This window comes from Homarus americanus, unplaced genomic scaffold, assembly GCF_018991925.1.
Source record: "Homarus americanus isolate GMGI-L3 unplaced genomic scaffold, GMGI_Hamer_2.0 scaffold4896, whole genome shotgun sequence".
Classification (NCBI taxonomy): domain Eukaryota; kingdom Metazoa; phylum Arthropoda; class Malacostraca; order Decapoda; family Nephropidae; genus Homarus; species Homarus americanus.
This window is the reverse complement of record NW_024749657.1, coordinates 1803454-1875542: the sequence shown is the minus strand read 5'-3', so window position 1 is coordinate 1875542 and position 72089 is coordinate 1803454. Positions and strand designations below refer to the sequence as shown.

Sequence of the window (72089 nt, the reverse complement as noted above, 5' to 3'; positions counted from 1 at the left end):
GTGGCAACATCTTCACGGCATATGGCAACCCCAATTAAGGTGAGTGGCTACGTTGACCTGTCTGGCAACCCGATTCAGGTGCGTGGCAACCTCTTCAAGGTCTTTGACAACCAAGTTACTGCATGTGGCAACTCTTTCATGGGATACGGTAATCCACGTCGTTTTTAGTGGCCATTTTATCATGGTAAACGTCATTCCTATGGTACATTTACACACACAGTGTAGGTATACATAAAAATAATGTACGGACATAGACAGTGCAGATATACAAACAAGGTGCAGGTATACAATAGACAGTACAGGTATACAATATGAACATAAAGCAAGGATAACGTTACCACGTTCACAAGAGATGGTTGACATGTGATGTCTCGCTGCATTTCATCGCCACGATAATAGTCTTAATTGCCTCACTAATTCACTCAATTTTACGTAATATATTTTTCTCCTTTATCAGAATCTTGGTAAAACTAACAAAAAGTTCCAGTTTACAATCTCAAGATATATAAAGTTGCTATGAATATTAAACGAGAAGAAACGCTTATAGTTACGTTCACTATCCACAGTCTCTGGGTGCGTACTCCTTTTATGGGCTGTCTAACGTGAAGACACTGATCCTGGAACAGATGCTGAAGCTGGAAAGCATTGACGCCTACGCTTTTGGAGACCTCCACCACATGGAGACCATCGTCCTCCGGTACATGCCAAAGATCCAGTCCATCCACCCAAAAGTAAGTTTTTTATTTTATATTTTTTTTTTACTTTTTTTATTATTATTTACTTAAAGAGATTTCGTTTTACAGTTAATGGTAGAGTACCTTTATTAGAAGCTAGTACAGGCATCATCACCTGCTAGATCTCTGAGCTATTGTATGCTGATGATACATATTGATAGTCATGGTGTACATTAATAGTAATAATATTCGTTGATAATAATGTGATGTAGTCACAAACCGAAGCTCTTTGTTACCCCCTAGCAGCTAGGGCCTAGCTGGAGGTAAGGCCAAGCCAAGGCTGAAGAAAGGCCAGGTGAATGGACATACAATATGCTTTATGGTGTTGCTATATATTAATATTCATAAAGTCATTATAGCTGTACCAACAAACCATATATGTCAATGTTTTCAATTAGATTCATACCCGTGCTCGTGTGTTTTGCCTAAGTGATTGTGTTGAAGGCTCCACCGTCATCTTGCCTCATCGCCAAACGAATGAACGAGTGTAATGTCCGTTCGTCTGGCCTTTCTTCAATCTTGGTTTGGTCTCAGTGGCGTATATGGGGGGGGGGGCACTCGGCCATGCCCCCCTCCCCTTTCTCATCACTACTACTCCTTTGCAACTTCTTTCCTTGAGCGGCTTGAACAGCTGTTGCCTCACTAAAAGTTTGCAGAGAATTTGGCATATAACAAAACAGCCAAACTCTGATATATATTCTTGCAACACTTCTTGTGGCAACTGCTACAAATGAAAGCTCATTCAGCTGCTTAAAGTATCTGCGTTCCACTCTGTCAGAACAAAGACTGAATGAATTAGCTTTACTGTTTGTACACAAAGATATGGTACTGAATTGCCATGGGGTCATCAATGAATTTGGTCGTAAGAACAGATTACTTGACTTTGAACTTCACAAGTAAGCTGATACTCTCTCTTAACTCCAGTTCCAAGGACTTAATTTTGCAACAATCCTAGAAGAGAAAAGTGTGTTTTCTTTTAACATGTCTGTATATTTTTTTACTAAGGAACTTCTGTGTTCTATGAGTATAATTGCCTGTACTCTGTATAATTTGTTTTATAACAGTTATCAAAAATGCAACTGCAAATTAAACCTACTGTATATTTGCTTATTTTACTGTTATGTAAATAAACTATACTTGCTAAAAAAAATGAATAAAGAATAAGAAAGGGTATCCTTTTACACGGCCTTTTCTTGAGACTAATGAGACTTTCCCCCCTTTTCCATGAACATACAGTATATACGCCACTCCTTGTCCATCCCTCCAGCCAGGGTGACAAAGAAACTTCAGATTGTGACTGTACACCGATAGTAATGGTGCATATAATATAATAATGGGGTACATGGATAGTCATGATGTACAACGATAGTATTAACATATTGCGAAGATAGTAGTAGTAATAGAAGCATACAGCGTAGATAAGGAAGTGCTTGCTGACAATGCTGTAGTGGCCGCCATAAATGGTGGCGCGGCTTGTGGTCTACCAGTACTTTATCTGCACCTCACTGATACACTTCACAACTGGCTCCTGTGGACGGTTACCAGAGGAAGGTGATGAGTTTGGCCCCATCTCTAGTGGAATATTTCATAAATTGAGCGTATTTTTGACAGTGTTGTGGTCGCTCTGCTGGACCTGTCACCTAAACCACGGATCACCCAGGATACTAATCATACTATCACCTATAGTTACACCCTACAGCAGGCACGGGCAACCTTTCCTCAGTCATGGACCACATTACGATTTAGATATTTTTCTGCGGGCCAACCCAGCGAAATTTATATCCTACCTAACCCAAAACAGGGGCGGATCCAGGAATCTCAAAAGGGGTCCAAAAAGTTGTGTGTGGGGGGAGCGTAGCCAGCCCAGCTAGCCCACCCAGCTGTTTTTGGGGGGGTTGTAAGCCCCCCAGAATTTTTTTGAAATTTGACCAATATCGTGGGTATTTTGAGGCCATTTTTAGGCCATGCACACTTGATATGAAGAGATATTCTGTGCTCAGTAGTAATTACTTTTTATAATAGAAAAGCGCCTGAGTACAACTCTGCATTAAAGAAATAAGTATTGGAATTTTCTAATGAAAAAAGGGGTTACGGACCCCCAGGACCCCCTTCTGGATCCGCCCCTCCAAAAATAACGTTGGTATTGTATTAGCACGGACAGTGAAACAATTTATCGTCACGTCCACCTGGCGATATTTTCAGTTTACAATCACAGTCTTTTTTTCCATTTATGAAACAAATCCATCATAACAATTTCGTAAGTACTGTAATATGTTAATGTTTCTTGGCATTTAACAGAAGGTGAGTGAAGCAGTCTGTGAATATGTTGATTTTTCCTACAGTTACAGCATATGTCTTACTTATGAGACACGCCCACCAGAATAATGTATGTTAATCTTGGTGCATGAGGAACTACAATGGCGAGAGGCAGTCTGTCAACAAGGAAGAGACCTTTACCTTTGACCCGTGTGACCACCGCCCGTGACCCCACTTGGACTTACCCAACCTTAGTTAATTCCCAAGTGACCCTGTGCCACATTAGCAGTTAATCCATCAAACAGACCGCGCCGAATTTGTGTGTGAAGATTATTCTTTTAATAAATATCGCTTTACTCACCATAAACTGGCTGGATCCATCTGAACCCCGGGCCACATTAAATGGAATTTCTCAATCAATTCGCGAGCCGCACAAAGACTGGTTCGGGCCGCGGGTTGCCCATGCCTGATCTACATATGTTGCGAAAAGTGACGCGATGAATGTAAATAGAGTTAAGTAGAATTACCGTAAGTAAAATATACTTGTAAATGTTTTATACACAAAGTAATAGATTATTAAGTAACTTAAATGATTACGTTGAACTACTTTCAAAGTGTCTTTACAATAATTCCTTCGGCAGATGAGTCAGTGTGCTATCGTCAACCGTTTCCTGGCGGATGAGGAAATATAGAAAATATAGTTTGAATGTACTTAAACGACAGATAATTAGTGCCTCACTTATAACACAGGTTGTCAGCCAAGACACAAGTGCTAGTTTACTGGGTAATGTGTCTGTTAGGAGTGTGCTAAGATACATACTTCGTGACTTTGGGTTGCTGTGGGGAACAGCTGCAAAGAAAACTTTCTTGACAGCTGCACATGAAGAGAAACAAATTAATTTGGCTAAAGAATAGTCTTAAGGTGTAAATACGGGTGATAGTAACCCTGGGTGATCATCTGGTGCTCAGGAGACATGTCTAGCAGGGCGACCAAAAACACTGAAAAGTACGCTCGATTTATAGAAAATTCCTCAAGCAGGCCACCCTCTTCTGGAGATGTTATGGACACTGAGTTAATATGGTAACTTCCATTGTGTTGCCATACGAGTGAGCTAGCTGTTACATTGACCATATTTTAATTCCGCTCATAGGAGCCAGCTGTGAAGTGCATCAGTGAGGTGCGGCAAAGGTACCGGTAGACCACGTGCTGCACCACTATTTATGGCGGCCACTTGCACATGTAACCTGGTATTCGGTATGTTTACAGGCTTTCCACGAGATAACGTCGGACCACAAAGAGATGACAAGGAACGACATGGCCATCAGGGTAGAGGACTTCACCTTCTCGTTCTCCATCCTGACGACCCTGCCAGAGGACCTGCTGCCTTGGGAACACCTCCGTCAGGTCTCCCTCGTGTACAACCAATGGAATTGTGACTGCAACATGAAGTGGGTAAAAAGCTCCCCCTTGATGGATCTGGTTGGAGTTCGCATGGTGTAAGTACTTCGTTTTTCATTGTGTATTAATCGTTCAATAACCCTACAGGTCAGTCTAGGATTGGTATCCGGTGTGAGTCAATACCACAGTGTATGAACATATCACCTCAAGGTATTGCAAAACTTAAGTGACTCATAAATATTCAGACCACAGGAGGAGATAAACCTGTCCTGTCACAACCTGTGTTTGGTTTGTGAAGTCAAACCACAGGTGACACACGCCCCAGGTTAACCTGCGAGTGAGTGTTCAAGGTGTATTAGGACCGCCCTTGTGACAAAAGAGCTGTCTTGGTATAACATCAACATAGCAGCCATTTGTGAGTCCCAGCTCTCACAGAACGGGGGTCCGGCTATACCTTCTTCTGGAAGGGTAAGCCTGCTGCAGAGAAAAATGGCATGTATGGAGTTGGCTTTGCAATTCGCCAATCCACCATACAGTACACAGGCTGACTAAAATGCCTGTTAGGATCAATGAGCGACTCATGGAGCTCGAGTCCCACTGAACTACTCATGTCATGCCTTCTTCATCAACGCATACACACCAACACTGGATGCAGAGGATGACATCAAGGAGGCCTTTTACACCATCCTTGACAGAGTGCTAACCTCTATCCCCAGAGAAGATTAAGTTTTGCTCCTAGGTGATTTCAATGCCAGAGGTCGCAGAGATGCTGATATATGGCAGGGAATCATAGGGAGAAATGGAGTAGGCAAGTGTAATCCCAACAGCCTACTCCTTCTCAGCAAGTGTGCTGCACACAACCTCACTGTCACCAACACTTTGTTTGGGCAGGCCAACAAGGTCAATGGCTCGTGGCAACACCAGCGATCCAAACACTGGCATCTCATTGAATACATCATTGTCAAAGAAAGAGATTGCTGAGATGTCCTCATCACCCGAGCCATGCGTGGCTCAGACCACTGCGACACTGATCATCTGCCCATCAGAGCCAAACTCTCCCTTCACGTCGCCCCAAAATGGAGAAGGCAACAAGCCTCCAGAAGAGATTTTAGCACCAGGTGATTGGAGGATCCATCCCTAGAACATGCTTTCAGAGAGCAGTTCATAGATGGGCTGATAAACAACCCAACAACAAACAACCCTATTCTGAGTGCCAAATGGGGTATCCTAGACACTGTCATCACAAAAAAAAAAATCTACCACAAGACCCTCGGCCAGATCGAAAGAAACACCAGAACTGGTTTAATGAAAATAACCAGCAAATGGACAAACTCCTCAAAGGTAAATGTAATGCTCTCACTGACTGGCAGAACAACCCTCAATCTCGGACCAAAGCTGATACCTGAAGAAAGTGAGGGCTCACCACAAACTTTGCAATCTAAAGAACGAATGGTGGAAAAATAAAGCGTATGAAATTAAAAATTTTGTGGATCAACACAAGATGCGTGAAAATTTCAATTCCACTAAAACAATGTATGGCCCAACTACTCATGGTGCAGCCCCCCTCTGCTCATCTGACAGTAACTCCTTAATTAAAGACGAAGAAGGCATCCTTCAGCGCTGGAAAGAGCACTACCATTCGCTGCTCAACCAAAACACCGATGTGAATGTCTTGACTACCCAGCAGGTCCCTCAGCATCCAGAGCTGAACCACCTCAGCTATCCCCCATCCCTGGATGAGGTAGCTACTGCCATCAAACAGATGGAAAATAACAAAGCCACAGGTGTATAAAGCCGAGGTGTATAAAGCAGGAGGACCTCTGCTTACCAGCTGTCTCCACTCTCTCCTGGAGAATATATGGGTGAAGGAGCAAATCCTCCAAGATCTTAAAGACGCCTCCATCATCAATATTTATAAGAACAAAGGAGACCGGTCAGACTGTGGCAACTACTGCGGGATCTCACTGCTGTCTGTAGCTGGCAAGATTATACCCCTGAGTCCTCATAAACAGACTTCTTTCTGAGGCGGAAAACTTCCTTCCAGAATCTCAATGTGGCTTTAGACCATCATGTGGTACCACTCATATGATCTTTGCTGCTGAACTGATACAGGAACAGTGCAGAGAACAGCGTCGTGACCTGTACATGGTCTTCATCGACCTAACGAAGGCCCTCGACCAGATCAACAGGGAAGCCATTTGGCAGACCCTCAGCCGTTTTGGTTGCCCACCAAAATTCAGCACCATTGTGAGGCAACTCCACGATGGTTTGAACGGTAGTGTCTTGCACAATGGCACCCAATCTGAGTTCTTCCCCATCCAAATTGGGGTTAAACATGGTGTGTACTGGCATCAACTCTCTTTTCCATTTTCATGGCTGGCTTCCTTACTCGTGCCAGTGCCAATTTAGCCGGCGGGGTGGACATCCAGTACCGGGTGAAGGGGGATCTTTTCAATATACGACGACTCCAGGCAAGAAAAAAGGTGTCGACAACTTCTATCACTGAACTTCAGTATGTAGACGACCTCACCCTCATCGCTCACACGAACGCGACCTACAGGAGATCCTAAACTCCTACTCAGATGTGTATGCACACTTCGGCCTTGAGGTGAATGTATATAAAACTCAGATTCTCTTTCAGCCTGCCCCTGGTTCAACCATACGTTTACACATCCATTCAGCTTAATGGTACTACTCTCTCTAATGTCATCCACTTTCAGTTTCTTGGCTCCCACCTGTCCACCACCATGGACATCGATGAAGAGATTCGACATCAGATCAGATGGGCATCTCAAGTCTTTGGCAGATTACATAACTATGTGTTTTCAGCTGTAGGGAGCTGAAATTATCCACAAATTTGCACGTATATCGAGCAGTGGTCCTCCCCACCCTGCTGCATGACAGTGAGACATGGGTCACATACAGAAGGCACCTCAAGGCACTTGAAAACTTTCACCAACGTAGTCTACGTTCCATCCTCCGGGTTCATTGGGAAGACAAGCAAACAAATGCCAGTATTCTCGTTGACACCAACTGTAGGAGCATGGACGACAGTAGACTGCCAAAGCAGCTACTTTACAGTCACCTAAAAAATGGTAAATGTAACGCTGGTAGGCAACGGAAAAGGTATATGGAAAGTCTTAAAACAAACCTGAAAAGTGCCAAATCGACTCCCTCACATAGGAGACGATCACTCCACACCATAACGCTTGGAGGAACACCACACGGGGTGTCAATACTTTCGAGTTAGCCAGACTGCATACCGAGGCAGACAAGCGCCGGCGCTGGAAAGAAGCTGCCGCCGCCCCTACCGTACTAGATGTAGCCCTCCACACGTGCAACATCTCGTAGCTGTCTCTCGAGTCACCCAGAGCTCACCAACGAAAGTGACATCTCTAACTCATACCATTGTATCATAGCTGGATGATCGTCATACTCGATTCCGATTGACAGCAAAGAAATAGCAGTAGTATTAAGAGAGACTAGTTTGTGTACAGGTCACATTACCTGGACTTACACACCCATGTGCACCTTCTTCATTCCTGACGTCCCCATTCCTTCAAAAAATCAAACAAAATAGGGGCAATGCGCTAAAGGTCTGGGTCGCAACATTAAAAAAAAAAGTGCCATCCGGCATGAGCAGGCGCCTCACTTGAGTGCAATCAAGTTTTTGTTTTTACTATTATACAGAGTATCATTCTTGTGTCACACACTCAGTAATTCCATCCTTCCTAAATATGAATTTGTACCATATTCTTATTTCCAAGATGATATTCTTGAAATAATGAACAATAAGGTTATACAAATATACAGTACTTAACAGCCACCTACAAAACATACTGTACATTGCTGTAATATTCATATACCAGATATTCTCACTAACACGACTGTTACTGTGCTCCCTGAAGGGTTGGGATTATCTTGTGTTATATGTATGGTTTTCATGGTATTCTAAAACTGATGAACAGTGTTGGTTGGTACAGGTGTTCACAGCCTCCGCGCCTACGTGGTCGCCACCTCAAGGGCGTAGATGAAAAGGACCTTCTCTGTGGCCACGAGATTGCCTCATCAAGGAAGTAAGTTTCCTCACGCCCACCCCTGTTGTCCTTTACTTCTCATCAAACTCACTCTTTTACAGGAAATATAATTTTTTAAAAAATATAACAAAATGTTTCACAAATCTCCAAGCCACAATAACCTCAACCAGTTCAAATCACCCTGCCTCAGTTACTTATCATCAGTCTTTAGCGAGATCAGGACGACACTTTCTTGATCTCTCTCTAAGCCTTTGATTTAATTGACTGATTTATGAAATTTAGGCTCAAATTCAAACACTGGAGCCGGTTTTGATTTGGCTGGGGGTGTAGAAGGTGACTAAAATGCCTGAACCTGACTTATAATAATAATAATAATAATAATAATAATAATAATAATAATAATAATAATAATAATAATAATAATAATAATGATAATAATAATTAACGGTTTCTTGAAAAAGTTCTGCAGCCCGAAGGCTGAAAATATACAATGGGCACAAATGACTTATTACATACATTGGTGGTTTAACAAAAGCATTCATTAGAGAAAGGTAAAGGAACATAGTGAACATAAAGATTAATGTAGGTGTTGAACAGCAATCACGTAGTGTAGTAACTCCCTCCCAGATGGTGTTATGAGGGACCTCACGTGGTGTAGTAATTCCCTCACAGGTGGTGTTATGAGGGGCATGACGTGGTGTAGTAATTCCCTCACAGATGGTGTTATGAGGGGCCTGACGTGGTGTAGTAATTCCCTCACAGATGGTGTTATGAAGGACCTGACGTGGTGTAGTAATTCCCTCACAGATGGTGTTATGAGGGACCTGACGTGGTGTAGTAATTCCCTCACAGATGGTGTTATGTGGCTACTGAGGTGATAATGAACTTATTCTAAGACTACAGTACTACATAAAACATCTGCGGTACTGATGACTTTATTTCGTCACTTTTCAATAGTTTTTCAATATCCTGTACTAACACTGGAGCAATAAAGTTCATAATAAAAATAACATAAAACTGACCAATCGCCGGAGCGGTTAAGATTGTACACTAATACAAGGTCAAATGATAAAGTAAATGGCCAGATAAACTAAAGATGATTATTGTTTACAGAAACCTATGAAACGTCTTCCTAAAGTGTTAGTTCCTCAAGACAACTCAATAATATATATATATATATATATATATATATATATATATATATATATATATATATATATATATATATATATATATATATATATATATTTTATTATTTAATTGTTTTTGTTTTTTCGTGTTGTGGTGGTTCACTGTGGGAGACAAAAACTAAAAAAAACTCACCGAATAAAATTAACGTAACCCCAAAGGGGATCTATAGACCATTTCCAAGATGCGATTAATAATAAATATAAAAATATCTTAGAACATCTTTAGATAAATTACCATAACGATAACCTAATCTAGCCAAATTTTTCCCAACTTAACCCAACCTAACGACCTAACTTAACCTAATCCCCTAGGTAACATAGTGTAATTAATCTTCACGTGAAATAAGCCGTGAATAATCTTCAGGTGATCCAAAATCTTTACATTGTATTTAAGGAGCAAGAATCTTGGACTTTGTAAGATACCGTGACATGTTTTTACCACACAAGAGGAGTGCGTTGTACGTCAATGTATATGTCCATAGTTCAATGGGCCTCTACTTAACTAGATATTATTTCCTATATTCCCTTAATGTAGTTGACAATCTATTGTTGTACTCACAGGGCCTTCGGATTCCTCGCGGGACTGATGGCTGTTGGAATCGTTGCGAGTCTAGGGACGGTGGCGCTGCTGGTGTACTGGAGGCGTGGATGGCTGTGTCGTCGTCCAGCGGGAGTCTACACCAACATTGAGCGCACCCCAAAAACTATCACTGTGGCCGACGAGTTGCCATGGGACAACCCTGAGTTTCAGTCCGGCAATGAAAATTCACAAGATTATAGCGTTTTAGACTAGACAACAAATTTGCTAAGAAAGTGTTTAGATCAGTGGTTCTCAACCTGGGGGCCATGGCCCCCAAGGGAGCTACGGCGAGCTGTTATAAATTGCACGTTTCCAAATAATGTTGGGAATCTGAATTAAACAAAACTTGTATTACTTATTTTCACTTGGCAGAAGAGAATTTTCATTCTTTTTTTTTTGTCATTTTGTTTAATCATAACGACAATACAATTTTAATATTTACATACTCTGGTGCTATTTTTTTTATTATTTTTTCCGGATTATTTAAGATTTCACAGGTCCAGTCCCTGTCTGTGTGACAGGCGCTGGACCGAGCTGCTGAACTGACTTGTTCAGTACGTGTCCGTGTGTCAAGTGGTGATAGGACCGAATGATCTCAGTCTGGCCTGGGATACCATCACGAAAACAGTGGAGTGTTTTGTCTCTAAACCATATACTGTATTGTGTTTGAGGTTGACTCAAGCATAATATGCTCCGTAATTGGTGCTATTTATTTTGATTCATAATTCATGTGGTCGCTGCTTTACGTGGGTGAAATATTTGTACACTTCCTTTATTAATTATTTCCTCATTTATTGGTGCCATTGTTGTTCATACTCATTCTTTACTTATATAATCCTCCCATTTTAGTGCTAAATTGGTATGACTCACTATTCTTCTCATTCTTCCAAGTTGGGCAGTGCTTGTCAAAGGAGGCGTGTTCTTGCTTACAGGAAGAACACTTCAGCTTGCTAGCTTGAGTGTGAATGTTTACCTGTGTGCATGTTTGTGTATGGCTGTGTGTGTGCTTTATGTGTGAGTGCATGGGCGTGTTATGTATGTGAATGTGTGTGTGTGTTTGCCATTCTAACTCTTGTCCTTCTTTATCATTCTTTAGTCTTTATCACTTGTCTGTTTGTCTGTTCTGGGAGAAAAATGAAGGAGGCCACGAGGATGTTGAAAATTCCTCAAGGGGGGAATGGAGTGAAAAAGGTTGAGAACCAAAGGTTTAGATCAACGATCACACGTGAAAATTCAGTTATGTGACGTCACCGAGGAAAGAAAAGCTTGCCAGTGATTATTTGGGTGAAGTGATGAATAGTGAGACTTAAGGACTCCAGTATTTAAGTCTGGTTTACGATGTAGGCTGTCTGTACTATACTCCCAAACTTCAGCACTGTTACACAAGCATAGTGTTTTAATGTTTATAAGACCAAGGAATATTAACTGTACAGAAATTGAACATTGGGAGTTGCATGTGAGTAATCTAAAATACTTTTCATATTATTGTAATTATTATGAACAATAAATAATGTAATTATACATTTTATTTTTGTATATGAGGTAATGGTAGTAAGGACCTGTGTTATAAAGACACACTTGGTCAACTACTAATACAATACCAAGTTGTCACCTGTTATACTTCACTTATTATAATCAACCTGAACACAGCTACTTGTACAGGTAGTATCGGTGTATAATGTATTATCATTTTGCAAAGAAGGGAATTTGTTTTAAACAAAAAGAGGATTCCCAAAAGAACCTCTGGTGCTATTATAGCGAGCGGTCTACTGTACAAGATATTTAGGTTAGGTTAAAAAAAAAGTTAAGTTAAGTTAGGCTAAGTTTGGTAAGGTTAGATTTAACTAAAGATATCTTTGTAGACTGCGCGCTATATTAGTAGGGGTGATTAATATTTAGGTGGAATAAGCTAGGGTGACTAGTGATGAGTTATTGAGGTTTATCAACCTAACTTAATCCAACCTACAGACCGTAAATAACAAGCACCTTTGAGTGTACACAATCCTGAGGACAAAAGGATAATCATTACTTTTTATCAACTAAAAATGTCAACACAACCTACATACATTCTTAGAAAATAATAAAAAATAAACGTGTTATAAATTAAGACAGACTCCAGAGCTAGATAAGATACCAAACACTTCAGCCTTTTAGGGGACAGCCTATAAAATCTAACGAGCGTGCACGCTCTCCTGGTCCACGCGCTGATTGGTGGGAACCAGGGTTTAGCAAACCGCGGACCACTGTTATTGGTCTCCCAGCTCGCTTATTGGCTATCGGACCAGCCGATCACAAGCTACTGCTGGACCAATCACAGACCACCACTGATTTCGCACATCTTCAGCTCGCCTTCACAGTGTATGGACCTCTCTTCCCAGAAACCTACACCGCCAAAGCCAGCCAACCTTATACCCTGTTGACGACCGGACCACCGCGCCACCTACCTTTGCCTTGAACTACACTGTCTAACATTGGACAAGGGAAGTCAGGATCTTCTTTAAAATACTTGCTGGAGGCAACGCCCTTTCTCTGTGGCCCCTACTGCTCTGGGAGCACTTCCCGAACAAAGGCGATGCAGCTTGGGCAAGCTGTAGCGGTATCCTGCAGCATCAAACTATCTAACGACCGTCTCTAAACTACCCCACGAGCGTTCGAGGCTGTCAACACCAGCTAGTCCTCCCTACAGGTAGTGTGAGTAATCTACACTCCCACTGGAGGGCGGCTGCTGGGTGCCAGTCTTGATGTGGTTGGACGTCTTTTTCTTCCCCTACTGTCTTTCTCTACTTACCCTGGCCACTAATAAAGAATTTGTGCCAAAGCCTCTCCAGTGGCGCACACCTCACAGTAGAGTGGAATTATGTGTGTCCATTAGGGGTAGGGTATAACGGGCCGAGTTCTTCTCATTTTATAATTTACCATCCAGATATTCTTTTCTGTTAACATTCTCCAATTCTTTATTTATAAATGTATTTTATACTCTTGCTTATATTCTTATATAAGTAATTCTTTCCTTAGTTATGTATGTTAGTTAGATTAAACTTTCATGGTGTAGTTATTTAATAATTTCAAGGCTGTGTCTTTAGTTCCACAATGTACATACATGTCTTATCTGTCTTTTCTTATACTTTCCAAGTCTTTCATTTCTTTTCATATGCTGTATATTATATTTTCTAAATTTATATGTCCTTACCTTTCTGAAGTATTTACTCTGTTTTACTTATATTCTCATACATGGGTTAGCCTGGGGAACCATGTTATTCTTAGTACAACACTTATTATACTCACAAGGGTAGCTGCCACCACCCAGATTTTTAGTATATAACATAACTCATGGAAAGTTTTTGGGTAGTGTGGTAGATGTATAGACACGTGAGTATTATTTTCTGTGAACCAATGTTTAGAAGGAGTAGAGTGGTGATACTCGTAGATTATTAATTCAATATTTATTAACACAGTGAGTGAATAAGATGTGACTTAAATTCACTCAGACAAAACTGGACCCTCAGGTCTTACTGTACCATTGATCACATAGATCCACAATTACTTATTAATTCATTAAACACTTCAAGTACTTATTATATCATTAAACAACTCCAAGTACTTATTATACTAGTCAACAACTATTACTCATTACTTCATTAGACAACTGTTGTATTATTTCTTTGACAAGTAAGATTCAAAAATTATTACCCACTGTCAGATAACACTGGACCCGCAAGTCTAACTTTTATAAGTAACAAACTACATCTTCGATTCTTGGTTACAACATTTAATAATCAATATATTATTCCATTGTTACTGCAAGTGGATAATATGACACACTTGACAATATCCCAAATCAACTTATAACATCACGTTCTATCGGCATGAACATGATACCTTTTCTTCAGTTCATGTACTCAACTCACATAACATATTTCCTGGTAATATCAACATTTGTGGGTTCATTACTTAACCAGGGATTTCCATATTTCTGTTAGTTAATCCCTCAATCAAGATACAATAATACTTAGGCCCATGTAACTGTGAGGAGTGCCCCAAGGTATATATCCCGGGTGTCTCCATAACAAATGAAGATCGCTGTTAGGGGGTCGGTAGACACACGCCAAGGGAGCTGGCGCCTGATTTGCAGGACTTCACAGTTTGATCCTGTCGAATTAACGGCATCATCCAACCCGGCTACCGACCCACGGTAGCCGATGAGTATTCAGCTCAACACACTGGCCTGGAGAGACGTTGAGGAAGAGTCACGAATGCCTAAATGTCTAACTTCAACTATACAAAACATAAGTCTGGCAATGATTCAGACGACTCTTACTTTATATTTATCCTTTCACTGGGTAAATGATAATTTCACTGTTACAACATGAACACTGATAATCACAAAATTGACTAAGTTAAACTGAATTAATAGGCGGCGGGGAAAACACGTTAACATACCTGGAGAGACGTTGAGAAAGAGTCACGAATGTGTGATTCTCCCTCGTGTAGAGGTATATACGTGCACCCGCGGGGCAGCTTGGGCCTCCGTATTCATACCAGAAAGGTGGATCTTACCAACAACATACCTTCTCTACCATTTTGGATCACCGTATACTTAGTTATGAACTCCTGGGTTCCTCATCAGGGTAATTTCCAATGTCGATTCATATAATCTAATCAGGGGTTGAGCTTGCCAGGAAAAGGTGGAATATTGTAGGGTTATGAGATATTGGTTCACACTCAGGATGGGATGGAGAAAGGAAACTCACAATGTGCTCACTGTATACATATTGTATTGGATGTACAATGCAGCTTGTTGCTGGGTAGGTAGCATGGTAATAAGCGTTGAGTAGAGAGAGCTGGGTGGTGAGGGTGCCCAGAGTGAGGGCATGCGGCTTGAGGGACGCCAAGGTCGCTGGCAGGAGCGGCAGCCGCAAGGCTGGCGCGGAGGAGGAGGTGTTGCTTGCTGGTGGCACTGTGTAGTGTTACGAACCACACCATCAATTGTCATGATCTACCTACCCAGCACCACGAGCAACGCCATCTAGGGACGAAACCCGAGTATGACTAGTCTTAGTTACCACTCCGGGGTTTCCCTTCTCCATATCCTGGTTGTTGCGTCACCTCCTCCAAGTCTTCCTCATCAGATCCAGATCGAGGAAAGTTCAGTTCACTCTGGGAAGTGACCACAGGATCACCTATCCTGGAAACCTACGGCACAGTGACTACCTACCGTCTTCTACAATACTCAGCCTTACTCGTCAGCCATCTCAGCTCCGCACTTAAGTATTTGTTATCCTATATTGCCTCCCCGCGTCCACTTGCTTCAAAATTGTTGTATGTTGTATAAATATGTATATACTGTTAATGTTTAGGTTAAGTAGCCTATGGTTTAGGGTAAATTATAGAAAGCTGAATATTTTGTTAAGGAATTTATGGTACTTTATTATACACAACAAAAACTCGCATGCTTTGTCTACCCTTTTATAGTCCGATTGTCTTTGTTTTTTTTATTGTTGTTGCCTGTTGGGATCTGGGTAGACTTTTAACTATATTCTAAATCCCCAACTCGTAACAAATGGCGACCGTGACAGGACCCAACATTAAGTGCCATATTTCTTCCCCCCTTGTTACTCCTTGTTAATTATTCCTCCCAGTCACTTCTGTTCACAATTGCTTTACGGTGGTTTAAAGTTCCCTTCATATGTGTGTGCATATATTGGTATTATCGTACAGTAAGAGTGACAGACGTAGGATATTAGGTTCCAAGTGTCATAAGGCTTGCCTGTTATTGCACGTGGCAGTCGTGTAGTAAGTCTTATCGAGTGTAGGGAAGAATCCGGATCTGTTTACTGCCATACATTTGCTCCAGAGTAGGCTGTTCCATAGTCACTAGTTTAGGGTGAAGTGATATCTTGGGACGCCCCGCTCTACCAGGACCCCATAATTATAAAGCCTCAATTATTGTTCTTCTCATTATCTCATTCGGGGTCAATAATAAAGTAACTCAAGGGTTGTTAATCCGGATCTTTATATAAATGCCGTAATACGCCCTTCCTGTTTCAAGTATCTAAGGGTTGTTAATCCGGATCTTTATATTAATGCTGTAATACGCCCTTCCTGTTTCAAGTCTCTTATCCTTATTTAAGGATCTTATCAGAAGAACAATATTCATAAGTGTAATTTCCCTAGGTATAACTTGGTTAGTTTCTGGGACTTTCTGGTTATCCACTGCCGTGATATTTTCTAGGGTTATCCACTTATCTTATCTTTTTTACCATTAATTAATTAATCTAGATTTTCTTAACAATGGCCACCTCAGGTTTTGATCTCCAGGATTTTATTGAAAATCCTCACCTCTTATGCTATCACGCCAGATGGATACCGGCAGAAGTTTCGTAAACTAACCAAAACATTTTCACACACCTTTGTTGAGTTTGCTCAAGAAAAGCTTAGGTTTTTTAAGAAGTGGTTAGAGGCTACAGAGACCTCCACATTTCAGGATTTGTTAAACTTGGTAGTCCTGGAGGAGTGGAAGAGCAAGATACCATTTCACATCTTGAAGCATGTGGAGGAGCGTGGAGAGGTTAATTTAGGGCGTGCTGCTGAGCTGGCTGATGCGTACGCCTTGCTGGTGGAGTCACTGGGCAGTAGGGAACGTGGTACTTTCCGGCATGTTAGGTCCTCCTCTGATTATAACCTTGGGGGCGTGAGTGGTAGGTCGAAAGGTCCCACACCTACCCCCCCTGATGCAACCAAGTTTTATTGTTCTTACTGTAAAAACCCAGGCCATACGATCCAGTCTTGTAAACACCCAAAGTGTCGAACTGCTAAAAGTAGTTCCCTGGATCCCAAATCCAAACCAATAGCAACCACCAATGTGGAAAGGCCCCATCAGGATCTCTTCTCTTCATTCACCTATAAGGGAAAAATTTCAATCATAGAGGGGTCTCGTTCTTTCCCTATTCGTATACTACGTGATACAGGCGCAGCACAATCTATCCTCCTGTTTAACGTCATTACTGATATATCTACAGCATTTACTAATGAGAGTGTTCTAATTTCAGATCTCTCATCCCATTCTTCCTATCCCTTAGCTAAAGTGCACCTCCAATGTCCCTTGATTACTGGGGAAGTGCAAATAGCCATTAGGAAAGATCCAATGCCTGTGAGCGGCATTCATTTATTATTGGGTAATGACTTGGTAGGAGATCTAGTGGTTCCCAACATAAAGACAGTCGACTCTCCCTTACCTGTCAACTCCACCACTGACCTTGAAGAAACTATTCCTCACCTTTTCCCATCTTGTGCTGTCACCCGGTCACAGAGTGTGCGAAATGGGCCCTCTTCATCTAAAACCACCTCCAATATCTTCCTACCCACAGAAGATCTGTACAATAAGACCATTAGTAAGGATGAGCTCATTAAAGCCCAACAATCTGATCCATCTTTGAATAAACTTCATCATGCAGCAGTTGAGGGTAAAGATTTTAACACCCGTGTTTTTATTATCAGGAAGGGGTTTTGATAAGGGCCTATAGACCCCCTGAGCTTACCCATCTAGACACGTGGTCTGAAATACATCAAGTGGTAATTCCCTCCTCAGTCAGACCAGCATTAATTGCCCTTGCCCATGATGGTATTTCAGGACATTTGGGAATCCTGAAAACATATAAAAAGCTCCTCCAACACTATTACTGGCCTGGACTTAGGAAGGATGTGTCAAAGTACCTAAAATCTTGTCATATTTGTCAAATGGTAGGAAAACCAAATGAAAGTATACCAGCAGCTCCCATTAAGCCCATCCCAGTATTTTCTACACCATTTGAAAAGATTGTTGTGGATTGTGTGGGCCCATTACCAAAGACTAAGAAGGGAAATCAATTCCTGCTCACAGTTATGGATACCAGTACACGTTATCCTGAGGCTTTTCCCCTTAAAAGCATCACTTCAAAAAATGTAATCAAACTCTTTTGCACCTTTTCACTTCAGTGGGCATTCCTAAAGAGATCCAATCCGATCAGGGCACCAATTTTACGAGCAATCTTTTCAAACAGGTGATGAAAGACCTCAGTGTGGACCATTGTACATCTTCGGCTTACCACCCACAATCCCAAGGTTGCTTGGAACGGTTCCATCAAACTTTCAAATCAATGCTCAAAAAATACTGTATAGAACACCAAAAGGAATGGGATGAAAGCATAGACTTGTTACTCTTTGCCATCAGGGAATGTCCCCAGGAGTCATTGGGTTTCTCCCCGTTCGAGTTACTATATGGGAGACAAATTAGGGGACCCCTTAAAATAGTAAAGGAGCAGTGGTTTGACACTCCATCTATTAAGCCCGCAACAGTTTCCCAATACATTGACACTTTAGGGACAAATTAACTGAAGTCCGAACCATTGCTCAGTCAAACTTAAAAAAAGTCCAAGAAAAAATGGTGAAGTCCCAACCTAAATTAGTTAAAAGATCATTTTCTCCAGGTGACAAAGTGTTACTCTTTCTACCCATTCCAGGCTCTCCCCTTAAAAGCAAGTTTACTGGTCCCTATATAGTTGCTAATAAACTATCTCCCCTCAACTATATAGTCCATACTCCTGATCGCAGAAAAGATTCACAACTTGTTCACCTTAATCTCATGAAACTTTGCCATTCCAGGCAGTCAGAGGAAGACATCCCAGAGGCTATAAGCCTACCTGTATTGCATACGGTTTTGTCAGGGCCGGAGCCGGAGACAGATGACATGGACCTATTGGAGAATTTAGACTTCCCTCTACCTAAAGAAAACCCTGCTAACAGTCACATACTCAACAACTTGGATGAGTATTTTTCTGTTTTGAATCCATCTCAAGCAATAGATCTCACTAAGTTATTATCAACATTTCCTAAAGTCACGTCAGACCTCCCAGAGTTTTGCAATATACTTAAACATGATATTAAGCTAATCTCAGATGATGTACAACCCATTAGGCAATCAGCATATCGACTAAATCCACAAAAAAGAGAGATTATGAAAAAGGAGGTAGATTTTTTGTTAAAACATAACTTAGCTGAGCCTAGTACCTCCCCCTGGGCTTCACCTTGCCTTCTCATTCCAAAACCCGATAGTACTTTTCGTTTCTGTACCGATTATCGTAAAGTGAACCAGGTAACTGTCTCAGACTCCTACCCTTTACCTTTGATTGAAGATATAATAGACAGCATAGGCTGTGCCAAATTTATTACAACGGTGGACTTGATGAAAGGATATTATCAAGTGGGACTCACGGATAGGGCAAAAATAATCTCAGCATTTATAACTCCATTTGGTCTTTTTCAATATTTGGTTATGGCGTTTGGCTTTTCTAATGCTCCGGCCACATTCCAGAGAGCAATCAATCACCTGATTCAGGACCTAGATGGGACGTTCGCCTACCTGGATGACCTGGTGGTGGTGTCGGACGGCTGGGACGAACATCTGGTGCGTTTGGAGATACTGTTCGCATGACTGCAAGAGACTGGATTCACCATAAACCTGGCTAAATCTGCTTTTGGCCGGGCCTCAGTGACTTACCTGGGACATATCGTTGGGCATGGTATGGTGAGACCCAAGGACGCAAACGTTAAAGCCATCTTGTCCTTCCCCACTCCAAGGACGAGGAAGGAACTCATGCGCTTCCTGGGGATGTGCGGCTACTACCGTCGGTTCTGCAGTAACTTCTCCAGCGTGGCCGGACCCCTCACAGACCTTACCAGTTCTGCGGTCCCTTACATCTGGAACCAGAGGTGCGACCAGTCTTTCCACCGCCTCAAAGCCTTCCTTGCCTCCAAGCCTGTAGTCCACCCCCCTGACTACACCTTGCCCTTCCATCTGCAAATCGACGCTAGCGGTGTCGGAGTGGGGGCTGTGCTCCTACAACCCGACCCAACCACTGATGTCCTTCACCCTGTGGCATACTACTCCGCCAAGTTGAAAAAACATCAGACCAACTACTCGACCATAGAGAAGGAGGCCCTGGCTCTGGTGTTGGCAATAAAGAAGTTTGAATGTTACCTCCGGTCGTGCCCACAAACAACCCTAGTCTTCACCGACCATAACCCACTCACTTTCATCCAAACCAACAAGACCTCCAACCAGCGAATCCTCCACTGGGCTCTCCTCACCCAGCCCTATAATCTACAAGTCCCGCACATAAAGGGGGTGGACAACCTGATTGCGGACTCCTTATCACGAGCTCCAGTGGAAATGCAGCAGCTACTCTCCAGACGCACCAGGTGATCACCTCCTTCGCGCCCGGGCTACGGAGGTCTTTGGAGGGGGGGGGGCGTTATGAACCACGCCATCAATTGTCATGATCTACCTACCCAGCACTACGAACCACACCATCTATTGTCCTGATCTACCTACCCAGCACCACGAGCAACGCCATCTTGGGACGAAACCCGAGTATGACTAGTCTTAGTTACCACTCCGGGGTTTCCCTTCTCCATATCCTGGTTGTTGCGTCACCTCCTCCAAGTCTTCCTCATCAGATCCAGATCGAGAAAAGTTCAGTTCACTCTGGGAAGTGACCACAGGATCACCTATCCTGGAAACCTACGGCACAGTGACTACCTACCGTCTTCTACAATACTCAGCCTTACTCATCAGCCATCTCAGCTCCGCACTTAAGTATTTGTTATCCTATATTGCCTCCCCGCGTCCACTTGCTTCAAAATTGTTGTATGTTGTATAAATATGTATATACTGTTAATGTTTAGGTTAAATATGGTTAAGGGTAAATTATAGAAAGCTGAATATTTTGTTAAGGAATTTATGGTACTTTATTATACACAACAAAAACTCGCATCCTTTGTCTACCCTTTTATAGTCCGATTGTCTTTGTTTTTTTATTGTTGTTGCCTGTTGGGATCTGGGTAGACTTTTAACTATATTCTAAATCCCCAACTCGTAACAGTAGAAAGAGAGGGTGGTCACAGCGGTGTCAGGCCTTATAAGGCGGGGGTAGGCGTGGGTAGATAGCTGACCCCCGCTCCGTGGGCGGCGCTGAAGGCGTAGGCTGGGGAATTCGAGAAGGTTTGGTGCTTGTAGTGGAGGAATCCACTACAATACTCCCCTTCCCCTCCGGGCGCAGCGGGAGGCTGGAGGTTGGCAGAGTTGCATGCCACATGTGAGGCAGAATGGGTGGTGCATGCCACATGTGGGACATAACGGCGAGGGCATGCATAAGCCGGCCGCTAGGGGGAGGGAGGGGGGGGGCAACTCTGTCTAGATACACGAGATCTGTGGGAGAAAAGAGGGAGAAGGAGGGTTGTGGAGGTGATGAATGTTGTGCTTCCCTCGCCACAGGTACAGAGTCCTCAGATGCGCCTGCTGGGGTGTGTGGGCCTGGGTCAGGAGCAGGGGCTGCGTTAGGAAGAGTGCAGGGTGCATGACAGCAGCAGGGTGCAGGACAGTAGCAGGGGGTACCTGAGGGAGAAAAGAGGCGGTGTGTGGGTCTGCGTCAGGAGGAGCGGCAGGGGGTACTGCTGGGCCGGCGTCTGAGGCAGGACGGGTGTGTTGAGGTCGGTAGGATGTGGTGCTTGGGGCAGGAACAGGAGCGGCTGTCTGCTTAGAGTGTCTAACCTGCGGTGTAGAGACAGAAGCTGTAGAGCCGATGAGAGCTGCCTCTGCGTGGGTAAGCCAGTCTTCCATGTTGCTTGAAGACTGGGAGAGTGATCAGTTTCTCCTCCATCCTGTGTGAGTGGTCACTCCGGGGTCACCATTTGTAGGGGTATGAGATATTGGTTCACACTCAGGATGGGATGGAGAAAGGAAACTCACAATGTGCTCACTGTATACATATTGTATTGGATGTACAATGCAGCTTGTTGCTGGGTAGGTAGCATGGTAATAAGCGTTGAGTAGAGAGAGCTGGGTGGTGAGGGTGCCCAAAGTGAGGGCACGCGGCTTGAGGGGCGCCAAGGTCGCTGGCGGGAGCGGCAGCCGGAAGGCTAGCGCGGAGGAGGTGGTGTTGCTTGCTGGTGGCACTGTGTAGAAAGAGAGAGTGGTCACAGCGGTGTCAGGCCTTATAAGGCGGGGGTAGGCGTGGGTAGATAGTTGACCCCCGCTCCGTGGGCAGCGCTGGAGGCGTAGGCTGGGGAATTCGAGAAGGTTCTGTGCTTGTAGGGGAGGAATCCACTACAATATACCCGTTGATAACATTAATTCTGCGAGCTCAGGCCTGAGGCGAACAAGGAGCTATTCACGGGGAGGCGTTAGATCTTGGAGATTATACAGGTTGACAGAATAGTTCAGGAGATTAATGACTTTCTTAAATAGACAACTGACAAACTCTAAACTACAACCATCATATTCTCTGATGTTTGGGCAACAAAATAATCTGACTTCAGTAGCAATTGGAAACTCATGGTCATTCTTAGGGAACGAAACCGCGGGTATCGTTTGTCCTGGCAGACTCAACACTCACTTACCTACCCAATGTTACTAACAATAAAGACAGTTAAAGTGTTCAACATCACTCACAAAGGATCTTGTATGCTTTAACTGTAATCAAACATATCTAAGTTGACTCAAAACAAGGGCGTTCTCTCTCATATTCAAATTCATTTTATAGAGAGGTTGGTTTCAGTAAGTCAGAGAAAATGGGATAAGGGAGGACTCAGGTGTCTTGAAGTGATGAGAAAACGGACTCCTCAGATGGAGGACTCAAACGAAAGCCGAGTTACATGTTTTGTGGGCTATTGAGCGTAATATGAATCATTTGATTTTGGCGCTAACCGACGTGTATGACCGTGGTCGTTAAACGGGGAAAACCCTGTCAATCCGGTAGTGAACGCCATGGGAGTGCAGCTACACTGTAATAAATGCTTTTTATTTTACCCTTTTTTATTTTGTATTAGTTTTTGTTGCCCTATTTTCGTTCTTTCATTCTCTGTATATTCGAGAAATGAAGGTGAGATGGGGGTAAGAGGAGGGAGGAGGAGCGAGGGAGCTAACGGCTGGTTTGTGGTTAGGCTGGCTTCACACCAAAGGGGAGAGGGGGGAAGAATGGACGGGGGCGATGATAAATGGGGAACAGGAATAACATGCAATAACTGAGACACTAATGGAAACATGTGATAGATGTGTTCTTTCTAATGGGTCACTGTATCACGGCATACCACCAAGATACTTGATCACCACTGGAGCGGGTTCAGGTACATTCAGGAGCCGGTGAATGCCCATTACTTGCCAACAGTGCGAAACAGAGACGTGACTGATCGTCCAAGCGGCTAACGAGCTGATCAGTGGTGAGAGGATAAAAGTAACAAATCAACCTTTCTCAATAAGGGGAGGGGGGGGGTGAATTAGGACAGTTATTATCGGTTACTGTATTCATTGAACACTTTCTAATAGGGTTTGAAAATTACACTTCAAAACAATAGACCTATGCTCCTAAATAGTTAAACTGGGACCACGTATCTCACAACAAATGGGAACTAAAGGATTTACTAAATAGAATACACCCAGAGGAATGTGAGATCAGTATTGCAGGATATGACTCATATACGAACCTTTCTCGAGAAACTTTCAAGAGGGGTGTGGTTATCTATGCTAGGCAAGACCCTTTACTTACTTTTATCCTCTTCGCCACTGATCGGCTCGCTAGCCGCCCGGGCGATCGGTCACGTCTCTGTCACGCACTGTTGGCAAGTACTGGGCATGCACCGGCTCCTGAATGTACCTGAACCCGCTCCAGTGTTGGTCAAGTCTTGTCTTGAAAGAGCTCACACTCGGTGCCGTCACAACACTTTCTGGTAGATTGTTCCAAGAGTTTACAACCCTCACTCCGAAAAAGTTTGCCCTCACAGTTTTCTGGACTTGTTGCTTCTTCAATCTTGAGCTGTGACCCCTTGTGGGGCGAGCGTCCGCCAGCTCCAAGTAAGGACACTCAACTGAGTAGTGCCCCCTTGAGATGCTTATACACCTCAACTAGGTCCCCCCTTGCCCGTCTGTAATATACGCTAGGCAAGTTCAGGCGCTCCAATCTCTCAGGGTAGCTGAGGTGCCGAAATGCAGGCACCAGTCTGGTGGCCCTCCTTTAAACATTTTTAACCAACTAACAGTCCCTAGCATATCTCGGGGACCAGATGGGGTGACAGTACTCCAGATGGGGAAGCACTTCACTCCTGAAGATCGTTACGAGGGACGGACCGTCTAGATTTCTGAACGACCTTCTTATAGGACCCAACTAATTTATTTGCCTGATTTACCTTCTTCTCGCAATGGCCCGAGATCTTCAGCTCATTGTCAACATACACACCTAGGTCCTTCTCATACACAGTCTCAACTTCTGCAGTTTTTTAATCCTGTTGTGACATATGATACGCCTCCTTACCGTTGGTACGCCCCAGATGCATCCTCTTACACTTCGTGACATTGAATCTCAGCAGCCATTTCTTCGACCATTCCTGGAGCCCACAGAGGTCCTTCTGCAGCTCTTCACAGTCCGCTTGGTTCTTAATTTCCCGAAATAACTTGGCGTCATCGGCAAACATTGGTTGCAAGCGAGGTCAAGTCAAACCCAAAGGCGTTTTACCGCTATGTAAAGTCGAAAATAAAAACGCGAGTAGGAGTATCAGACCTGAGGCTTGAACAAGGTAGTTACGCAGATTCTGACAAGGATAAAGCTGAGGCATTGAACAGCTTCTTTTCCTCGGTGTTCACAAGAGAGGATGCGATTAACCTTCCTGCGTTTGAGGACAGACGGTTCGACACAGCACTGACCCACATTGTGTTCACAGAAGAGGGTATTAGAAATAAACTGTCAAAGCTAAAGGTCCATAAGAGTCCCGGCCCTGACATGGTGCATCCTAGAGTGCTAAGACTAGAGAGTTGTGCAACGAGCTTGCCGAGCCCCTGAAGATCCTGTTCTGTAAATGCCTGGATGAATAAAAGGTCCCCAGTGGCTTTTGTGAGTCCTATCTTCAAGAAGGTCGATCGTCACTCCACGAAACAACTATAGACCGGTGAGCCTGACCAGCATAACATGTTAAGTACTTGAGAGTATTATCAGAGATGCCGCAATGGAACATCTACTACGAAACAACCTTGTAAAGCATTGGTTCTTAACCTTTTTACTACCACACCCCCTCTAGGAATTGGTCCTTCCCTCCACGCCCCCCTTGCATCTATGAACAAAACATAAGGCACGTGTAAGGTAAGATAAACATCACCACGTGCTCATGAACACCACAACATCATGATAATCACAACCACATGATCAATAACAAACATATGATCGTAAAGTTCGTAAACACTACAAGAGACTACAATCATACATGATCATAAACACCACTATATCATAAACATACATCACATGATCATAAACACCATATAATTATTAACATACATCAATGATCACAACATGATCATAAACACCACCACATAATTATTAAGTAAATATTAACAAACACCACAACATTATAGTAAACACATCATGATCATAACCACATGATTATTAAGAAACAAATCAATATCATCATAAATACAACTTTACCATAACCACCTGTTACCACCACATGATTTTAAGCACCACCAACTTCTGATAAAATACAAACGGAATTCAAAACTTGCGAATAACCAACAGAGCAACACATGCGTGTTCACAATTCACCAATAAACTTATGGCTGCTGACTATTTTTAGGTAAATATAACAACTGGGATAAAACATACCTCAACAGCCTTAACTAAATAAATGTGAGAGAAGAAGAATTATTGCCACGGACGTGTGCAGAAGACTGGGAGAGAACGGGGCTCACCAGTCACCAACGAGCAGTATACAGGTCCAGGACGAGTTAAACCCCCCCCCCCCCCCCCCCATGGGTTTCGAGGGATAGGGAGGGGGGTCAAAAAGTACAGAAAATGGTACCCTATAGAAAACTAAAGTCATAAGGCGATACTTTTGCATTTTTTCATAAACTTCTCAATATTAGCCCACGCTCTTGTTAAGAGAATAAAAACTATAATTATAATTAGAGAAATTCCTACTTTTTCCCTAGGGCTGACGCCCCCCAGGTTAAGAACCACTGTTGTAAAGGATTGCCAACACGGTTTTATGCCTGGGCGCTCCTGCTTAACACAATTGCTCAATGTATTGGATATTTGGACCCATACTCTGGAATTGGTGGTAATATTGACAATATTTACCTAGATTTTGCCAAGGCTTTCGGCAGTGTACCTCACGAAAGGCTGAAAATCAAACCGGAAGGGTGCGGGATACGGGGAAATGTCCTAGCGTGGATAGAAGACGTTCTACATGACCTCAAGCAATGTGTGGTGATTAATGGCAAGGGGCGTAACAGAGACGTGACCGATCGCCCAAGCTGCTAACGAGCCGATGAGTGGTTAAGAGGATAAAACTAAAATTAGTTCCTGTCTATATTTTTTACATAATAGTGTTTTAAACTCCCCGCCCCTGGTCAGGTTGTGCCATCTCCCAGCACCAGAGTCAAGCTCCCGTGTAAACAACGTTGGTCCGCCAGACTTGAGTTTGTTAAAGCCACTTATACTTTTCTACTTATTTATTTTTGTAATTTTAGAGTGTTATCCTCCTCAGAATCTTTACCACTGATCTGCTCGTTAACCGTCTTTGCAGTTGGTCACGTCTCTGTTAATTAAAGTTGGCAAGTACTGGCTCCAGAATTTATCTACCGTGATTAATTTAAATGCATATTAATTTTTCCTTGGTACATTTTACCGTCATTTAGGTAAGTTGGATTTAAAAAACTTATAACTCTGGGTCTTTAATTTTATTTTTCTCACATCTTGTACAGCTTGTTCATCAATATGAGTGTGAACAAAGAGTCATTTACACCCGTTGAGTGCCGTACCATCCTTCAAGTACTGGACTCTGGAAGTGACGAGATATTTGATCCAGAGAAGATTGATGAGGATGACAGTGGTGATGGCTATCATGACCTGACAGCTCTTGATTCGTCTACTAGCAGAGCAGGAGTCCAAGATCAGCAAGTGAGGTCACAAGTCAAAAATATTCAAAGTCAAGATATTAATAAGGTAAATAAGGTGAGTCAATCATATTTTCATGAATCATAGATTGATTCAGTGATTTGGTTTGGGTACTTTCTGAGAACAGCACTAACACCAAAAGTAGTCGTTCGATTTTGATTTTATTTTTTCACAGATGGGGGTAATATGCGAGAAGTGACCATAGGTATTTTGGTATTTATGGGGGGTGGATTTAGTCACAGTTTTGTACGCTGATTACTTTCAATCCAAGGTTAATATATAGGACTAACCCACCGGGCTGCATAGCGCCAATACGGCCATGTCATCTCACGTCCTGAAATGCCTCAAATTTCACCATATCATAGTTATTTCTTTCTGTTTAATATACTGGGGAAGTTAGGTAAAGTGAGGTAGGTTTGTTTGGTTAGCGTTTATTTTAAAAATATAATTTTTTTTAACATATTTCCACAAACTACAACCGGTCCGACTAATTACCCAAATGTACCCAAATGTAGCCGCAATGAAGTCAAATAATGGTCCTACAAGCGTAAATCGGGCTGTGAATCACTTCTCGATTATTATTTGGTGTCATAAAGTCACAAAAAATTGGTAAACTTAATTTAATCTGAGTTGTGTTAGGTTAGGTTACATTAGGTTACATTAGATTAGATTAGATTAGATTAGATTAGGTTAGGTTAGATTAGGTTAGGTTAGGTTAGGTTAGGTTAGGTTAGGTTAGGCTAGGCTAGGCTAGGCTTGGTTAGGCTAGGCTAGGCTAGGTACATGCACTCGATCTATTAGCTCAGATTAAATTAAGTTTACCAAGTTTTTGTGACTTCGTGACACCAAATACCAGTCGAGAAGTGATTGGCAGTCCGATTTATTCTTGTAGGACCATCATTTGACTTCATTGTGGCTACATTTGGGTACATTTGGGTAATTACTCGCTCCCTCGGTACATGCACGCGATCTATTAACTCAGATTAAATTACGTTTTCCAATTTATTTTTACTTTGTGACACCAAATACCAGTATAGAAGTGATTGGCAGTCCGATTTATTCATGTAGGACCATTATTTGACTTCATTGCGGCTACATTTGGGTAATTAGTCGGACCCAACTACAACAGTGTCCACTATAATATAACAAAGAAAATCCGGCGTTTTTATAATTGTTTTCAATCAATTTTGCCTGCGGGTTAGTCCTATATAATTACCCAATTCAATTAATTTTCTTGTGTAAATACTTAGGTATTATCATTTTGGTCATCCAACAATTTTTTGGCTTTTAAGTTTTGGAATCAGTAGTTTAGACAATTCTAAGACACGTTTATTCTATAGCGTTTCTTCCACTCATGATTATAGTACTTTAAGGGAAAATCATAATAAATTGTTGGAAAATTGTCGTATTTCTTCTAAGATCTCATTGATGTTTCCACCGACCCAGAGAGCTCCTGTGTGTTCGTTTGTTGGGTAGTATGCTGTATTCTGCATGTGCTAGAGTCTGACGCATGATTCTCTGGACGTTGATTGGTGGGTATGATTTTGGATCGACCAATCACAGCTCGGTATTGGCTTGAATTTGAATTTAGTTCCAAAATGTCTTCATTATTGCAATGGCTGTGATGTTAATTATTTCCAAGCCATCGCCAGAATTCACGTAGAATATTACGGTAAGGACGGAGAAGTTTGAAAATTTATCCTTCAACATGGTGTTTTGCCAACTTAGGTTACTTGTGTGAAGTGTAACCAGCCTTGTAGCTATAAAGGTGACAAACACCAACTGTGGAGGGATGTCACAGAGTTGGTGAAGTGACTTGGCAACAGGTCCGCCAACTTCAAGCAGTGCTTGGTGCGCTACCATGTACTTGTTTAAAATGCAGTTCAGCGAGGACAGGCTTCTACACCAGTTCTTCTTCACTGCCGCAAGGTCTTGCCCCCAACGCCCCCCCCACCACCCTCCGCACCCCCCCCCCTCCCCCTACTCCCTACCCTACCCCGTCCTACCCTACCCACTCACCACCTACCCCACCCTGCAGTCGGAGAAACAGCAGCCAGTGTGACCAGTGGATGACAAGGAGAACCCTGATGACCCCAACTTCGAGTTTAATTAAGGTAAGCACACAGGTGGATAGGTTAGGTTTAGGGTTGGGTTGGGTTAGGTTAGGTTAGGTTGGGTTAGGTTAGGTTATGGATTATTCTGACTTTCATTTCTATTGCAAATTACTACTTTTTAAGATTTTACCCCATCCAAGACCCCTGGTTCCCACTGGGGTGTCCCCTGTTATTGGATAAGGGGGGGGGGATCTCAAAAATGGTAATTAGCGGTAGAAATGAAGGACAGATTCGATCAAAACCATTGGAAAAACAATGGCATTTATCAAACAGGGAGGTACTACAGCCTGGGATGATATTGGAAGCATAATGTGTTGTCTAATGGTAGATCTTGCTGCCATATGGCATCATGAATATTGTGACCCAGCCCAGGTTGCTGATCTGTCTTTCTGCCTCATTTACACACAATTGCAGGGTCTCAATTGTTTCTCTTACTATTGACAACACAACATACATATATTGTTTCTCAATACTGTATTGATCTTTTTTATTTTTTTTATTTTTTTATGGATCTCTATTATTATTATCATCAGTGTTGTTGTTTTTGTTATTGTTGTTATTATTTTATTTAAATTTTTTTATAAATTTTATTTATTATGAGCTAATGATTATTATTATTATTATTATTATTATTATTATTATTATTATTATTATTATTATTGTTGTTGTTGTTGTTGTTGTTGTTGTTGTTGTTGTTGTTGTTGTTGTTGTTGTTGTTGTTGTTGTGCACCCCCCTACATCCTTGTGCAAGGTGAAGCGCAGAAGCGTTTACAGCACCCAACAGGGAAGCATGCTAAGTTCATGCTTGCCTTTATGTCTCATGTTTTAAGGGTGTAGAAGCCTGAAGAGTCAGTGGTTTATGTCATCAAGTTATTGGAAGCTCCAACAACTTTCCCTGAATACGAATTCGCAACTTTCGACTTACAGCAGGTACCTACTTTACTGCTAGGTGAACAGGGACTAATGGGGGCTAGGAAGTATGTCCAAACAACTTCCACCGGCTCGGGAATCGAACCCATGACATCTCGCTTGCGAGGCAAGAACGGTACCGCTTCTACCACCTGTTATTATTATTAAATTTTCACCCCCCAGACCCTGATGTGGGTCAGTGACCTGTGCCCAGGTGGGCTAATCCTGTACAATATAAAAAGAAAAAAGGAAGGAAAAAATGACGGTTTTCCAACAATTTATTGCAGTTTTTTCTTAAATTAATCATAAGCGGAAGAAATGATATAGAAGAAAAATGTCTTAATGTCTTAGAATTGTCTAAACTACTGATTCCAAAACTTAAAATCCTAAAAATTGATGGATGACTAATAATAATTTTACCAATGCTTAGTTTTCTAGATACAGGCGAGTTAAGATATAGGTTAGGTTAGCACATAATTTCAACCATTTTTATATTTTTCCACAACATAATGCAGTATCCCCCAATAAAATCAGTGAAAATGGGGTATTTTTAAGGCAGTTGATATTCTGCCGTGACTTACTAAGTCCCCACTAACGCTATTTTACCGTGAGTGTAGTCTCATTGGCTAATCGTTTATTACCGGCAATCAACATGAGAATGATATGTGAGCGTAACTCTGGCAGGATTTGGCATTTATTTCGCTATGAGTCATTCGTTGTGTAGCTACAAACATGCCTAACCAAAAGGAGTTGTTTGATTAGGGTCATTTTTTCCACAGATGTTCTTATCATTATAAAAGAGGGGACATTTACTAGAATCTAATAGAACCTGATCTAACCAATGAAACCTACGGTACCTAAACTTACCTAACTTCCTAGCCTGGGGTGGATGGGGGGGGGGGGCAAACCGCTGCCATTTTAAATAGAAAGTACTTAGCCAATCTGAGTTCACTCACGGTAAAGTAGCATTAGTAGGTACTTAGCCGGTCATGCCAAAATATCCACTACGTATTTTTAAACCCATTTTCAATGAAAAAGAGTGTACGGTCACGTCCTGAATAATTTCCCACAGATGTTCTTATCGTTATAGTATGTACTGTATTTTAAAAGAGGCAAAACCTTTTTATTTTAATTTGGTTTTTCTCTATCTATGATCATAAATCACCTGTAGTGGGTAGAGCATGAAGGATGAAGGGAATTGCTGGGTAAAACATGGTGAAAACTGATCGTTTGACCAATAGGATGTCTCTACGTGCTTTGGACTTGAAGAATGAATTACAGTGGTCTATCGGTTAACGAAATTTCGGTTAACGAATTACTTTCCATAAGAATCTTCAATTCGGTTAACGAACAAAAATCTGATTAACGAAATTCTTACGAAAACATATCAACATGTTTTGGCTTGCTCATCGGCTGGTAGGTTAGTCCATCAATACAGTAATCGGTTCTAGAGCTTACATTTTTTCCCATTGGAGTAAATATCAAGAAGGTTGTACTATTCAATATTTTTCCAAGTTTTATATTAAAATTATTAGTCATTTTAACATTATTTAACATAATTGCAGTACAGAGAACTAGTTTTTGGTGCACCCATCAATCACTTCACTCACCCACCAAGGCATCTGTTTGTGTCTCTGTTCAGTGGAGGAAACATCTTGCTTGTGGCTCTCTTGAACACAGTATTTTTACGTTTTTACAGTACAGTATAGTCTCGATTTACGCGGATTTTGTTTACGCGTTTGGTCATTTACGCAGTGCCTTGCCAGAATGAAATGTTTTGATTACGCGGTAAATTTCATCATTTACTCGGCGAGTAGCTGGAGAGGGCTAGATGCGCTGCGCCATTTTGTACTCACGCGGTCCATTCTTGACCATACGTGGGAAGCGGTGACGGGTGCGCATTAGGTTGCTCTTACGTTATCGCTGATGTCATATGACGTATTGGACTGTGATTGGGTCACGCATCCTTACCTCCCTCTGCCGCTAGCTGTGATTGGTTTAATATAACATGACGTGCCCTGCCACCAGAGGGAAGGAGTCGCTGACCTAACCGGGCCACTCTCATTGTTCTCAGTTCTCTGCGTATACAGTTCTCTCTTGTGCCTGCTATTCCCCTCACAATGGCTTCCGCTGGACCGCCACCACCCCAGAAAAACCTTGAACCTGGGACCAAGCCACGAAAATGTGAAGGAATTCATCGAGTTGGGGGAGAAAATCAAGCTCATCCTTGACAAAGACCCAGTCAAGCATTGGTATGAAGTGTCTAATAACCTTCTGTCGAAAATTATGGAGCCGTATGTCCAGATGTATCACAACAACATCAGTGCTAGTCGTCAACGTAGTATTATGGACTTCTTCGCCCGCAACCCACCACAACCACAGCCAGCCCAAGTCAGTGATAGTGACAGTGAGGATATGGACTTTGAGGAGTTTATCAGGGAGGCCCTGCAAACCTTTGTGAATAGTGATAGTGATTCACCGGAGGGCAACTAATCTGCCCTCGGCCTCGGAACCAGCCGCCATTCCCGTATGCCGACCCATCTCTTCTATTAACGTAAGTGTTAAACCTTGATTTTTCTTTTACCTGGTACAGTACAGTATATTATTCTCTTATTGATATTTCTCTTCTATATTATGTGTGTGTGCATACCATCATAAAATTATAATACTATTTTTACGTATGTATTGTGTCGGAAAAAGTGTAGTTTGGGGGTCAGCCCAGTCTCTATTTCAATTAATCCCATATGTTCTGTTATTTCGTTTACGCGTTTCTCGTTTTACGCGGACCTCCACAGGTTCAATTGACCGCGTAAATGGAGAATATACTGTACTGTACAATTATTGATCATTCTGAAATTTATTTAACATATTGATAATATATAGCGCAGTGCAGTGTTGATTTAAAGAAAATAATCTTGAATTCCACCTAGTGAACCTAAAATTTTATTGGTGATATGATGGCATCAAGCATGGGTCCCCTGGAAGGTGATTTCTCCTCCATCCCCACTTCCTTCTCTTCTCCCTTCTCTGTCATCCCCACTTCTAATTCCCATCATCTTCAATCAGGAGCCTTCTACATACACACCTCAAAGTAAGTGTACTTACTGCATTTTTTTTTACTTTGTATGTACTTTTCGGTGAGCTGCAACCAGTTACCCAATATCCCATTGAAATAATAGATTCGGTTAACGAAATTTTCGATTAACGAATGACCTTCTGGAACGAATTGTGTTCATTAACCGAGGGACCACTGTATTATTGTAAATACGGTAAATATTCGTTTAATGACTGTGGCAAAATTTTCGTATTTGGTTATTTAGGTTTGGTTAGGTTTCAACGGTGATTTGGAAGTGCAAATTTTTTATGAGAATAGGATTTTTATGTGCATATAGGTGTGTTTTGTTCAAATTTGACCTTAATTTCTTGTCCTGCTCTCATCACAAAAAGGAGCCACAGCCATTAAACGAATATTTACCGAAAATACTCCTCCGATAAATCTGCCGAGTTGGTGCGTTTTGTCTGTTTGTTTACAACCAACCCGCTCAGTCCTAGCATACTCTCAAGTTCACAAAAGAAAAAAAGGTAAATTACACCATGATACTTCAACAAAGTTGATTTTATTGGTACAGTTGCTTAAATGTGTTCCTACACTCTGTGGTAACCCGTGTCTCCAAATGGCCAACCTATATGACCTATAGCAAACCTATCCACCAATCACATCCATCATTACATGACCACTACTCATTCAATCATAGTGATACTACTACTGGGACGGTGCTGTTTGAAGATACGGGTAACCATGGGTGTAGAAACACATTTCCGCAACTGTACCAGGCATCAAAATAAGTACTTTCTGTTTAATATGGCAGGGGTCTTCCCTCAGCTAGGAAGTTAGGTAAGGTTAGGTAGGTTTCTCTGGTTAGGTTAGGTTCTAGTAAATGTCGCCTCTTTTAAAATACTTACTATGGTGATAAGAACATTTGTGGAAAAACTGAATGAAATGGAACAACTCCTTCTGGTGGTAGTCCTGTTCTCAGACATTACTGAAGATGGTATCATACCTTAACCAGTAACTTCAGGAAATTTTTCTCTGGAAGATGAATGAGCACTTTTCTTTCATACTCTACAATTTTTATTTTTGTTTTCAAGATCATAAGTTAGTTTTTTCTGCTAACATAGGCTAACATAACCCAGCCTAATCTAGGATAGGTTTTGTTAGTTCCTATCAACTTACCTAACCATTGACTACCATTGGTGCCTTTGGTACAATGGTGGTTTGCTATGTAGGATCCCAAGGTGAGATGTTTTTGGCCTCTGTTATAAGGATGCTGTTAACTAGGCTACCCCACACCTTCTGTACACCAGAAACTTTGTGATGAAATGTATAATGAGTTATTAATTGAATATAACTTATATAGTAGTGATAAGAGTCATGACATTTCCAAGACTATATATATAAATGGGCTATTAATTTATTGAAATTCATATTTTACAGTAAATATTAGCTTTTACAGGGTCAGTAACAACAAAATTGCTTCTACATCACATACCGTAATACTGAAGGTGACACATTTTGATGTAGGTGACACTGCCTACTGCTATTCCTAGTAGAGTGTGAAGAGTTGAGTGATAAGGATAGAGGTGTGGCTGGCACCCTCTCCACCACCACCCCTAGTAGTACAGTACTATAGTGGTGAGCCTGTGTGATTTCCCTCCGGTACACCTGGCCCCCAACATGTGATGCTGCACCAACTGAATACCTCACACTATTCCTAAATGATGTTTTTATTGATTCATTTGTGAGGGAAACTAACAGGAATAGTCAGCACTCAGCAGTGTACTGTATTAGGAATAACAGAGTATTGTATTGCTCTTGGCAGTGCATCCACATTCCAGTATCCATAAATGGATAAAGCAAGGTAATATTACATCAGGGGAGCTTTCAGCATTTCTTGGCCAAATAATAAACATTGGTAGTGTCAGAAAACCCAGTATAAATTCATACTGGGGCAGAAGTAATGAATTCTATGACACTCCATATTTTACAAACATTTCAACAGGGACAGGTTTTGGCTCCTGCTAAAATTTATTAACTTTGCAGATAATATTGCTATACCCACAACATACCGTTAAACATTACAACAGGTTATGTAAAATTCAGCCTGTTACTGATCATTTTGTAGAAAAATTCAAACATCATTTTCATCCTCTCACAACAATTTCTATTGATGAGAGTATGACGGGTTACAGGGGAAAGATGCCACTACTCCGTCAATACATGCCAAATAAAATCAAGCCAGTTTTGTCATAAGGGGTTAATGTTTCTGTGATTCAGCTTTGGGGTACACCTGCACCTCTGTAATTTATAAAGGTGCTGCTGACTCAGAAGTTGCAAGGGGTGAAGGAATTATTTGCAAAGATATTGTTGCAATAGGTACTGTACTGTACTGTTTTGTCGGGTAGAACAGGAAGGGCCTTTCTATAGAATGTGTAAAGGCTAAAATGAAAAACGAGGAGATTTGTGAGTAGAGGAGTGGCCCTGTACTTTGTGTTACCTACAGAAACAAATCTAGACAGCCCACTCTTCTGTCAACAGTGGATAAGGCAGGCTATGTATAGGTGACAACTAGAAGGAGTGCAGTAAAACAGCTGCCTCAGATAGTGGTCATTTATAATAAAGTAAAGGAGGAGGGGTTGATTTAATTTTAAAGGATACAAGACTATACTTACCTGTCAGAGCAGCATTTTGTGAAATGGAGCATGAAAGTTTTTTATTTGTTATTGGCTACTGCTGTACTAAATACAGCTCCTCCCCGACTTACGACGGGGTTAGGGACCCAAATCCAGGTCGTAAGTTGAAAATGCTTAAATAATTCATAGAAAATCTAAAATGGGTGTCTCTTTTTCTTCTCAGCACCACAAAGCTCTCACTTTTAAGCTTGCCAGCCATTTTAAAGTGAATTACAAACGAAAATTTTGTCAGTACACAGCGCAATCACTGACTTTGGGACTCGAAAATACGTAATTTGACAAAGTTTTGGTACGACTGAGGCAGGTCGTAAGTGTGGGTGGTCGTAAGTCGAGTAGGTCGTAAGTCGGGGAGGAGCTCTACTTATATTTTGTATAAAGCCAGTACCACAGCAGTACCTAAGCTTAGTAAGTATGATTAATAATAATAGTAATAGTAATGGTTGCCCCTCGTGTCATGAGGATGGCGTGTTTAAGGTGTAGAAGCTGTTGCCAACACAACAACCACACCCTGAGTTAACGAGTTGCATGACCCAGTGTCAAGGAATAGTCTGAGAAGACCGGACAACTTGCCAACTGCACTGGCTAACCATTACCCCGGAACACGATCCGTAAATTGATTAACATCCGGGGCCGCATACTCAGAACACCTCATCAGTTACATACAGTAGCAAGGTACAGTTCCATTAATTTCTCATACTCAAAATTGACTGACGGGTTCCGTAAGCAGTCCGTAACTTTTTGTTTATCCTGTAAATTCAGTTCTCTTGTCCGAAGGTAGATGGTGTAGCAAGAGCTTGTTGGCCAAACGTCGCTGAGTTAACAAAATCATCAACCAATCTCAAGAGAAAGATAAATCAGCTGGAATCAATGAAAGTGGTAGCAGTTAGTAAACAAAAGATGGAAGGCCCTACTGCAAAGAGGAGGCGACCAAATTTCTGCGAGGAGGAAGTACACGCCATGTTGCGTGAAATCGCAAAAAGAAAGAAAATGATCTTAGGGAAGTTGGACTCGAGAAATACAGTCACACTGAAGAATCATGCCTGGGAAGAAGTTTTAAAGGCAGTAAATGCTGTGGCTCGAATTCCCCGTAGTGTTGCTGAAGTCAGGCGGAAGTTTTCTGATTTACGTGTAAGCGTGAAGAAGAAAGCAGCACAAGATAAGAAATATCCCGGTGGAACAGGTAAGTCCTAATTTTGTTAGCCAATGGGTTGATTTCCGCTCTGAAACCAACTTAACTGTTTTTTTCCTGAGGCTTGATATGATTTGAGATGGTTGTAAACTCAAGGAAGTAGTGTATGGAGGCTCTTCATTGTGAATTAATACACATATTTTCCTTATATGATCACATTCATTAAAAGGAACATCGTTCTTCGAAGTTTGCTGCGTGAATAATTAGTAAAAACTGTACAGCTGATAAATGAACCCAAAGGCTAGTCGGTATTACTGCTTGTAATTGCTCCACAACTTTTGGATTTTCTTAATATTCCTATCATATAGTTGAGACAATTTTAAAACACTATTCATCTATGTCATGTGTCGCAAATAACCTAAAACAGAGATATTTAATATCCTTCTGGGTTGTCCAGGGTGGCGGAGCCCACCCGTTGGTAAGGAAGTTAGGTAAGGTTAGGTAGGTTTGGCTAGTGCAGTGGTTCTCAACCTGGGGGCCATGGCCCCCAAGGGAGCCACGGCGAGCTGTTATAAATTGTACGTTTCCAAATAATGTTGGGAATCTGAATTAAACAAAACTTGTATTACTTATTTTGACTTGGCAGAAGAGAATTTTCATTCTTTTTTTGTCATTTTGTTTAATCATAACGACAATACAATTTTAATATTTACATACTCTGGTGCTATTTTTTTTCATTTTTTCCGGATTATTTAAGATTTCACAGGTCCAGTCCCTGTCTGTGTGACAGGTGCTGGACCAAGCTGCTGAACTGACTTATTCAGTACGTGTCCGTGTGTTATCCCTTTGCAAGTGGTGATAGGACCGAATGGGGGGGTTTGGGAGAAAACTGAAGGAGGACACGAGGATTTTGAAAATTCCTCAAGGAGGGAATGGAGTGAAAAAGGTTGAGAACCACTGGGCTAGTGCTATCAACTACATATTATTAATTACGTTATTTCCGACGGTAATGAAGGTCATAATATGTAGCTTGCCATAGAATTCCTCATGTTTTTTTGTTTGTTTTTTAATTTATTGTGATAATTTTGATTCATTGGGTGGTTTAATTTCATATTTTGGATAGATTAATATGCAAATCTTAATTTGTTAGGCTTATAGGCAATGATGTTCTACCTTAAGAGTTTACAACCAATACAGGTTGAGAAAGTGTGGCTGCAATTATTGTTTTTCACTATTTTACCCCATAATGTTTGTTACAGTAAATCTAATTTACTTTTGACATAGAGGAGAATTTTAGGGGAAAAGCCCCCCCCCCCCCTTAGGGAGGATACAGCTACAATACTGTACTAGGTTAGGTTAGAATGGATGGAACTATTTCAATAGATTCCTTAACATAGTAGCTACAGTGTGTGTAATCACAGCTCACAGTAAGAAAGTTTCAGCAAATTGTTTTTCTCTCTTGAAGGAGGCGACCCCCATTTTGAAACAACATACACTTCAATTGAAGAAGCAGTTCTTCAGCTCTTAGAGTCAGTCTCTATTCATGGGATTCCAGGGATTTTGGAAAATGAAGAACCTATTGATGGTAATTCACTAAACATACTTTTCCAACCCTCTGATATATATTTTGTTATTTTCTGTCCTTGTTTTTATTGAAAAAATTCTTTTGGTGCTCTTTTTACAGTTTTATAGGTTAAATCTTAATTTTGAAATATACTGAATTTGTGTCTACTGTAGTTCTAAAAATTAAACAACACTAGTTAATTGGTTTAATTTTTAGCTGGCTTATTGCTTCCCTAAGTTAGATGATGCTTCATGTTTTTATAAATCATATTTTAATTGAAAAAAAATGAGAAGTGAAAATATAAGAAATGGACCGCCTGAAAGTAAATGCTCTATATTATAATTAAATCCATTTATAATAAAGTAACCAAGTTTCATTTAGTTGATATTTACAATTAAAACAATATTTTTTACACATACTTTTGGAGGCTCAACACTATTCTTCAGACCAATCTTTTTTCTACGTATGAACTGAAATATATTTGTAATTATAATATTTTCAAGCATACCCTAAACATAGACTTAAATCAAGCTATTCTATATTTTTTCCAGAAGAAGAAAGAGAGCCAACCCCTGCACCCTCAGGAGTTAGGTTTACGGCTATTCATTCAAGAGAGGAATCTAGGTTTAGGCCCGTTCAAGAGAAAGAGGATTCTTTAACCATCATACTGACTGAGGATATGCAGGAACATGAAATAACAGTACCCATTGAGCTTATAGAACCTGAAACTTCATCACATCAAAGCAGTCAGGAATCTTCATCATCCACGGAACAGCGAAGTAGGTCTCATACCCCTTCTGCCACAGCTGAGGTTAACCAGACTAGGTCAACTTTAACTTGTGATCCCACTGATGAACCGGGTCCATCTCCATTACCAAGTACACGTCAAAGCAAGAGCATAAGTGACAGAAGGCCACGAACCCATTCTGCCCTAAAACATGCATATCTTATTCCGGAGGTGCTTCAGGTTCAGTCACAAATGAGGGACAGTTTGGTAGAGCTGGTTAATTCTGTTCAGGAAGTTTCAACCAACATGGTTAAACTTGTAGCTAACACTGAGTGCATTGCATCTGCACTGCAAACCATTGCAAAAGCTGTGCAGTCGAAAAGTCCTACCCATGATACTGTTTGTGTTTAGGGTATGTGGAGTTGTTTACTTCTCCTAGAAGTCCTTTACTTTTGGTCAATGTGATGATAGTGTAGTTGAAAAGTCATCATACACTTATTAAAATTTTTCCTTTGAGTGATTAATATGAAAAAAAGACAGGGCATGTAAAATAATTGTGTAACTTTCACCCTATACTAGTCATGAGAATATAACAGGAATATTAACCTCTCCATAAGTGAGTTCAAATCACAAAGGTAAGTGAAAGACACACACTTGTAAACTATTAACATGTGTTGCAGTGCTCATACGGATATTGTTTACCCAGGTTTTGGGTAAAAGTTCATAATCAAATGTATAGCTTAGAAGCTGGAGTCGTGTACTTAATTTTATTTTTTATATGTTTCTGTATTTTGTAATATGTAGTTATTTTCCAGTTCAACTTGCTTTATTGATTAGTGAATATTTAAGGGTTATGAATCAAGTAGGTTGTAATTGAAATACTGTTGCTATTTCACCAACAGCCTACTGTAATCATTGCTATACACCACACATATGAAATTCTCCATAGAGCAAGTTGTTGCACTGGTTCTTTCAGAACTTGTACAGTTTATGAAGCCAAGAGTTTGCTATTTTCTTTTCTTTATTACTTTTAGTTGTACAGTATTTTGTTACAAGTTTCTTTTAATGTACGGGTATTGATGCAGCTACCTTCTATTCCTGATAGTTCCTAGAGTAATTTTAGACATGAAAATTTTACTGTACAGTATTCCATTTTTAAATCTTAAAACTTGAAACAATTACCAGTACAGGTAGTTGTATTATTTTTTCAGAAGGATGTGGTGACCCATGTCTTATTGTGTAGCTTAGGAAGCGAACAGTTGCAATATTTCTTTTTTGTTTAAAGTTTCAAATATGTTTTATATACAGTAATGCTTTTTTCTTCTTCAAAGCTTGAGTGCCTTGGTTATTTAATAATATTAAAAGTATACAGGTACTGTATTGTAATCAATTTTGCTCAAGAATATAGTAGATATTTTCATATATCAAATGTTTATCATATGAAGGTAAAAGATAGCCAATTTATTTTTCTTTATTTTCTATAAAGGAGTTTAATAATTTATTTTATTATGTAAATTGAAAATACAAGTGAAATCAATTTAAGTTTTATTTGCATTACCTCAGTATACTGTAATAAAAAAAGACTTATAAAACTTAGAAAAAAAAACTCGGTGAATTAATACAGTGGTCCCTCGGTTAACGAGCACAATCCGCTCCAGCAGGTTGCTCGTTAACCGAAACCATTGTTTCAATGGGTTTTTGGGTAATTGGTTCCAGCTCACCGAAAATTGCCAAAATTCAACAAAAAAGGTAGAAAAGTACACTTACTTTGAGGTGTGTATGTAGAAGGCTCCTGGATGATGATGATGATGATGATGGGAATTAGAATAGGGGTGGAGGAGAAGGGAGAAGAGAAGGCATTGGGGTGGAAGAGAAGTCACCCCATGGCACCATTTCACCCATAAAATTTTAGTTCTCTTGGTGTAATTCAAGATTATTTTCTTTAAATCAACACTGCACTGCATTATATATTGTCAATATGTAAAATAAATTTCAAAATCACCAATAATTTGCTTGGAAACACAGAAAAAAGCGTTCAGTTGGAGAGTCTCAAGCAAGATGTTACCTCCACTGAAAACAGGGAGAGACTCACGCCTGTCTGGTGTGTTAACAGGCTGGATGGCACGCCAGAAACTAGTTTCTTTACCTTCAATTATGTTCAATAATTGTTAAAATGACTAAAAAAGTTAATATTAAACTTTTAAAATTATTGAATAGTATAAACTTCTTGATATTTACTAAAATAGTAAGGAATTTAAGCCCTAAAACCGATTACTGTATTGGCGGACTAATACTACAGCTGGTGGACCGCGAAATGCAAGCGAAAACATGTTGAAGTCGGCTCGTAAAAACTCGTTAATCGAGGGATTGCTCGTTAACCGAAGTTAAGAATCTTATGGAAGGTAAATCGTTAACTGAAATTTCGTTAATCGAGGGATCACTGTATGTGCTTTTACATCATTAACTTACCAACTACGAACTATATTGGCTCTGACTGCTTGGCCCGGTCCTGCTTCGGCAACAGCTACAGCTGGATTGTCTATCTCTCCATCATTGTCGACCATGTCATAGGGAAGTGGTACCCTTCTCATTACACAATAATTGTGAAGAAGGAAACATGGTGCATCCCAGAGTGCTAAGAGAGTTGTGCAACGAGCTTGCCGAGCCCCTGAAGATCCTGTTCTGTAAATGCCTCGATGACCAAAAGGTCCCCAGTGATTGGAAAATAGCTCATGTGAGTCCTATCTTCAAGAAGGGCGATCGTCACTCCATGAACAACTATAGACTGGTGAGCCTGACCAGCATAATATGTAAAGTACTCGAGAGTATTATCAGAGATGCCGTGATGGAACATCTACCACGAAACAACCTTGTAAAGGATTGCCAACACGGTTTTATGCCGGGGCGCTCCTGCTTAACACAATAGCTCAAGGTATTGGATATTTGGACCCATATTCTGGAATTGGTGGTAATATCGACAATATATACCTAGATTTTGCCAAGGCTTTCGACAGTGTACTCCATGAAAGGCTGAAAATCAAACTGGAAGGGTACGGAATGCAGGGAAATGTCCTATTGTGGGTAGAAGATGTTCTACATGACCACAAGCAGTGTGTGGTGATTAATGGCACGAAATCATCTGTACCTGTCACAAGCGGGGTACCACAGGGCAGTGTATTGGGTCTGCTGTTGTTTGTTTGTTTCATAAATGACATGCCTGACGTACATTACTTCATACAAATGTTTGCCGATGATGCCAAGTTATTTCAGGAAATCAAGAACCAAGCAGGCTGCAGAAGGACCTCTGTGGGCTCCAAGAAAGGTCGAAGAAATGGCTGCTGAGATTCAATGAGCTGAAGTTCTCGGGCCACTGTGAGAATAAGGTAAATAAGGCAAATAAATTATTGGGTCTTAAAAGAAGGTCTTTCAGATATCTAGACGGTCCGTCCCTCGTAACGATCTACAAGAGTGAAGTGCTCCCCCATATCGAGTACTGTCACCCCGTCTGGTCCCCGACATATGCTAGGGACTATCAGTTGGTTGAAAATGTTTAAAAGAGGGCCACCATTGGTGCCTGCACTTCAACACCTCAACAACCCTGAGAGATTGGAGCTCCTGAACTTGCCTAGCTTATACTATAGACGGACAAGGGGCGACCTACCGGTAATTGAGGTGTATAAGCATCTCAAGGGGCACTACTCAGTCGAGTGTCCTTACTTGGAGCTGGTGGACGCCCACCCCAGAAGGGGTCACAGCTCAAGATTGAAGAAGCCGTAAGTCCAGAAAATTGTGAGGACAAACTTTTTCGGAGTGAGAGTTGTGAACTCATGGAACAATCTACTAGAGAGTGTTGTGACGGCACCGAGTGTGAGTCTTTTCAAGACCAGACTTGACCAACACTGGAGCAGGTTCAGGTACATTCAGGAGCCGGTGCATGCCCAGTACCTGCCAACAGTGCGTAACAGAGAGCCAGTACATGCCTAGTTCTTGCCAACAATGTGTGACAGAGACGTGACCGATCGCCCAAGTGGCTAACGAGCCGATCAGTGGTGAAGAGGATAAAAGTAAAAATAAAGTAATCAATTACAATTTTGGCACATTTGGCAGGATCGTATTGAAGTTATCCGCCAGAACGGTGAAGGCATCTAAATCTTGATTTTGGTACGACTTCTGTTATACGACTTCTCTGCAGGTGTTGAGGGGTTTACGAATGGTGTCATGAGGAATGGCTATAATGGTATACCTACTGTCACCTGGAATAACAGGAGTAATTTAAAAAAAAAAAAAGGAAAAAAAAAAATCTAGCTACCTCTTTTAACATATTCAAGCTAAATATAAAATATAATGCAAAATATATATATATATATATATATATAAAGCTAATATGCCCTTGGGGAACTTACTCCCTCAGACCACTCCTCTACCTATAACCACAAAAAAATATAACATATATATCTGCATTATCAAACCATGAGTAATTATTTACTTGGTTCCATATGAACTGAGACAAGTAGCCCTACAACACCATTATTGTAACCTTTTTTCAACAACCATATGTAAGCCTAATATAGAAGTTAAGTGTGAGGCACTAATTATGTGTCGTCAAGTGTCTTAGCTTGTTTTGGGGAAGTTATTAGGCTCAGCATAGGCTATATGGTCAGTGAGGTCAAACTTAGTCAATAAGTGAGGTTAAACATAGCTTATATAGTGTATCGTTCCTTAATCTGCAAATGTATGATTTACTATGTATTGGGTGGTTAAGTAAATGATACTTGGTTTAACCGCCTGATGAGCGACTGTGGGATAATGAGACCCTTGCACGTAGGACTCGATTGTTCTTATTTCGGTCAAAACCTGCGGAGTACAAATTACCTATGTTACATATGAGATAATTAATTCACTCGTACGTTCCTTCACTATTAACAACTACATATGATATATTTGAGTAGAGTGGCGGTGTTAAACCATATAAAAATTTAGGTGTTTTGGGTCTAATGTAGGACTTATTAGCTCCCTGACTTGTTAACTCACTGGACGGCTAGAAACTATCTTCTGAACCCCACAGGGAGCGAGTTAGTCAGCCCTTAGGTGAGGGCCATCTGTTTCACATTTAACACCTCAGTAAAGTTTGTTGTAAACACTCCCTCTGTCTCTCTTCTGTCTCCCTTTCTCTCTCTCTCTTCTACTTTATCCTACTGTGGCTGTAACACTTGGTTTAGGCTAGAGCTTAGACCTAGCCCCACTTAGCATTAGAGGCTATGTTACACCTAGGCACAATGATTGGCTAAAAAAGGAAAAATCTGAACTGCAATTTCAAATTACCAAACATATACAGCTGCTCCCTGACTTACGATGGGGTTAGGAACCCAAATCCAGGTCGTAAGTCGAAAATGCAAAAAATAATACATAGAAAATCTAAAATGAAATACTGTACAGTAAAAGTAATCAATAATGAAAAACGGATACAGTGTTACTGTGCACTTACCTTTAATGTAGTCAGCTGAATGCACACAGGGCCCCCATAATTTTCTAATTATACATGGATGAAGCAGAGGAGGAGACAGGGCTGGGTGGGTCATCAATGTTACTTTCTTCAGACAGGTTAATATACAGGGGAAACTTGCTGGTGGAAGGTATTGGATCATCTTTAGGGAGTGAAGAGGAGCACTGGTGGGGTGTGAGGAGACAGCAATGGGGGACTTCTTAAAATAGATGTCCAATTTAGACTGCACAGTTTGCTTTTTCTTTTCATTATAAATCTACCTGTAGCAAGCAAGTTCATCTTGGACCATTCTGTCAACTTTGGCAAAACGCTCAACATTTTGATCCATTCCGTCAAACATTTGCATCCCTTTATTAATTGTAGCAAATGCCTCTGCCATTTGCTTCACTGTAAAATTTTTGGGGGGGTGCAGGTTCTTCTTTTACATTTAGACTGTCTTCTTCCTCTGCCTTGGTCTGTGCTTCCAGTTCAATAAGATCCTCGTTACTTAGCTCTTCTGCTACACTTTCAACCAACTGCTCAACATCTTCATTATCAATTTCTAACTCAAGCTGTTTACCCAACTCCACAATCTTACTACTAATCTCAGAAATTACTTCATCTTCATTAAATCCTCTGAAACTGTTCACATATCTTTTCAGGACTTTCTTCCATATTCCATTCATGCACTGACCTGTAACCTCATCCCATGCTGCAGCTATGTTTTTTATACATTTCAAAATGTTGTAGTCCTTCCAAAACTTTCTTGAGCATTTTCTCACCTTCAGTAGCAGCAACAGCCTGAGCGAAGGTCGTACATAAATAATTCGCTTTAAAAGCTGCAATAGCACCTTGATCCATGGGTTGGATGATAGAGGTAGTGTTAGGTGGAATGTAGACTACCTTAACATCAGGGTGCATGTCGTCCAGTTGTGGTGGGTCTCCCGGAGCATTATCTAAAATTAACAAAATCTTGAATGCAATCCCTTGTTGCAGACAATACTCCTTGGCTCGTGGAATGAAACAAGTCATGAACCAATCCTCAAACAGAACTAGGGTCATCCATGCTTTCTTGTTACTGCGGTAAAACACTGGCAGTGTGTGCTTGCTGACATGTTTAAAAGCACTTGGGTTCCCTGAATGATATATCATGAAGGACTTTATCTTGAAACCAGCTACATTCACGCCCAACAGAAGTGTGATTCGGTCCTTGAATGCCTTGAATCCCAGCATTGTTTTCGCCTCTTTGTGGATGTATGTCCGTTTAGGCATGCACTTCCATAATAAGCCAGTTTCATCCACATTAAATATTTGCTCAGGCAAATAATTTCCCTCCACGATGACACAATCTAGCTTCTCCTTAAAAGCTTCGGCAGCACACACATCAGCACTTGCTGCCTCTCCACTCACCTTTACACTATGCAAACTGTAGCGGTTCTTAAACCTTTGGAACCACCCATGACTTGCTGTGAAGGTTTGGTCTCTCTCATCTCCTGTCTGCTCCTTCAGGCTTTCAAAAAGGCTTCCTGCCTTAGCCTGTAGGGTTAGAAGGCTTAAGGGTAGGAACTTTTGTATCTGGTCTTCCATCCATATCGCAAGTAATTTTTCCATCTCATGAATAGGACCTTGTCTTTTCTTCGTTATTATAGTTCCCTTTATAGGTGCTGATCCTTTCACTACCTCACGAATACGTTCCTTGTTCTTCAAAATAGTAGATATGGTCAAGTGTGAGAAGCCAAGGTCGCGTGAAATGGTTGCTCCTGTTTTTCCATTTTCATACTGCTTTATTATCTTCATTTTCGTCTCAAAAGTAATTGACTGTCTCCTTTTCTAATGAGCACCACCATCACTCTCACTTCTACGCTTGCCAGTCATTCTAAAGTGAATTAGATATGAAAATAATGTTAGTACACAGCACAATCACTATCGACAACAACGACAGCCAAACACCAATTAAGCGCTCTATGGCGTGGGTGCTGTAGCCACGAGGCGGCGCGACCCAGCCCATGCGGCGCTCTCGTATGGGACGGAAACGTTTCGGTCTAGAAAATATGCGCGTCATTTGAAAAATTTTTGGTATTGACGGAGGCGGTCGTATGTGCGGGTGGTCGTAGGTCGAGTATGTCGTAAGTTGAGGAGTAGCTGTAAGCATCTCCAAAATCACCAGCCTCAAAGTGATGGTGAAGTAAGCAGTTGGCCCAGATGAAGGCGTCATGTGTACTACCTGGATACTTGGCATTGTAGCTTGTGATCAACCCCTCGGCATTACATTCTACAGTGGTCCCTCGGTTAACGGACACAATTCGTTCCACAGAGTCGTTCGTTAACCGAATCCATTGTTTCAGTGGGATATTGGGCAATCGGTTCCAGCTCACAGAAAAGTACTGTACATACAGTACACAGTAAAAAAAAAAAAAAAATGCAGTAAAGTACACTTACTTTGAGGTGTGTATGTAGAAGGTTCCTGGTTGATGATGATGATGGGAATTAGAAGTGGGGTTGGAGGAGAAGGGAGAAGAGAAGGAATTGGGGATGGAGGAGAAATCACCTTTCAGGGGACCCATGCTTGATGCAGTAATTTCACCAATAAAATTTTAAGTTCACTAGGTGTAATTCAAGATTATTTTATTTAAATCAACACTGCACTATATTATCAATATGTTAACTAAATTTCAGAATGACCAATAATTTTAATATAAAAATGAAAAAATATTCAAGACACCAACAAAATCGATGTTCACTCCACTGTCAACAAAGCCAAACTGATGCCTGGTGGGTGAGTCAAGCGTCTGATGGGCGCACAAAAAACTAGTTCCCTTTACTGCATATATTATAATTATCAATATGTTAACTAAGTTTTAAAATGACTAATAATTTTAATATAAAAATGCAAAAATATTAAAGAGCACAACTTTCTTGATATTTACTCCACTGGAAACGAATGTAAACATAGAGCAGATTACTGAATTGGCAGACTAGCCCATCAGCTTATCAGCTGATGCTCACAACTAAGCGTGTTTTTCGTAAGGATTTTGTTAATCGAAGTTTTGTTCGTTAACCGAATTGAAGATCCTTATGGGAGGTAATTCGTTAACTGAAATTTCGTTAATCAAACCGTTCGTTAACCGAGGGACCACTGTACAGTATAGTCTGGATTTACGCGGTTTTTGTTTAGGCGTTTGGTCATTTACGCGGTGCCTTGCCAGAATGAAATCTTTTAATTATGCGGTAAATTTGGTCATTTACGCGGCAAGGTCCAGACGCGCCATACCATTTTTTACTCACTCGGTCCATTCTTGACCATACTCGGGAAGCGGCGCGGTGAGGGGTGCGCATTAGGCCACTCTTACGTTGTCGCTGACGTCATATGACGTATCGGACTGTGATTGGGCCACGCATTCCCTCCGCCGCTAGCTGTGATTGGTCTAATGTAACATGACATGCCTTGCCACTAGAGGGTAGAAGTCGCTGACCTAACCGGGCCAGTCTCATTGTTCTCAGTCCGCGTATACAGTTCTCTCTTGTGCCCGCTATTCCCCTCACAATGGCTTCCGCTGGACCCCCACCACCCGAGAAAAACCTTGAATTACCTGGACCAAGCCATGATTGTGTGAAGGAAATCATCGAGTTGGGGGAGAAACTTAAGCTCATCCTTGACAACGACCCAGACAAGCATCGGTATGAAGTGTCTAATAACCATCTGATGGAAGTTATGGAGCCGTATATCCAGATCTATCTCGACAACATCAATGCTAGTCGTCAACGTAGTATTAAGGACTTCTTCGCCCGCAACCCACCACAACCACAGCCAGCCCAAGTTAGTGATAGTGATGGTGACAGTGAGGATATGGACTTTGAGAGGTTTGTCTGGGAGTCCCTGCAAACCTCTGCGAGTAGTGAAAGTGATTCACCGAAGGGCAACTAATCTGCCCTCTGTCTCGGAACCAGCCGCCATCCACGTGTGCCGACCCATCTTTTCTACTAAAATAAGTGTTAAAAAACCTAATATTATTGATATTTCTCTTAAATATTAATTGTGTGTGCATACCATCATAAAATTAAGATGTTATTTTTACTACAACGTACGTATTGTGTCGGAAAAAGTGGAGTTTGGGGGTCGGCCCAGTCTCTATTTCAATTAATCCCATATGGTTTGTTATTTCTTTTACGCGTTTTTCGTTTTACGCGGACCTCCACTGGTTCAATTGACCGCGCAAATGTGGACTATACTGTATTGTATTTTAGTATGTTGATGTACTAAACATTTTCTTCATTATCCTTTGATAAAACAAGTCTCTCAAGCTTTATTACAACATATATTATAATTTTTTTTTATGAAATCGGGAAATAGCGACTACTATATCCGGGCCGAGCGTGTTACAGCACCTAAGGAGGTGCTGTAAGTTACGGGCTAGATTACGGGCTCACTTACGGACTCGGCTGTCAAATATTTGTTTTGAGTACTGTATACCGATCAGAGACTGTAAGTCAGTTATGGGGTAAACAAAGAGATACAGTCCCGTAAATGTTTTTGAGTATGCGGTCCCAGGATTGCAATGGTGAATACTGTAGCCCTCAGATCCATCTTCATAAGGCAAGTCATGATATAAATGTGTCAGTATACTTTATAATTAGAGTAAGTATTAGGTACTGTAATTTTGTATTTTTACATACAGTACAGTTCGGTATATTTGACAGCTAAAAGTTTTTAATAAAATAACAAAGGAAATTGTGCCATTTTCATTTACTGCAGCAAATCTGGGCCTTCACAAGTTACTACTGTAGTCAGTTATTTCTGAAGTACATAATTTTTTGTTGTAAATTATTTTAATTATCTTTTTCTGCTAGTACTGTATAACTATACTATTTCCACGTTAACCTGGCCCATAAGCCATGCCTCTCTTGTGTAAAAATAGCTGATTGGTTCATAGAAAATGTTCATGCAGCTGTCCATTTATTCAAACTAAATGTGTTCAGAATTGGTAAGTAGACTTGTTATTATCTAAAATGGATGTTAAATAACTGAACTATCAAAATCCAAATGATTTAAAGGCATTAGCACTTCAGAAAGGATGTTAGAAAATTTTAAATATTTATCATAAAAAGCCGAAGTCAAAGATGTACAGTAGAAATTAGCTTTTGAATGAAGTCTTTTCATATTTCTTTGTTTTTTTACCTAACAGAGACAAATGATACCAAACATATAGCACAATAGGTAATGAACTACAGTTTGTACTGCTGTATAGTATGTCCCAAATCTTTTATATAACTGATAAAACTCGACATAAATACCCACTTATATTTGCACAGTCCGGGGGGAGGTAAACGCTCAGGGAAACAGCTACAGTGGTCCCTCGGTTAACGAGCACAATTCGTTCCAGAAGGTTGCTCGTTAACCGAAAAATTTGTTAACCGAAACCATTGTTTCAATGGGTTTTTGGGTAATTGGTTCCAGCTCACCTAAAATTACATGCAAATTAAAAATAAATGCAGTAAAGTACACTTACTTTGAGGTGTGCATGTAGAAGGCTCCTGGTTGATGATGATGATGATGGGAATTAGAATGGGAGTAGAGGAGAAGGGAGAAGAGAAGGCATTGGGTTGGAAGAGAAGTCACCCCATGCTGCCATTTCACCCATAAAATTTTAGTTCACTTTGTGTAATTCAAGATTATTTTCTTTAAATCAACACTGCACTGCATTATATATTGTCAATATGTAAAATATATTTCAAAATGACCAATGATTTGACTGGAAACACAGAAAAAAAGCATTTATGTTGAAGAGTCTCAAACAAGATGTTCCTTCCTCTGAGCTGGTAAACAACTGACGCCAAGCTTGGTGTGTTGAGTGGCTGTTTGGTGCGCAAAAAACTAGCTTCTTGTACTTCAATTATGTTCAATAATTGTTAAATTGACTAAAAAATTTAATATAACACTTTTAAAATTATTGAATAGTACAACCTTCTTGATATTTACTAAAATAGTAAGGAATTTAAGCCCTAGAACCGATTACTGTATTGGTGGACTAATACTACAGCTGATGGGCAGCCAAATGCAGGCGAAAACATGTTGGGAAAAATTCGTAAGGAATTCATTAATCGAGGGTTTGCTCGTTAACCAAAGTGAAGAATCTTATGGAAGGTAATTCGTTAACCGAAATTTCGTTAACCGAGGCACTCGTTAACCAAGGGATCACTGTACAGTATTGGTCTTGGCAGGAATTTTGCTCATCTTGATGCACAGCACAACAGCCAGCGGGCATCATCTCTTAACCGTCAACAAATGTCAGCGCTGTGATACTTCACCAACAAACACATTTCTCACACCCACGAGCAGATTATTAAATACTTTATCTACTAACTTGGCATTCACTATCTTAAATGCTGAGTTGTGACAAGATTTAAGTAATGATATATGATAAAAGCTACAGGTATTAAGAAGTGATGTAGAGGTTTAATATTTTCATCCTCTCTCATCAAGTATCAAGAAATTTGGTGCAAATGAACGAAAATCGCAGCCAATGATGGACGAGGTAGAGCTAATTTGTGTCATAGTATTCTAATGCGAGCTCTACCATACTGGTAGTACGAGTTAAGTCTCCAGCTGATCTGTCACTATCAGCTGATCACCCTTTTGATGTAGCCGCAAAGTCCAGTTGCTATTCCCCTGAGTGTTTTACCTCCCCCGGACTGTGCGTATTTATATCGAGTTTTATCAATTATATAAATGATCTGGTATATATCCAGCCATACAAACTGTAGTTCATTACCTATTGTGCTATATGTTTGGTATCATTTGTTTCTGTTTGGTACAAAACAAAGAAATATGAAAAGACTTCATTTTAAAGCAAATTTCATCTTTGACTTTGACCTCTTACGATAAACATTTAAAATTTTCTAACATCCTCTCTGAAGTGCTAATGCCTTTAAATCATTTGCATTTTGATAGTTCAGTTATTTAACAATATTTTAGAAAATAACAAGTCTACTTAACAATTGTGAACACATTTAGGTTGAATAAATGGACAGCTGCATGAACATTTTCTATGAACCAATCAGCTATTTGTTGCTATACAGTAGATGAGTGGCTTGGCTTATGGGCCAGGTTAGCGAGGAAATACTATAGTTGATGTATGCTAAAAAAATATCAATGCATATGATAAAGCATTATGTGTACTTCATTTTCAAATAAAGAGTTACAGTATTTGAAAACAAACATTTGTTTACTTGCATTTTTTTTTTTTATAAAATATCTTAACAAATTCTATTTTTTTTAAAAGGGCCAGTAGCAGTATTTTATGATGTAATATATAATATTATTAGATATATTAACTAATACATGTATTCTTGATAACCACGGGACCCGATACTCACTGATCTGGCTTATCAAGGTATCCTCAATTGCGACCATGTCTTCTCTTATCACTGATTGATCTGGGTTATTGTGGAATTATCACGGGATACACAGGACAGTGATGGGTCCACAAGAGCAACAGCGGTAGCTGCGTCTGCCAAGAGATGACAGTATGGCTTGTGGTGCCAGTTTCCAGTAGTAGCATTTGTTTCCCCGCGTGTTTTGGTTGGTGTTTGCAGACAGTTTCCTGCACCTTGCTTGTTTTTTGTGCAATTTTTTTAACTTTTACTTTCCCTCCTCCATGGCACCTGTGAACAAGGAGAGTGTCAAGGTTCCTGATCCAGCCAAGCGACGAAGACGTGTGTATACTCTGCAGGAAAAGATAGATATAATAAAAAAAATAAGTTATGGCGCTACGTTCGCTGCAGTGGGCCGGGAATATGGTGCCAATGAGTCGACCGTGCGGTCTGTGTATAAGGTTCGCGCTGATGTGATGAAAGCATTTACTGAAGCATCCTCAAGATCTGTGAGTCGTATCGTCAGGGTTCAAAAGGACCAATTTCTGCAACCAATGGAGAAGGGGGTATTTTTGTGGATGGAAGATTGCTACAAGAAGAAGCTTCCTGTGACGACAAAACGGCTTCAGAGCAAGGCAAGATACATCTACAATAGTTTGGTTGAACGTTCCGATGTTCCTGACAAGGAGAAGCATGTTTTTCAAGCAAGCAGGGGCTGGCTGCAGAAATTTTTATTAAGATACGCTATAACAAACAGGGTGGTGTCTGGTGAAACTGCATCTGCTGATGCCGAGGCTGCTCGTCGGTACCCCCAGGAGTTTCATCAGGTGATACAGGAAGGTGGATATTTACCTTGTCAAGTGTTTAACGCTTCCAAAACAGCTTTGTTTTGGAAGCGTATGCCTGACAAGAGTTACCTGGCCAAAGAAGAGGCAAGGATGCCAGGCTTCAAAGCTGCAAAGGATCGTGTATCTCTTCTTTTCTGTGCCAACGCTTCTGGTGATTACAAATGTAAACCCCTGCTAATACATCGCTCGGCCCGACCTTGTCCTTTCAAGAACATAAGCATGTTAACGCTACCTGTGCATTGGCGTGCTAATAAGAAGGGCTGGATAACCCAAACTATTTTTGAAGAATGGTTTATGACTCACTTCCGTACAGAAATGAAGAACTATTGTGCCAAGAAAAACATCACCTTCAAAGTTATTCTTCTGTTAGATAACTGCACCGGCCACCCTACAAACCTCAATGATCTTCAAAGTGAAATAAAAGTTATTTATTTACCTCCACAAACTACATCACTGCTGCAGCCTATGGATCAAGAAGTTATGTCTACATTCAAGCTGCTCTATCTGGACCTTACCTTTGAGGCCATCCACAAGGCAATAGATGAGGACAAAGAGCTCACGGTTCAACAGTACTGGAGGAATAAGTTCAACATTCTACATGGTGTTCGGTTTATTGGCAAGGCCTGGGCTGCAATCGGTGAAACATGTCTCTTGAATGGTTGGTGCAAGCTGTTGCCTGACACAGCACCTGACTTCCTTGGGTTTGAGCAGGATCATTTGACTTGGGTCCTGAATAGAGCAAGAGCACTACCTGGAGAGGGTTTTGAAGACCTACAATCTGCTGATATCATTAACCTTGTGGAAGCTGCTGAACAAGAATTACCTGACAGTGACATTCTTCAGTTAATTGACGAGTCACCAAATGATCCTGGATTAGAAGAAGAAGATGAGGAACATGTTGAACCCAGCCCTACATTAACCATGTCAAACCTTGCAAGAATACTGTCCCTCCACCAGCAGTTAATTGATCTCATAAGTGAAGCCGACCCCAGTTTCGAGAGACGAGAGACTTTAACTTTAAATTTAACTAGAGGTATAGCACCCTACAAGCAAATTTATCAGGAACGTCAGGCAACAGCCAAGAAGCCAATGTTCACGACTTTCTTCCGGGGCTTCTCTGCTTCACCGACACCAGTGCCAGTACCTGCAACACCACAACATGAAGAACAACAAGAACCAACACCAAGTCCATTAGGGGTCACTCATGCCCATGCATCAACCCCTACAGTAAGTGACAGTGACTCTGGTCCAGACAACCCACCTTCACCACCATCTCCAACCACGAGTGAAGCTGACACCCACACCTACGACGATGACAACGACGCCTCCTCCATGGATGTTGACGTAAATTCCAGCCTCATGTAAATAAGCCAATCACTACTCTGGACTACCCAGACCTAGTAAGCAGGAGCCTCAAAGACATGCCTGTAAGTGTGATAATCACTGATGTTTTTCATTGATTATTAAATTATTGTTATTGTACCTTCACATTTTTGGGGGTATATTTTGGCCAGTTAAGGGATGATTCTTTGGGGTCATGGGGCAAAACTAATTTTTCCCATATGTTATGTGTTTCGATATGTACTGTTTTGCTTATCATGGTACTTTTCTGGAACCTGACCCCTGCGATTTTCGAGGATACATGTACAGTACTGTACTGTAATAATAATAATGGATATTCCGTCAATTTGACCAAGGACAGCTGACAAAGTCATGAGATACTTGTTTCCAGTTGATTCCTTATAGGGTTGGACCGATTAATCGGTAGGTAATTGGCCCTTTGACCGGTTAATTGGGCCGATTAGTTGAAGTTTATCCCTGTAATTTTATATTTATCGGTATAAGGTATTAATGTCAGTACAGTGATCCCTCGGTTAACAAAATTTCTGTTAACGAATTCCTTACAAATTTTTCCCAACATGTTTTCGCCTGCTCACCAGCTGTAGTATTAGTCCGCCAATACAGTAATCGGTTTTAGGGCTTAAATTCGTTACCATTTGAGTAAATATCAAGAAGGTTGTACTATTCAATAATTTTCCAAGTCTTATATTAAAGTTTTTAGTAATTTTAACAATTATTTAACATAATTGAAGTACAGGGAACTAGTTTTTAGCGCGCCAAACAGCCACTCAACACACCCAAAGTGGCGTCATAGTGTGTCCCTGCTCTGTGGAGGAAGCTTCTTGCTTGAGACTCTCTTGAACATAAACTATTTTTATGTTTTTACAGTACAATTATTGGTAATTCTGAAGTTTATTTTACATACTGTATTGACAATATATAATGCAGTGCAGTGTTGATTTAAAGAAAATAATCTTGAATTACACCAAGAGAACTAAAATTTTATGGGTGAAATGGCGGCATGGGGTGACTTCTCTTCCACCCCAATGCCTTCTCTTCTTTCTTCTCCTCCACCCCCACTTCTAATTCCCATCATCATCATCATCAACCAGGAGCCTTCTACATGCACACCTCAAAGTAAGTGTACTTTACTGCATTTATTTTTAGTTTGTATGTAATTTTCGGTGAGCTGGAACCAATTACCCAAAAACCCATTGAAACAATGGTTTCGGTTAACAAAATTTTCGGTTAACGAACGACCTTCTGGAACGAATTGTGTTCGTTAACGGAGGGACCACTGTATGGTGATCTGGCCAAAACTCTAATGCCTCTCCAAAGCTCTTATTTCTAGCAAGTTCCTATATAAATGTACGGTATATTAGTTACATTATTTATATTAGTTTCATGTGCTCCTATTTTACTCTCTTTCCCATATTATGGAACTTATTAAAAATATGGACAGACAGAAAACTATGAAAATAAGAGAACAAATTCTTTTATAAACAACAAAAATCTCTTTTACTTTCAAGCTGTTTACTGACATTGTATGTCTGGTTTACCTGACTTAGAACAACAATATTTTGTTACCTCATTGATATCAAACGAGGAATTGTTCATGATTAATCAACCAAAGTAACATAAAATTCAACTTTAAATTTATTTTATAGTATTCAACATAAATATTGCTGCAGATCTAAATTGAGAAAATTAAACAAAATTGCCTTTTATCGCAAACAAGAAATGTGAAATACCCCGGTATTTCAACTTTTATATTACACCACATTAACATTCAACCTACAAGTCTACATAGGTCAAAAAAATTATAATAGGCAGATTCCAAATTAAAACACTAGTATCTGTATGATTAATTGTGTTTGATGATACTTTCTAAGTTAATGTACATTTTACTGTACAGTATTGTATTGTACTGTACAGTACTGTACATTATAATTGTACAGTGCTGTATTAGTAACTGTATTCATGGATATGGTCCCATGTTAACCTGTAGCTTTAGAAAAAAATTCTGTAGAAGATAAGTTCTTGCTTATCTTAAGAATATCGACATGTTAACTCCCAATGATGCCATATTGACTGTAAACATTACAGTACAGTATATGATTTATAGTAGATAAGATGAAACAGCCAATCCTCCCTATCCTATGACGGAATTACGGGTACGGTATATTAAGTTGCGGCTAATTGTATACATCCATATCGCAATTTCCCCAGGCTAACTGCATTGACATATGGGTCATTGGGGTCACGACCAAATAACTTCAAGTTGTTTCTTGTGATGGTTGAGAATGAAATGACTATCAAGAAACCTAACTTAACTTCAAGTGAGAGATAAAATGATGAGCACAATTTGTCTGTAAGATTAACCACATTGATTATATTATTGGTTCCTTATTGACCAGCAAATTTGTTTTTCCATATTTCTTTTGAGAATGAATGAAATACGTTCTGACCACCCATGGACATATGCTTCATATGCAGAATCAAATTACCAGCTACTGCAACATTATATGTGATTTATTGGAGATAAAATGGGCCAACTTAACCTAGAATTTATATGTTGGGTACTGTACAGTAGTTGCATCTTATCTCGGATAGATTATATGAGGTATTCCGTGCGACAATGACGAGCCCACCATGGGTTGAAAAACTAATTTTCTATGCCCCCAAATAGCTCTGTTCTTCCTCTATACAACTACATTGACATCATATGGTGGGCTCGTCAGTATTGCTCTGTAAATCTGCCTTGAATGCAAGGGTCTGGATGCCATGTGGTGGGAAAGAAGTGGTCACACTGCTCTGGGAAGACATATGAGGATGTCACTGACGCCAGCCAATGAGTGTCGTTTACACCCCTCAGTAATAATAAGGAAACAAGAAGTATTAAGCATGAGTACAATATTCCTTATTCTTTCACTCATTTATTGAACACTTATACATTTTTGTTGGTTATGGATGTATTCTGTGATAAAATTACCTTATTAATATGACCACATTCATTAAAATAGGATAATAATTGTTTTTTATATGTATGAAAATCAGTTCAGGACAAAATTGCCAAATGACCATAATACTGTACAGTACTGCATGCCCTTCAAAATCGCGCGGGTTAGGTTCTCAAAATGGCCGCGAATATCATTTGCTGATGGGAGGGGGGGTGGCATTTTTACTAGTGTACAAAGAAATGTATATTCCCATATGTGTTTGCCAACCCGTCCTAGATTATTCCCATATAATATTAGATTAGGTTTCATAAGTTAATTTATGTTTGGTTAGGTAGGGTTGGTTAAGTTATGGTCACATTAGCCACTGATATCCTTGGTCTGGATGATTTTTAGGCTAGGCTGAAGCAGCCCACCTCATGGAGCAATCACACTGCAAAAAGAACTGCTAACCCAGTCCACAATCAAAACAAACCCAGTGCTGTAATGGATGAAGGACTTCTGAGAATGACAATGTCGACAGTGACTCTTGCAATATGTGTGCAAGGCTACATACATTCACAAAGGATGAAGAAAAATCGAAATCGACAATGGATAAAGTCATGGATGGTCAAGAAGTCCAAGAATGTGCATCACAATCTGGTGAAGATGCATCTTGATGATGCTGGAGGATTCTTCGAGTGTCATGGGATGTACAAGGAGAATTTTCAAGAACTTCTCAGACTGGTATCACCCTTTATCCAGAAACTGGATACCAAGTTTGGGCAAGCAATATCGCCAGAGCAATGCTTGTCTGTCACACTCCGGTACTTAGCCACAGGTTAGTCACAAAATGTATTCCTAAAGTTTATCTCTTATTTTAATTTGCTGTGAACCCTGGTTCCTCACCTGAGGTCTGGAAGTCAAATCTGGTGCTAAGATTATTATGAATTAGTTTTGCTTGGGACCAGAGAGGAAGTTTCACTTGTGTATCCTGGTAAAGATTCAGTTTAGAGCAGTGATAGTCAACCTGAGTGCATTATGCACCCGAAGGTGCCTTGAAATATACTTTATTAGAAAGCTAGCTCTTGTTTTTTCCTTTATACAGGAATACCCCAGTTATTGCCCTAAAAGTCATTGCGATTAATGAAACTGCGAATATCGGAGCAATTTTCCCCCAAATAATTAATGTAAATGAGGGGGATGTGTTCCCAGCCGACAACTTTGACCATATATTTTTTGATATAAGCATACAGTACTCCTCATTATCCAAGGGTTGTGTGTAATTTTTTTTTTTTTTTTTTATGGGGATTAGCCCACCCGGGCACAGGTCACTGACCCACATCGGGGCCTGGGGGGCAAAAATTTAATAATAATAGTAATTCATAGTAAATAAAATTTATAATAAAAAGTAAAATAAAATAATAATAATAACAACAACACTGTAATAATGATAATAAAGAAAAGAAAAACAATAATCAATAGTGAGAAATGCTATATGTATAGTATGTTGTGTTGTCAATAGTAAGAGAAACAATTGAGATCCTGCAATTGTGTGTAAATGAGGCAGAAAGACAGATCAGCAACCTGGGACTTGGTCACAATATTCGTGATACTGTAGTATGAGGAATAAATAAAAATTATACTAATATATAAAAGAAAAGAAAAAATACTGTATTGCTAGTTAGCAATAGTTTTACTGTGCATGGGAAACTGGAGTGGCTGAGATCTCTACCACCGCTTCCTCCTCCCACAATCCAGTAAGAAATGTTTTTATTATCTTTATTCTTTATGTTTTTTACCTTATAATAATTCTTGCTTTAAATTTTTCTTTACACATTTGTATGATGATTGAAAAATAACATTAATCAACTCACAACACGCTTGCACGTGGGTCGCTTCACCACATCTCATCACCACCACTCACTGTGACTCATCAACACCACTCGCTGTGACTCATCACCACCACACTCCCGTGACCATGACGCCACATAGTGAATGAGTTGCTACACTATCATGTGAGGTCCCTCATAACACCATCTGTGAGGGAATTACTACACCAAGTGGGGTCCCTCATAACACCATCTGTGAGGGAATTACTACACCAAGTGGGGTCCCTCATAACACCATCTGTGAGGGAATTACTACACCAAGTGGGGTCCCTCATAACACCATCTGTGAGGGAATTACTACACCAAGTGGGGTCCCTCATAACACCATCTGTGAGAGTTAATGCACCATGTAAGGTCTCTCATAACACCATCTGTGAGGGAATTACTACACCAAGTGGGGTCCCTCATAACACCATCTGTGAGGGAATTACTACACCAAGTGGGGTCCCTCATAACACCATCTGTGAGGGAATTACTACACCAAGTGGGGTCCCTCATAACACCATCTGTGAGAGTTAATGCACCATGTAAGGTCCCTCATAACACCATCTGTGAGGGAATTACTACACCAAGTGGGGTCCCTCATAACACTATCTGTGAGGGAATTACTACACCATGTGTTTGCTGTTCAACACCTCAGAGCATGTGACCTACGTGATCTCCACTGTAAATATTAATTTGTATGTTGACTGTATGTTCCTTTTCCTTTCTCAAATGGAAGCTTTTATCCCCCCTCCCCCTCCATGTCAACATAAGTAATACCGTAAGTCATTTCTGTCAACTGTATATTTTCATTCTTTGGGCTGCTGAAATTTTTCAATAAACTGTTAATTATTATTATTATTTATCTCACACCACCCACAACCCCCTCCTGCTCTCCCACTCCAGTGACCATTACAGTACCTCACACCACCCACACCCCTCCTGCTCCCCCACTCCAGTGACCATTACAGTACCTCTCACCACCCACCCCCTCCTGCTCTCCCACCCAGTGACCATTACAGTACCTCACACCACCCACACCCCCTCCTGCTCTCCCTCAGTGACCATTACAGTACCCTCACACCACCCACACCTCCTGCTCCCCCACTCCAGTGACCATTACAATACCTCCACACCCACAACCCCTCCTGCTCTCCCCTCAGTGACCATTACAGTGCCTCACACCACCCACACCCCCTCCTGCTCTCCCTCCAGTGACCATTACAGCTACCTCCACACACCACCCACACCCCCCTCCTGCTCTCCCTCCCAGTACCTGCAGCACCTCACACCACCCACACCCCCTCCTGCTCCCTCTCCAGCACCACAATACCCACCCACCCACACCCCCTCCTGCTCCCTCCAGTGACCATTACGTACCTCCCCACACCACCATTACACCTCCCCTCCCCCCTCCTGCTCCCCCTCCAGTGACCATGCAGCACCTCACCACCCACTCCTCCCTCCCTGCTCCTCCCCACTCCAGTACCATGCACAGTACTCCCACACCACCCCACCCCCCTCCTGCTCCCCACCTCCAGTGACCATTACAGCCTCACACCACCCACACCCCCTCCTGCTCCCCCCACTCCAGTGACCACAGTACCTCACACCACCACACCCCCCTCCTGCTCCCCACTCCAGTGACCATTACAGTACCTCCACGCCACCCACCCCCCCCCCTCCTGCTCTCCCACTCCAGTGACCATTACAGTACCTCACACCACCCACCTCCTGCTCCCCCCACTCCAGTGACCACACAGTACCTCACACCACCACCACCCCCTCCTGCTCCCCCACTCCAGTGACCATTACAGTGCCTCCACACCACCCACCCCCCCTCCCTGCTCTCCCCTCCAGTGACCACAGTACCTCCACCACCCACGCACCTCATCCTGGTGACCATTACAGTACCTCTTACCACACCAACCCCACCTCCTGCTCTCCCTCCCAGTGACCATTACAGTGCCTCACACCACCCCCCCTCCTGCTCTCCTCCAGGTACCATTACAGTACCTCACACCACCCCACACCCCCTCCTGCTCTCCCTCCAGTGACCATTACAGGTACCTCACACCACCCCCAGTGACCACAGCATCCTGCTCTCCCCATTACAGTACCACCACCCCACAACCCCTCCCTGCTCTCCTCCCACCCAGTGACCATTACAGTACCTCACACCACCCACACCCCCCTCCTGCTCCCCCACCCCATTACAGCCCTCACACCCACAACCCCCTCCTGCTCTCCCACTCCAGTGACCATTACAGTACCTCCACACCACCCACCCCCTCCTGCTCCCCCCCTCCAGTGACCATTACAGTGCCTCACCACCCCCAACCTCCTGCTCTCCCACTCCCAGTGAGCCATTACAGTGCCTCCCACCCCACACCTCCTGCTCCCCCTCCAGTGACCATTACGGTACCCTCCCACCACCCACACCCCCTCCTGCTCCCCACTCCAGTGACCATTACAGTACCTCCACCACCCACACCCCCTCCTGCTCCCCCACTCCAGTGACCATTACAGTACCTCCACCACCCACCCCCCCCTCCTGCTCCCCCCCCCCTCCACCATTACCAGTGACCATTACAGTACCTCACACCACCCACCCCTTCTTCTACCATGATTGCACAACTACATGGACATGAATACTTATCTTTAGAGTTTTGACCTTATGTAATCATCTATTTTTTTTTTTTTTTTTGCACATTCTGTATGAACAATTGTGTGTGCATGTAACAGGGTAAAATAAATTGAATAAAAATAGGTATAACTACTCGAAATAATGAGTTGAAATATAACAAAAATGCAACTCAAACGTTGGCCCAGTAAGGGGAGAAATAAGGTATTGCAATTATCGAGGTTGCGAATAGCGAAGTACAGTATTCCTGTACTTTAGTTATTTATTTAATTATTTATTTTCTAAATCTAACACCTTTACAAGTGGTTGGTAGCTGTTTTAGGTATAAAATGTATGCTACTATTTGTATTTGATTTTTGCTTCTTAAGGTCAAGTTCGAGCTTCGTCAAGTCATGACTCTAAACTGCACTTTTATCTTTATCCCAAATTGAAATCATCCTTTTTGAATTACAGGAGAATCTTGTCAGTCATTGGAATTCCAGTACAGGATAAACCACAACTCAATCTCCAGCATAATTCCTGAAGTGTGTAGGGCCTTGTACACAGCCCTTAAAGGCACCTACCTTAAACTCCCCACAACTTCAGATGAGTGGCAAGACGTGGCAAGTACCTTTTACACTTTGTGGAATTTTCCAATGTGCATAGGAGCCCTCGACAGAAAACGCTTCCTTGTAACAAAGCAACCAAACTCTGGATCTGAATACTGTACCTACAAATCCCATCACAGCATCATTATGCTAGCCCTAGTTGATGCTAATTACAAATTTTTGTCTGTTGATATTGGAGCCCAGGGCCTGGCAAGTGATGCTGGTGACTGGGATAAATGCACTCTCAGGGGATACTTAGAAGAGAATAAGCTTCAAATTCCAGCACCTGCATCATTGCCTTTTTCAACTGTCCAGTCTCCATATGTGATCGTTGGAGATGATACATTTCCACTCAAGACGTACCTGATGAAGCCCTATCAAGGTAAAAATATGACTGCAGACAAAATTATTTTCAATTGCAGGTTGTCACGAGCAAGAAGTGTGTCTGAAACTGCCTTCGTGATACTATCAACCAAATTTCGGGTGTTTCAGCAACCTATAAGCTTAAGGCCTGACTGTATCAAGCAGATCATATTTGCAAGTGTGGCACTACATAATTACTTGAGAGTGAACTGCAGAACACCTTTGGCACCAGAACTCTTGGAGAAGGAAGACATCAATCGTGGCATGCTTGTTTCTAGACACTGGCAGGAGGCACATCTAACTGAATTTGAGAAACTTCAGGCAATTGGCAGGGGACATTCAAATGATGCAAAAACAGTAAGAGAGAACTTCAAGGACTATTTTATGAACAGGGGTCGAGTGCCATGGCAGGACAGGTTGGCTCAATAGTATTTCTTTCATTCCAAATTAGGGAAGGCTATGGCAATTTAGGTTAAGTTTGAGAAGGACAATGTTAGGTTAGTAGGTCATATTTGGTGAGGATGAGTTAGATATAGTTATGTAAGAGCGCACAACACAAGCTGCCACCCTTTAAGGGCTTGGCACTCTTACAACAACTTACGTTAATACTCTGACCTGGTAGCGTGACGCGAGAGGAAGGCCCATGGGTACATGTAATTATAGTATCGAGCATTAGGGAAAGAACAATGGTGAATACTATAGGTGAATCATAGACCCAACATACAAATACACTGTTTATTAAAACACAAAAATGGTTACAGAAAAGACCTTGTATGCACCCAAAATAGGAACTCCTGGTACCATGCCCTCAGGCTCAATTTACTTGCACCACTACTGGGTGTACCCACACCAAAACACACATAAACTCTCACAGCACCTTAGCACCATTAAAACCAGTAGCACTTGCCAGTACAACACTCAATACCCAGGGGCAATACTCCAGCGGCCGCCATGGGAGTCTCATCACTAAGTGACACCTTCCAACAAACTCCGATAATTCCGGTGGACTAACACCACTACACAAATAGCTCTACTGAGTTATGTACGGTACTCATCCACCAATGACGGGGCTGGCAGTTGTTTGTGGGGCTTGATGATCCGGGTTCACCACGTGGGCATAGCGTTAGGGGAATACTGGCCAGCTATGGGGCCCATAGGTGGTAGTGGAGCTTCTGACAGTCGGGGTTCACTGGGATAACCGATTCTACTGGACCTCAGACATCTCCCCAGACAAGTGGATGCGTCATCCACGCTACAGACACGGCCTAGGCTGCGATAGGGACCTGTGGGTGGAAGATCGTGGCGCTTACTCATTTGAAAAATGAACCGCCGTTTCAAAGGGACATTAAGGATGTAAAAACTTCACTCGAAGCACATTAACTACGTTACTGTAACACTTGCACAATCAAACTATTAATTAGGTCAAATCACTTAAAAATGGCGAATTACAACTCGGAGAAGGTGGAATGACTTACCTGTGGGTGGAGGATCGTGGCGCTTACTGGTTTGAAAAACGAACCGCCGTCCTCCACCCACGCCAAAGTCACGGATTCCACCTACTTAACCATTTCACTGAATTACGTTACTGTACACCCTGACGTTTGAAACTGAGACTACGAACTCAGTTTCATTCCCTACTATTATCTTTACAAACAATGCTCTGACTTAGCTATCAAAAGCAAGAATTAAATTGATCACAAAAGATTGGATGGCAACAGATCCCAACAAGCAGCGCCATACTACAAACACGAGGAGCAGATTTAAAAGTTCCCTTCAGGAATTTTAACTAATTCCTTAGTTAAGCTCCCTACAACAATTTCACTATGATTATCAGGGTCTCTGATATTCATAGGAGAAAAAAGGGTCTACAGGTCTCGGTAGATGCAAAAGGGTTTACAAATTCGGTCAACACAAATACGACATCTTGATGAGGTCATCAAAGAAACAGAGAAAACGGAGGACATTTCCACTGGGAGACTCAGATGGTTTTGTGGATGTGTAAGCGTAATATGAATCATTAGGTTTTACCAGGCTAGCCATCATTACAATCATGACAGTTAGGTAGGGATAGTGTATGTTAGGTCAAGTTTAAGTATAAATTATTCTCATCATTGTAATTAAAGTTATTTTTTAATTTGATGTACTGTACTTTGTTTATTTTATTTTTAATATTTCCAGCTGTGAACTACCGTAATCATATTCTATTCAACTCATTGTACAGTTTAATACCCTAAGTTAAATTATTAATTGTCATGTTTGCAGTACAATATTCTAATCAGTTGTGTATCAATAATATCTGAACAAACTGAGTATTGTTTCATCAGTTACTCCCATGGATAATAAAAGTCTTTTAAGATATTTATTGACTTAATTGTTCACAATATAAGAAAACCATTACATTTCCTCACCCATGGCCTTTTTTTAGGCCCAAGCTATTTTGATGAGTGCCATGTAGCAATTGTAATGGAAATTATGTAGATCAGACTGGGAAAGCATTGCAACTCAGAATTAAACAGCACAAGTACAATATTAGAACAGCATCTGAAAGCAGTGCACTTTTCGTTCATATAAGGAATAATAATCATCCCATGGATTGGAAAACAGTTTAGAAATGTATAAATCAACATGTGTCACAGAAAGACTTCTGGTTGAAGCAAGTTTGATTCAAGAAATTAATTCTATAAACCTTAGTGATGGTCAGTACAAAACTGATATGTTAACACAAATTTATTTGTCAGTGGCCCTAAGTTAAAAATGCTTTGAAAACATTTGAGGTAGATGTAGGATAGATGATTAGTGGGTCTCATATTTTGGACCTGATTTAATATGACTTATGTCGCCCTTTCTTATAAGCTCCTCTTGTGTTAGCGGTGGTGGTGGTGTGTGGATTAGTGGATGTCATGTTTTTGACCTGACGTCATGTTTTGTAAGGTCACCCTGTGTACATAAGCCTCTCTCAGTCTTTGTAATTCAGTTGCCTCTGAAGATGTCTTGAATAAAAACAAAAGCTAAGGTGCTCCATTGTTTCCCTTTTTCCTGTGATTTTAACAAGATTTATCTTATCCACGTCAAAATCGTGGATCGACATGATATATGTGGCAAATAAAACACTTGGTTGCTGCATCCAAGCTTTACTTGACTCATTTTACTACTTTTCTGAAATAACACAAAAGCAAATGTTGTAACAAATCAAAGAGGAAACAACAATAAACATAATATAACATAGTGGTTTTATCCTAATAATGAAATAAACTTTGTTCCCGACGCTCAACGGTGCTGTCGGAGGAAGAACATTGATTTCAAAGTGATCCTGGACACTCTATGTTTCTAATTGGACGCCACCTTAATGTACAAGTTATCTTCCTTCCTCCTAACACCACATCACTTTTGCAGCCACTTGACCACAAATTCATCAGTAACGTTAAACTGTTCTACTATCAGTCACTCTATAAAGACTTTCATCAGCAGACAGACTCATTAGTTGAGTTACAACAAATCAAGGCAGAACTCTCTGACAGTGACCAAGCTCTACCAGCCAACCAGGAGGAGGAGATAGTAGATGATCTGACTCCTAGCACCTCACACGCTCCACCCCACAACCGTGAAGTTTTATCAGTTTGTGAATTTTGGAAGAAATATAATATTAAAAATGCAGTGGACAGAATTGTTCAGGCAGGGTGTAAGATTAATGTTGCAACAGTGCTACACGCTTGGAAGCCTTTGTTTGCTAATTCCGAGATAATTGGGGCAGAACAGAATGCGGCAAGCAGGGAGAGGCAGTCCGTGGCGGCAACACTTATGGACACAGTGGAGGCAACGCAGTCAATCCCAGCACCGGGATTTTCATATGTTCAGGTTGAAGATTTGCAAGAAATCATTGGTCAACATCAGCAGCAACTGACAACTGAAGAACTGTTGGAGGATGATGAAGAACAGCAACCTACACAGGAGGATGACATTAAGCCTGGTGAGCCTACAACACGCCAGCTGACTGAGTTGCTCACAAACATCGCACGTCTCGGTGAACAGCTAGAAGAATGCGATACCAGGCCTCATCCTCGTGTGCTCTGCCCTTGATAAGGGTATGGAGGAATATAAGGCCTTGTACATGTCCCGTGTTAATGCTCGTCAGCAGCCTTTATTACTCGGTACCTGCGCAAGGCCCAGCCTGTTAATGCCTTGGCAAACATCACTTAGATGATGATGGCACCACCGATGATGATATTGATGTGTTGGGTGACTTACTGGTGGTAGAGCTGCCTTAAGACTTTGAGGGATTTGATGCTGAGGTAAGAGGAGGGGGCAGTATATATATATATATATATACAGGTAGTTCTGCTATAACGCGATAATTGTGTTCTTGTAAAATATCGTGTTATAGAAAATCGCGTAATAGAAATAACAGGGCTTATGGAGAAAATAGGGTTAGGTGCAGATTACTCGAAATCGAAAAAATTTAGTAGTTAGCCTAACACAAAGGATAGCACAGTCTAAATAAATGTTACATTCATATCTAATAATGAAATCATACAGTAAATTTAACACTTTACCTTGAAAAAATATGAATGTAACTTGATGGGGGAGAAGGGTGATTTTGAGGTTGATAACATCAAGCTTCTCTTCAAGTCTTATATCCTTTCTTTTACGATAATCACCGGGAATTCTATCATCAGAATGCTTTTTGGAGATATTCTTCTTTACCATATTCACAGTTAATACCACAAAATTGGAGAAATAGTAAGCAAAAATCGCGTTATAGCAAACAAGCGATCGCGTTATACAAATATTGTTCCGAATTCATAAATCGCGTTAGAGCAAATTCGCGTTATCAAAACACGCGTTATAGCAGAACTCACTGTATATATATATATATATATATATATATATGACGTCAGTGATAACGCAACAAAGACACACTGCGCAACCTTACCGCGCGGCTTGCCCAAGCGGAGGGAGGAGGAGGGAGAGGCGAGGAGCACAGGCAGGCAGGCGGGCGCGTGGGCAAAATCTAAAAATAGCATCTGGCAAGGCACCGCGTATATGCGAAAACGCGCTAAGTGAAACCGCGTTAGGCGGTGCCTTGCCAGAGCTGAACTTTCACTTAACACGGATTTTTTCCACATATACGCGGTGAGTGTCCAGCTCGAGATGCTATTTTTAGATTTTGCCCACGCGCCACGCGCCCGCCTGCCTGCCTGTGCTCCTCGCCTCTCCCTCCTCCTCCCTCCGCTTGGGCAAGCCGCGCGGTAAGGTTGCGCAGTGTGTCTTTGTTGCGTTATCACTGACGTCATATGACGTATCGGACTGTGATTGGCCATGCATCCCTACCCCCCTCTGCTGCTAGCTGTAATTGGCTTAAAGTATTATGACGTGACCACCCCGGGGAGGGAGGGAGGGAGGAGAGACGACGCTTGACCTAGCCGCGGCAGTTTCATCCCTCAAGGCCACCCCGTGTTAACGCGCATCCATTGTTCCGTAAAATGGCTTCCGCCGGACCACCACCGCCCCCAGAGAGAGACCTTTCCTTACCTGGACCCAGCGGCACTAAGCCAAAGAAGACACGACGTTCATTAAGCTACGAGGTGAAGTACCAAATTGTTCAAGATTTGGAGAAAGGAAGACGGCAAGTTGATCTCGCGCGCCAGCATGGCGTCAACGAATCTACGATTCGTACGATCAAGAAGGATGCAGCCAAGATCAAAGAGCACATGAAAATCACAAAGTCTGCAGGTGCTTCATCTATCAGGTATTGCCAGAACAGGGTGCTGGCAAAAGTGGAAAATTTGCTGGTGAGTTATTTGGTGCGTCAGGCGCGACGCAACATGGCGGTGGACACGCGCTCAGTGCAGGAGTACGCACGTGAGCTATACGCAGCAGTGACACGTAAACTGGGAATTGCAGAGCCCAAACCCTTCAATGCTTCCTCTGGTTGGCTGCATAGGTTTAAGAAGAGGAACAAGATCACCAACATCAACATTGGTGGTGAGGAAGCGAGTGCTGACCGTGTGGCGGCTAGAGATTTTCCTCCGTTTTTACGTGAGATTATGGAGGAAGGACAGTACAGTGACGACCAGGTGTTTAACATGGACGAATCTGGTCTTTTCTGGAAAAAGTTACCTTCCAAGACCTTCGTTGTCCAGTCTGCCAGCAAGGTAAGGGGTCGGAAGTTGCAGAAGGAACGCATCACCGTCCTGTTTACCACCAATGCCTCCGGTACCTGTAAACCAAAGTTATCGGTGATTCACAAAGCCCGCAAGCCGCACGCCTACAAGAATATGGACATGAACAAGCTTAATGTCCACTGGCTAACCGCACGTAAGGCGTGGATGTCCTCTTCTCTGTCCCTCTTCTGGTTTGACAACTGTTTTGTTCCTGACGTGCAGAAATTCTGCGAGCAACAGAATGTTCCATTCAATATTTTGTTGCTCCTTGACAACGCACCTGGACACTCGCCCCTACTTATGGATCGTCACCCCAACGTAAAAGTGGTCTTCCTTCCTCCCAACACTACGTCATTAATCCAGCCCATGGACCAGGAGTTGATCTGCAATGTGAAAGCTGCGTACTCTGCAAAGAAGTTCAAGCTCCTGAACGACTCTACCAACACCAAGGATGAGTTGCGTAAGCTGGGTGACACCGACAGCGAGAGCAAAAGCGACGAGGACAAGGAACAAGAGGCGGTGACTCAAGAACTTCTCGTCAAACAATTTTGGAAGAAGTTTAACGTTAAACAAGCTGTAGACTTCTTGGTGGAGGCATGGGATCTGCTGACTATTGCTACGATTCGTCACGCATGGAGACATGTGTTGCATGGCATACCAGGTGAGAGGAGGAGTGAACCTGTGACTGGTCAGGTTCAGACTGTTGCAGTAGCAGTGGACCTTGCCAGAGAAGCTGCGCTCAATATTACAGCTGAAGGCTTCTCCGAGACCACCAACGAAGACATCCTGGAGGTGATCAAAGATCCTGAAGTGACTGCCGACGAGATGTTGGAAGAAGAACACGCCAGTGAAAAGGAGGAAGAAGGTGCGTCATTCTCCGAAGAACCTAGTTTAAGTCATAGTGATATTAAGTGTGCCATAGAGTTTACAGAAAAAATTAAGTCCGTCCTTTCCCGCGACAATGACGATGAACGCTATGAAGTCTTCCATACCCGACTGGTGCAGGCTATGGAGCCGTACATCAAGGTGTATCACGACAACATCAACACCAGCCGTCAGCAAAGCATAACCGAGTTCTTCGCCCGCAACCCACCACAGCCAGCCCAAGCCAGTGATAGTGAAAGTGAAGTTGACTTTGAGGGATTTGTCAGGGAAGCCCTGACAACTGTAAGTGACAGTGATGTTGATTCACCTAGTAACGGTGATTCACCCGAGGGCCAGTAATCTGCCCTCTGCCTCGGAACCAGCCTCCATCCCCGTATGCCGACCCATCTCTTCTACTACCGTAAGTGTTCCACAAAATTTTTCGTTTTTTAACCTATTCTTTATTTTTCCTATGTTAACCTTTATCTTTCCGAACCTAACCTCTTCTATATTACTTGTTTTTTCATACCATCATAAAGTTAAGATAGAATTTTTACTACAACATAGTTATGTGTCGTCAAAAAGTGGAGTTTGGGGGTCGGGCTGGGTTCTATTGGAATTAATCCCATATGTTCTGTTGTTCACTTAACGCGGGACCCTCTGGGTTCAATTGACCGCGTTAAGTGGGGTACAACTGTATATATATTTGTGTAATAAATGTATGTAGTAAGTACGTACCGTAATCTTTTTCACTCAAATCCTAATGAAACACCACAATTAGAATACGGTGGTAGCTGTTGGCAGCTGTTGTATAAACAGTGGGAACACAGTCCCACCACCGAGACGAGGGAACACTCCCACCACCGATCGTCTCGTGCGAAGCAAGCGTATAAATTAAAGAAAATACTTGCAGTGTGTTTAATATGTTACAGTATATTATAAATAAATAAATAAACAAATAAATCGGTAAATCCATTTCAAGTAAATGGAAAAATTTTACTCGACACAGACGCTTCAGTGACATCACTAGTGTTTACACTACACCAGCGGGTAACATTTGATGACATTACTTGAAGTGAATTGGCCTTATTTTAAAAAACCAAGGATGGTTGGTAAAGGACTACTGAGTCAGTGGGTAAGTGTCACATTTGGGGTACTGGTCTTATACAGCGAATAGAGCTCAAAAGCTACTTTTTAAATGGAAATTTGGGGGGGCCGTCATATGCACCCCGACGCCTTATAGGCCGAGATATACGGTATTGAATAGTACAACCTTCTTGATATTTACTCAAATGGTAATGAATTTAAGCCCTAAAACCGATTACTGTATTGGCGGACTAATACTACAGCTGGTGAGCAGCCGAAAGCAGGCGAAAACATATTGGGAAAAATTCGTAAGGAATTGGTTAACCAATTTTTTTTCGTTAACCGAATTGAATATTCTTATGGAAGGAAATTCGTTAACCGAAATTTCGTTAACTGAGGGATCCTTGTACTATAACGGGTTATTCTTTTGTGACCGACATCCACAGAGAAACGGTGGGCAAAGTGTGCAAGACGTGTGTTACGAGCCCACGGCCTTGCCGGCAGTACACAGGATGCCAAATCCACCAAACAATGCCCGTTAAAGTACCTGTAGAAGAGAGAGTGAAGCAACATTGCGGCAAAGAGAAAGGGAAGAAAGATTATCAACTAAAGCAGGAGAGTTAATAAGACGAAATACCTTTGATTCCACCCTATTTAACAGCTGGACAGAAGAGCTACCCCAGATATGAGAGCAGTACTCCAAGTTAAGACGAATGAATCCCTTATATACTTGAAGCAACTGCTCAGGAGTGAAGTAGCTACGGCATCTGTACAGCATTCCCAGCTTTCGGGAGGCAGCTTTTGCAATGTTGTGGATGTGTGGCTTCCATGACATATTAGAGGAAATGGTGTGGATGACCTCTTAGACATGACTGATCAAGAAATGGAAGAGGAGGAGGTTGCCCAAGAAATCAAAGACATGTCAATGAAAAGCATGGCAACCTTTTTTTCAAATGATGAAAAACTTGTGCAAGAAGCAATAGACATGGACATCAGTTTGGACAGAAGCCTGCAGTTTAAATGTGAATTAGAAGATATTCTTGCAGCCTACAAGGAGGTTAAGGCAAAAAAGCAACGGAAAGCAAAACAGACCAAAATGCTGAAATTCCTAAGGCCTTTCCACCTACACTCCCATTCCACCTGCCTCTCCTAAACCTTTCACCTCCACC

General features: G+C 41.5%; 3 protein-coding genes across 5 annotated transcripts in view; all 3 read left to right on the top strand.

Annotated features, from left to right (window-relative positions):
* The window catches only part of LOC121853575 (leucine-rich repeat-containing protein 4-like), a 16940-nt gene extending 6436 nt beyond the window's left edge, over positions 1 to 10504 (top strand). The window contains exons 4-7 of the mRNA XM_042347797.1: positions 567 to 731; positions 4258 to 4487; positions 8373 to 8465; positions 10178 to 10504. Of these exons, the coding sequence (XP_042203731.1) occupies positions 567 to 731; positions 4258 to 4487; positions 8373 to 8465; positions 10178 to 10409 (720 nt within the window). The 3' untranslated portion in view covers positions 10410 to 10504. The remainder of the gene's footprint in view (positions 1 to 566; positions 732 to 4257; positions 4488 to 8372; positions 8466 to 10177) is intronic.
* Positions 10505 to 26485: 15981 nt separating this feature from the next.
* On the top strand, positions 26486 to 40900 carry LOC121853447 (myb/SANT-like DNA-binding domain-containing protein 4). 3 transcript variants are annotated; one of them, XM_042347585.1, is made up of 5 exons: positions 26488 to 26826; positions 26977 to 27217; positions 36718 to 37123; positions 38538 to 38657; positions 39188 to 40900. In XM_042347585.1, the coding sequence occupies exons 2-5, from the start codon at positions 26990 to 26992 to the stop codon at positions 39772 to 39774; spliced, it is 1341 nt and encodes a 446-aa protein (XP_042203519.1). In that variant the 5' UTR covers positions 26488 to 26826; positions 26977 to 26989; the 3' UTR covers positions 39775 to 40900. The 3 variants fall into 3 exon arrangements, with proteins under 3 accessions (XP_042203520.1, XP_042203519.1, XP_042203518.1); XM_042347584.1 differs by having other exon boundaries at positions 26977 to 27226; XM_042347586.1 differs by lacking the exon at positions 38538 to 38657 and having other exon boundaries at positions 26486 to 26826; positions 26977 to 27226.
* Positions 40901 to 52194: 11294 nt separating this feature from the next.
* On the top strand, positions 52195 to 63485 carry LOC121853445 (tigger transposable element-derived protein 1-like). The gene is made up of 3 exons (XM_042347583.1): positions 52195 to 54491; positions 57759 to 58182; positions 62313 to 63485. The coding sequence occupies exon 1, from the start codon at positions 52501 to 52503 to the stop codon at positions 54427 to 54429; it is 1929 nt and encodes a 642-aa protein (XP_042203517.1). The 5' UTR covers positions 52195 to 52500; the 3' UTR covers positions 54430 to 54491; positions 57759 to 58182; positions 62313 to 63485.
* Positions 63486 to 72089: the final 8604 nt, after the last annotated feature.

Bases quoted from the DNA above. Each gene is read 5' to 3' on its own strand.
- LOC121853447 (XM_042347584.1), top strand. From the start codon at position 26,990: ATGAGTGTGAACAAAGAGTCATTTACACCCGTTGAGTGCCGTACCATC. The intron at 37,124-38,537 runs GTAAGTCCTAAT...TCTCTCTTGAAG, and splicing joins GAAATATCCCGGTGGAACAG to GAGGCGACCCCCATTTTGAA. The intron at 38,658-39,187 runs GTAATTCACTAA...TATTTTTTCCAG, and splicing joins AAATGAAGAACCTATTGATG to AAGAAGAAAGAGAGCCAACC.
- LOC121853445 (XM_042347583.1), top strand. From the start codon at position 52,501: ATGGCACCTGTGAACAAGGAGAGTGTCAAGGTTCCTGATCCAGCCAAG.